This window comes from Muscardinus avellanarius, assembly GCF_963383645.1.
Source record: "Muscardinus avellanarius genome assembly, chromosome: X".
NCBI classification, from domain to species: Eukaryota; Metazoa; Chordata; class Mammalia; order Rodentia; family Gliridae; genus Muscardinus; species Muscardinus avellanarius.
In genome coordinates this window covers 33,759,582-33,831,670 of record NC_137792.1, presented here as the reverse complement: position 1 = coordinate 33,831,670, position 72,089 = coordinate 33,759,582, and the positions used below count along the sequence as shown (strand labels likewise).

At 43.8% G+C, this 72,089-nt stretch overlaps 1 protein-coding gene across 1 annotated transcript; it reads right to left on the bottom strand.

Moving 5' to 3' along the window:
* Nucleotides 1-28,557: 28,557 nt before the first annotated feature.
* ATP6AP2 (ATPase H+ transporting accessory protein 2) lies at nucleotides 28,558-60,343 on the bottom strand (the record flags this gene model as incomplete). Its single annotated transcript, XM_080718651.1, has 9 exons — nucleotides 28,558-28,749; nucleotides 33,531-33,650; nucleotides 36,106-36,255; nucleotides 37,442-37,495; nucleotides 38,052-38,189; nucleotides 38,337-38,432; nucleotides 47,225-47,356; nucleotides 51,138-51,268; nucleotides 60,304-60,343. The coding sequence occupies 9 exons, from the start codon at nucleotides 60,341-60,343 to the stop codon at nucleotides 28,558-28,560; spliced, it is 1,053 nt and encodes a 350-aa protein (XP_080574777.1).
* Nucleotides 60,344-72,089: the final 11,746 nt, after the last annotated feature.

Below are 72,089 nucleotides of genomic sequence, written 5' to 3'. Positions count from 1 at the left end.
CCCAGCTGTTCCCTCTATTTTTACATTTTAATTTGAAACAGGGTCTCGCCAAGTTGATGAGAGTCTCACTACTTGCTGAGGATGTCTACAAACCTGAGATCCTCCTATCTCAGCCTCCCAAGTACTAGGAATTAAAGGCATGTGCCACCATGCCCAACTAAAACCTGAGTTTTATTTTATTTTATTTTATTTTTGGTGGTACTGGGGGTGGAACCCAGGGGCTTTTCTACCTCTGGGCTATACCCCCAGACCTATTTTATATTTTATTTGGAAATGGAGTCTTACTAAGTTACTGAGAGCCTCACTAATAGCTGAGGCTGGCTTTGAACCTGTGCAATCCTCCTGTGTCAGCCTCCCAAGTGCAGGGATTACAAGCGTGCGCCACCATACCCTGCTAAAACCTGAGTTTTATTACTGCACTGTACTCTGAATTATTTAAAATAGTGAGCTATTATTATCTCCCAAAGACAACTTTTCAAACCCTTGCTCAGTAATGGTCCCATGACGTATAAACCATGCATTCTGTAACACCTCTTTGAGAGGTAGGCAGCAACCTTACACACTTTATACTGAATATGAGAAAGGCAGGGCAATCTTTAGTTTGCCTTTCTTTCTTTCTTTCTTTCTTTCTTTCTTTCTTTCTTTCTTTCTTTCTTTCTTTACTGTGGTGCTGGGGATGGAACCCAGGGGCATTCTACCTCTGAGCTACACCCCGAGCCCTATTTTTTATTCTTTATTTTGAAACAGGGTCTCACTGAGTTGCAAAGGGCCTCACTAAGTAGCCGAAGCTGTCCGCAAACTGCAATCCTCCTGTCTCAGCCTCCCAACAATTCTTATTTTAGAACTATGAATGGTAGCCAGGTTCCAATATGGATCCTAATGATCCCTGGCTCTGGTATTCCCACCCTCAGATTGCCCTCACACAGTACACCCAGATCGGTCTGTGTGAACATAACACCAGTGATGGCATGTCACTCCATCAGTAAACTACAGAAGACTAGGATTCCATCTTGGGCTTTCTCTCTTGGAACATGACTCTGGAGGAAGCCATCTTGTGTCATGAGCGGCCCCATGAAGGGGCCCACATGACAAGGAACTGAAGCTCCCTGCAAACAACTGTGTAAGTAAGCCGGGAGGCAGATCTTCCCTCTCCAGTCAAGTCTTCAGAGACTGAAGCCCCAGATTTCGGACCTTCAGAAATTGTATGTGCTTTAATCTGTTAGGTTCTAGGGTGATTGTTTACACAACAATAGATAATACACTATGTTGTCCTATAATTTGTCTCCCACCCCTACCACCATATGCAGAATGTGACACAAAGACTGCCCACAAAAGCACTAATACTTAGATGCCACAGATGAAGTTTCCAGAGTTCTACTAAAGTACCTGTCTCAGCCAACAGCTAATGTCTTCAGACACTTTCAGATAGTTCCCAGCTTCTTTGCATTTGAAGTCTTTGTCAAAAGCATAAACACTTCTGAACATATACATCAGGTTCTCCAGTAAGTGCTCTGGACCTTCCTACATCCTCCAGGTCAAGGCAGGGGAATTTGGGGGTAAAATTCTAGAGGGCAGCCTCTGCCTTGGAGGTAATGGTCTCACCCACAGTACCCACCCTTCTCTTTTTCCTCTTCTCTTGCTCCCTAGTTTAATAAAAGTTGTTAGCACCCACAGGGCCTAGCAGAATACTGTGGGCTACTGCTGTTGAACACTGACCCTCACCCTCCAAGTCTAGCTAGCATGCAACACAGGGTGAGATAGGTTAACCACTTTTACAAACTGTTTTCTTCTTTTTTTGTGTGTGGTCCTGGGGGTGGAACCCAGGGGCTTTTCTACCTCTGGGCTATACTCCCAGATCTATTTTATACTTTATTTAGAAACAGGGTCTCGCCGGGCGTGGTGGCGCACGCTTGTAATCCCCGCGCTTGGGAGGCGGAGACAGGAGGATCGCGCAGGTTCGAAGCCAGCCGTGCTGGCGTAAGAGACCCTGTTTCAAAAATATAAAATAGGTCTGGGAGTGTAGCCCGGAGGAAGGAGGGCTTCCAGGAACCCCAGTACCACCAAAAAAAAAAAAAGAAACAGGGTCTCACTAAGTTGCTGAGAGCCTCACTAAGTAGCTGAGGCTGGCTTCGAACCTGTGTGATCCTCCTGTCTCAGCCTCCCAAGTGCGGGGATTACAAGCATGTGCCACCATGCCTGCTTTGTCTTCTCCATTTTTAAGGAAAAAGAGAAACAGATAATGATTTTGTCATTTTTACTATTTAACTAGAAACAGGGTTGGCAACAACCATCCTCTGAGCTGTTTATCCTGTTTCCATGGCAGATTCCCTAATTGTTCTCAGTTACCAAGAGATTCTAGATTATCTTAGAAAGCACTTTTTAAAAAAGTCAAAGCCAGATGTGGTGGCACACACCTGTAATCCCAGTACTTGGGAGACTCAGACAGGAGGATCGCAGGTTCAAAGACAGCCTTAGCAAGTAGTGAGACTTTCAGCAACCTAGGGAGACCTTGTTTTTTTTTTTAAAAAAAAAGGTTTGGGAGTGTAGCTTAGAGGAAGAATGCCCCAGGTGCCACAAAAAAAGTCTAAACTGGAGGCTGGACATGGTGGCATACACCTGTAATCCCAGTACTTGGGAGGCTGAGTCAGGAGGACATCAGGGTTGAAGCTATCCTCAGCAACTTAATGAGGCTCTGTCTGAAAATACAAACTAAAAGGGCCTGGAGGTGTAGCTCAGAGATATAATGTCCCTTGTTTCAATCCCCAACATGGGACGGGGAAGTCTAAACTGGGTTTCACCACATTCATGTGTAAGCCCACTTCCAAACATGTTCCATTCCTGGTACTGGGGGGGAAAAAAGTTCCTCAGTGGAAACAGCCTCTCAGCCTCTCAAACCGTTTTTTTTTTTTTTTTTTTTTTGGTGGGGGGGCTAGGGATGGAATCCAGGGGCATTTGACCTCCAAGCTACACCCCCTGCCCTATTTTTTATTCTTTATTTTGAAACAGGGTCTCACTAAATTGCAGAGGGCCTAAGTAGCTGAGGCTGTCTGGGAACCATGATCCTCCCGTCTCCACCTCCCAAATACTGGGATTATAAGTGTGCCCAGCCTTGTAATCCCATTACGCCCAGCCTCTCAAACCCTTTTTTGTGTAAGGATTTTGACTGCAGCAAGTTTAAAATTCAAGTGTGATTTTTTTGTCTGGATACCCAAAATAAGTAACAAAAACATGTTCCCCAGAGAGCTTAAAAAGACAAGCAAAAGGGAGGAATTGGGGAAGGGCTAAATGAATGATGTGTACATGTATGCCTCTACCATCTTGTACTCCAATGCACCAATAAATGTGTTTTCGTTCAACTTTGTCTTCCTCCCACCCCAAACTAACCCTCGATGTGCAGGTTGTGTAAAGGGGGAGACCAACCAACCTACCCTCAACTAAAAACCACTTTCAGCGTGGTGTGGTGGTGCACGTTTATAATCCCAGCGCTTGGGAGGCTGAGACAGGAGGATAGCACAGGTTGGAAGCCAGCCTCAGCTACTTAGTGAGGCTCTTTTTAGTGAGACCCTGTTTAAAGTATAAAATAGATCTGGGAGTATAGCCCAGGGGTAGAAAGTCCCTGGGTTCCACCTCCGGTATCACACCCCCACCAAAAAAGAACCCCACTTTCATTCCAGTTCATAAAATAGGCCACAGTCAACACCTTCAGTTTGATGTTTTTATTTAATTAACAGAACAGAGGTTTTAAGTCAGTTTCAGTTGCAAAGCCAGCATTTGCTGATTTTTCTTCACTAGGAATGTAGCATCGCTTGCAAGCTGCAGAGATCCGATGACGGAGTCCCCAGCCTTTCAGAAGCTTGTTTCTGCCACTACGAGTTGCAGCAGGCAGCCGGAGGCGCGCCGTCCTCACCAGCGGGGCTGGACTTCTCGGTGCTGCCGCCACCATAGTGGTAGCGCAGGTAGCGTTGTGCCTGCATACTCTGCACCACCACGTTGCTGAAGTGGCAGGCCATCAGCAGCAAGTTTTGAGGCTTTACGCGGTAGGCGAAGCGCATGAAGGCCATCGAGTACAAGATGAGTGCTGTGGTCATGCGGCCGCTGATGATCTCTGGCGAAGACTTCATGTCCTTAACGGCGGCCAGCGGGAGGCCCCAGTTGGCTACAGGACCCCAGAAGTGGGTGCTGGTCAGGTAATCACGGCATTCTTTGGTCTTCATATAGTCTCTCGTCTTCTTCAACAGAGCTGCCACCATCGCCATGATCGCCTCGATACAGGAGCGTCAACTGCCCAACCGCCAGCCCACAATGCTGTGGAGCGTGGAGCCCCGAACCCACAGACGACTCTGACGTGTAAGCCTCGCGCCCCACTGACGTAAAGCACGCCAGATCGCGCGCGCTGTTGTCACGTAGGGCGTGGCTTCGCCCTCGGGCTTCCAGTGTCTGCCGTAAAGCACGTCCAGCTGCACGTGCTGCTTTCACGTGCCAGTTGGGATGGGAGGGCGTGGCTTCACCCGCGAGAAGAGTGCACCGCGCATGCGTGCGAGCCTGTGCGTCTATTTGTCCCACTGGCAGCTGGAGAACCACGACCTTTCCGTTCCTCTGCTTTCAGCACCAGGTAGTGAGTGTCCAGCTGCCCGCTTCACCTCAGCTGTGCAGAGGAAAGTTTGCTTGTCCAGTCTATGTATAGTGTTGACTGGATGTCGATACAAAATTCCTGAACCAGGTATAGAATTTTAGTCCTTACAGTTTGACTGTGTTACTTGGAGCCATGGTGTCTTTTCACCCCTAAATGTTTTAGCATCTGTTTCACAGGAACAAGGTTATTTACCTATTTAACCATAAAACAATAATCCGCTCAGATAATAAGCATTTAGTACAGCACTATTTAATATGCAGTGCATACTTAAATATTATGGCCTTATGGCTTTTTTTTCCTTGTTGAAGTGGAGAGCGTCAAAATCCGATCAGAGTTCACACATAGTTAAGTCTGGGTTAATTTTTCCCCCCTTTTTTTTGCGGATCTGGGGATGGAACCCGGGGGCATTCGACCTCTGAGCCACACCCTCTGCCCTACTTTTTATTCTTTATTTTGCACCAAGGTCTCACTAAATTGTAGAGGGCCTCACTGAGTAGCTGAGGCTGGTGGCAAACCGCGATCCTCTGGTCTAAGCTTCCAGAATGCTGGGATTACAAGCAAGCATGTAACACCACGTCTGGCTGAGTTAATCTTTTTATTTTTTATTTTTTTTCGGGTCTGGGAGCCTCTGTGGCTCGGCTTACTTCTGTTATTTATAATTAGCAGGCCTAAGGTATTTTATCATATATCCCAAGTAGATCAAGTTGGCTACCTTCATGGTGTTTGTTTTTTGGCAGAAACACCATGGAGTTGTGTCCCCAGGGTATCACATTAAGAAGCATGTGATACATGTTTGTCTGGTTATTAGAGATGTTAAAGTATTGTTTGCCAGGATTCCCAACTGTAAAGTCAGTATTTTCCCCTTTGCAACTAATAAGTAACTTGTTATCAGGCACAATGGTGCTCATCTATAATCCAAGTACTTGGAAAGATGAGACCAGAGGCTCTCAGGTTCAAGGCCAGCCTCTGCAGTTTAGTCAGATCCTGTTTAAAAAAGAGGTGGGAAGACCGGGCGTGGTGGCGCAAGCTTGTAATCCCCGCGCTTGGGAGGCAGAGACAGGAGGATCGCGCAGGTTCGAAGCCAGCCGCGCACGCTGGTTTAGGAGACCCTGTTTCCAAATTTAAAAAAATGTAAAAATAGGTCTGGGAGTGTAGCCCGGAGGTAGAAGGGCTTCCAGGAACCCCAGTACCACAAAAAAAAAATTTTTTTTTAAAAGAGGTGGGAAGAGCTAAGTTATAGCTTGGAGATAGAATGTCCCTGGGAAGAAGCCCCTGTACCAAAAAAAAAAAAATTAAAAAATAAGTAATTTCTGGGGAGATACTTTGAGATTTTTTGTTTTGATACTGGGGATTGAACCCAGGAGCATTCTACCTCTGAGCTACACCCCCAGTACTAGTTTTCTCATTTTGAAGCAGGGTCTCACCAAGTTGCAGAGGGCCTAAGTTGCTGAGGCTGGCTCCCACATACTGGGGTTACAAGTATACCATTGTGCTTGACTGAGATAATTTATTATTTTGTTTTGTTGTACTAGGGCTTGAACCAGGAGCACTGTGCCACTGAGCTTTATCCCCAGCCCTTTTTATTTATTTTTTATTTTGAAACAGCGTCTCACTAAGTTACTGTACACTGACCTTGAGCCTGTAATCTTCCTCTGTCAGCCTCCCAAGTTCTGAGATTACACAGGCATGTACTACTGTGTCTAGCCTGGAATATATATTTGTTTGTGTGTTTATTTTTGTGGCACTGGGAATTGAAGACTTGGCTTAGACTATTTAAATATCTATTTTCAAGCAAGTATGGTGGCACACATTTGTAATCCCAGCACTTGGGAGGCTGAGACAGGAGAGTTGCAGATTCAAGGCCAGCCTCAGCTACTTAGTGAGGCCTTCTGCAATTTAAGTGAGACCCTGTTTCCAAATAAAGAATAAAAAATGGGGCTAGGGGAGTAGCTCAAAGGTAGAAAGCCCCTGAGTTCCATCCCTGTACTGCAAAAAAAGAAAAAAGAATCTATTTTCTCATCAAATATTTAATCTACTGGTTTTAACATCCATTGATGATTCTTGCCTGAATCATCATGATAGCAACATTTTGTGTGTGTGTGTGTGTGTGTGTGTGTGTGTGTGTGTGTGTGTGTGTTACTGGGAATTGAACCCAGGGGCGTTCTACCTCTGAGTTATGCCCCCAACTCTATTTTTTATTTTTATTTTGGAACAGGTTCTCACTAGGTTGATTAGAGTCTTACTGCTTGCTGAGGCTGTCTTGGAACCTGCGATCTGAAAGGTTGAAAATTGAGTTAGGGAGTTTAGGAGGGAGGTAAAAACACCAACCAGGTTATCAAAGAACATTGCTTTATTCGGACCTTATCCAGCACCCTCTGGTGAGTCAGCCCGCTGTAAGGGAAGGGACCGACGGGCCACACATCTGGAGAGTTGCATATAGTCCTGATCGGCCGGGTGAGTCATATGGCAGATCAGAGGCACCGATGTTTTATAGGCATGCCAATTCTCTCTGACATCTGTAGTCTCACAATCTCAAGTATGTCTCGTGGCACCTGGAGTCTCATGATATCTCTGCTTCCAGGGTTCTGGGGATCTGCCTCCTGGTTTCCACTGTGAGATCACATGGGGGAGGTGAGGGACCTGACTTATCACAATCCTCCTGTTTGGGCCTCCCAAGTACTGGGATTATATGTATGTGCCACCATACCTGGCTAACATTTTACTTTTGTAATGATTTTATGTTTTGTGGCTCAAAACAATAAAAATAAGAAATGTATTTCATTAAACTTGGCCTGAAATGCTGGCCAACATTTACAAAACCATATAACTTCCTAAATTCTGACTATGGCAATGGAACACTTAGGATTTGAGTATTTTATGAAACATTCATTTTTTTGCATCTCCTGCGCAAGTTTCCTTGGAATATTTGCTCTTCATTTCTACCAAAGGGAATAAATAGCATTGTGCCTCAAGAGACACTGGATGAATAAAACAATAGGTGGATATATTGGCTCTGCTATTTTCAGACACTGCTGAAAGTAATTTTAGAGCCATCTGTGGCCATGGTTCTAATCTTTCACATTCTCTGCTGTTTTTCCTATGTGAATAGCGGCTGAAGGCTGGGTAGTTCTCCAGCATCTTCTAGTAGCTACATGGATGAAAACAGAGTGTGGCAGTTCAGTGTGTGGTACCTCGGTTTGTTTGTTTGGAGATTCAAAGTGACACAGATATACATGCACATAACATTTGATGTGTTCCCCTCTGGATCCCGACCCACTCCCCCCTCCTCCCCATACATGTTAATGAGATCGGTAGTGGTACCTTCATATAAGGAAATAGCATTATTTGAACTGCTTCCTTCATCAGTTCTCCCTTTCCCCCTCCCCTGATCCCTTTCTACTAGTCTAACTTGTCTTTCTCTTTTAAGTAAAGTTTCTTTTGTTTCCTATTTTCTCTCTAGCTTCCACATAGGAGAGAAAATATGCAACCTTATGACACAGGCTGATCTCATGTAGCATACTACTCTATAGTTCCATCAGTTTTCTTGCAAATGGTATAATTTTGTTCTCTATGACTAAGTAAAATTCCACTGTGTGCATATACTATATTTTCTTTGTTCATTTTTCTGTTGATGGACACCTAGATTGGTTGTATAATTTGACTACTGGGTGGTACCCCAGTATCTTGAGCTATAAAATGCCCTTGTGCTGGGCATGGTGGTACACACCTGTAATCCCAGTACTTGGAAGGCTGAGACAGGAGGATCACAGGTTCAAGGCCAGCTTCAACAAGTAGTGAGACTCATCAACCTAGCAAGACCCTGTTACAAAATAAAAATAAAATAGGGCTAGGGGTGTAGCTCAGAGGTAGAATACCCGTAGGTTCAATCTAGAGTACTGCACACACACACACACACACACACACACACACACACACACAGAGGCCCTGATGAGTTGGGCATGGTGGTGCATGTCTGTAATAGCAGTACTTGGGAGGCTGAGACAGGAGGATTGCAGGTTCAAGGCCAGTGTGTGGTAACTAGCAAGACCCTACTTCAAGCTAAAAAAAAAAAAAAGAAGGAGGAGGAGGAGGCTGGAGATATAGCTAAGTGGTAGAGCATCCCTAGATTCAACCTCCAATACCAACCACAAAGATAAGATGTAAATAAAATGCAGTGCCTCTTGCATTGTCTTCTGGCCTGGAATCCTCCGTGTAGTGACATGGCACAAAGGGAATTTCTGTGTTCAGCCCCGCCTCTAACAACTGTTTCATCCTGATCTTTTGTCTCTCTGTGTGATTCCTCCATGCAGACTCTGACTTCTCATCTTAAAATGGTGGTATCTCCTAGTACAGCATTCTTGTCAGGTGGATTTTGACAAATGAAGTCTAAGGACTAAGGAAGGCTATAGAAATATAAAAGTTTATTTTATTTTTGTGGTACTAGGGATTGAAACTAGGGGCATTCTACCTCTGACCTACACCCCCAGTCCTATTTTTTATTCTTTTTTTTTTTTTTTTGGTGGTCCTGGGGGTGGAACCCAGGGGCTTTTCTACCTCCGGGCTATACTCCCAGACCTATTTTATTCTTTATTTGGAAACAGGGTCTCACTAAGTTGCTGAGAGCCTCCCTAAGTAGCTGAGGCTGGCTTTGAACTTGTGCGATCCTCCTGTCTCAGCCTCCCAAGTGCTGGGATTACAAGTGTGCACCACCATTCCCGGCTTTTATTCTTTATTTTGAAATAGGGTCTCACTGAGTTGCAGAGGGCCTCACTAAGTAGCTGAGGCTGTCCCTGAACTGTGATCCTCCTGTCTCAGCTTCCCAAATGCTGGAATTACAAGTGTGCACCACCACGCATGGCTAAGTTGAGAGTCTTTCCTTGCTTGGAGTCCTGATGGGGTGTCAGGGCCCTGAGTCTCTGGCCTGGCCTTTCCATACATACCCCTACCTATGGCCCCTGTTCAGGGATTTTGGATTTGACTTGGCTCAAACATTGTTCATGTGATCAGACTCAAGAACTCTGAGTTTGGGAGGAATTTAAATACATAGTGGCATGGTTCCAAGGGTCCAAACAGGATTTCCCATGGGAAAATCCTGGTGTCTTTCTCTTCTAGAACCCAGTCTCTTCCTTATTGACTTCCTGTATTAGTTACCTATTACTGTGTTAATGGAGGAAAGATAAAAGACAAAAACAACTCCCCACACACACAGGGTGGGGGAGGGGTCCATAAAAGAGAGTAACCACCAAAACTCTTGGGAGATGAGCTTTTAAACCTCATGAGGAGGTTCGGGCTGCAAGGCCCTGACCTGGGGCGGGTGGGCGGGCACGGGCGGGGCACCCTTAGGCGACCCCCACACACACCCAGAAAGAAAACAAATTTTTTCATCACTACCGAGTGCCTGATCCCACATCCTCCCCAAACCACACATACTCTCTTCTCTTATTAAAAAAAAAAGAGAGAAAAAGAAAAAAGAAAAATATTCGAGAGGGGTTAAGATGGCTGCAGAAGCAGCTAGAATATTGGAGATGCAGACAACACATATCCATCTGAACTGGAACTTTTGGAAAAATTCTCTGCGAAGGAGGACTGCTGCTTCTCTACATCGTTAAGAATCCTGCACATCACCTGTAAGGAGAGAGTCTAGGGGAGACCTAGGAGGAAGGCGGTGGCGACAGCAGTGGCTGAGAGGGTGGTGGAGACTTGTATTTGGGAGAGGCAGACATCTGATCCAACCCACCCTGATCCTCTGAAGAAATTACCCCAAAGGTCGAATGCTACTGTTGCACATGCTTAGGAACACTGGACATTATGCGGTATGGGAAAAGAGCTTGGGAAAGATTTGAAATGGTGGAGGCAGTCGTATTGGCAGCAGCAAGTACTCAGGGGAGGCAGAGATCTGATGAAATATACCTGGAACTTTTGAAGAAATAACCTCAGAAAAAGAATACTACCACCACACACCCTTGGGAATGTGGGACAACCTGCTGGGTGAAGAGGATGCTCGGATCGGAGGCCGGTGCCGGGGCCAGTGAGGCTGGGATTGGAGCCTGCCATGAGGCAAGGCAGGTAATGGGGCCTCCGAGTCTGGGATCGGAGCCTGCTGAGGGGTTAGGTCGGTGCCAGGGCCATCAAGGCCGGAATTAGAGCCTGCTGTGAGGCAAGGCTGGTTCTGGGGCCTCCGAGGCCGGGATCGGAGCCTGCCGAGGGGTTAGGCCGGTCCTGGGGTCAGCAAGGCTGGGATTGGAGCCTGCCGTGAGGCAAGGCCAGTGCAGGGGCCTCCAAGGCCAGGATTGGAGCATGCTGAGGGGTTAGACCAGTGCCAGAGCCAACGAGGCCAGGATCGGAGCCACCCATGAGGAAAAGCCGGTGCTGGGGCCTCCGAGGCCGGAATCAGAGCCTGCTGAGGGGTTAGGCCGGTGCCAGGGTCAGCGAGACTGGGATCAGAGCCAGCCGTGAGGCAAGGCCGGTGCTGGGGCCTCCGAGGTCGGGATCAGAGCCAGCTGATGCGTTAGGCCAGTGCCGGAGCCAGTGAGGCTGGGATTGGAGCCTGCTGTGAGGCAAGGCTGGTGCTGAGGCCTCCATGGGCAGGATAGGAGCCTGCCGAGGGGTTAGGTCAGTGCCAGGGCCATCGATGCCAGGATTGGAGCCTGCTGTAAAGCAAGGCCAGTGCTGGGGCCTCCGAGGCCTGGATAGGAGCCTGCCGAGGGGTTAGGCCAGTGCCAGGGCCAACGAGGCCGGGATAAGAGCCTACCTTGAGGTATGGCCGGTGCTGGGGCCTCTGAGGACAGGATCGGAGCCTGCTGAGGGGTGAAGTCAGTGTCGGGGCCAACGAGGCCGGGATCAGAGCCTGCCGTGAGGCAAGGCCACTACTGAGGCCTCCGAGTCAGGGATCGGCACCAGCCGAGGGGTTAGGCCGGTGCCGGGGCCAGCAAGGTCAGGATTGGAGCCTGCCATGAGGCAACACCAGTGCTGGGATCTATGAGGCTGGGATCGGACTCTGCCGAGGGGTAAGACCAGTGCCGGGGCCAGCGAGGCCGGGATCGGAAACTGCTGTGAGGCAAGGACGGAGCTGGGACTTGTGAGACCAAGATAGGAGCCTGCCGAGGGATTAGGCTGGTGCCAGGGTCAGCGAGGCCGGGATCGGAGCCTGTCTAGAAGCTAGGCTGGTGCTGGGGTCTCTGAGGCTGGGAGAGGAGCCAGCCGAGGGGTTCTGTGCGGGGGCCAGCGAGGCCAGGATCGGGGCCTCCCATGAGACAAGGCCGGTGCTGGAGCCAGCGAGGTCGGGATCAGAGTCTTCCAGGTGGCCAGGCCACTACTGGGGCCGTCTAGAGTGGGATCAGAACTTGCAATGTGGCATGCACAGAGAAATAGCACAGAAAATAAAAACCAGATGCTTCCCCTAATTAGCAGGTACTAGGAGGAAAGAGGTAACAGGAGGAGGTTGAGTAATAGAAAGGGCCCTATTGAGAAGCAATTAAGGTGACCAATCAGAGGGGAGGGGATGGGGAAGGATAGAATATCTTTAAAACTCATGAGGTGCATAAACAATTATATCAAAGATAATCACCAATTAAGCATGGGATCGAGGGAGGGGGAGGGAATAGGATGGGGATTGGATGAGGGCTTATTGGATGATATGTGCTTGTATATCGTCTCAAGTCTTGTATTCCAAAGTGATGTATGATTACCAAAAAAAATTTTTTTTAAATTATGAATAGAAAAAACAAAACAAAACAAAAAACCTCATAAGGAGCCGGGCATGGTGGCGCACGCTTGTAATCCCCGTGTCTGGGAGGCAGAGACAGGAGGATCGCACAGGTTTGAAGCCAACCATGCTAGCTTAAGAGACCCTGTTTCCAAATAAAAATATAAAAAATGGGTCTAGGAGTGTAGCCCAGAGATAGAAGGGTTTCCAGGAACCCCAGTACCACAAATAAATAAATAAATAAATAAATAAATAAATAAATAAATAAATAAACAAACCTCATGAGGTTTAAAATGTGCTCAGTTATCCGGGCGTGGTGGCACACACTTGTAATCCCAGCACTTGGGAGGCTGAGATAGGAGAATTGCATGGGTTCAAAGCCAGCCTCAGCTACTGAGTGAGGCTCTCAGCAACTTAGTGAGACCCTTTTCCCAAATAAAATATAAAAAATAGGTCTGGGAGTATAGCCCGAAGGTAGAAAGCCCCTGGGTTCCACCTCCAGTACCACAAAAATAAATAAATAAATAAATAAATAAATATGCTCAGTTTATGATTGGTCAGAATTGGATCTTGGGGAACCAATTTCTTCAGACCAATTTCAGTCCTTAATTTGAATTATTATCTGTGGGCTAATGGGCCCTGATCTCCTAGCAACCACTAGTCTCTCACCTCCCCCACCTCAGAGAATGTGATAAAATGGCTTTTTGTGTATGTATATGATACTGGGAATTGAACCCAGGGACACTCTACCTCTGAGCTACACCCCCTAGCCCTATTTTATTTTTGTATTTTAAAACAGAATCTCATTAAGTTCCTGAGGCTGGCCTAATACCTGCAATCCTCCTGTCTCAGCCTTCCAAGTACTGGGATTACAGGCATGTGCCACTGGATCCAGTTCAGATGACTTTTTTTTTCAGTACTGAGGATGAATCCCAGGGCATTTTATCTCCAAGCTATACCCCCAGCCCTATTTTTATTTTTAATTCTGAAACAGGGTCTTACTGAGTTACAAAGGCCCTCACTAAGTAGCTGAGACTTTCTGGAAACCTCAATCCTCCTGTCTTAGCCTCCAAAATGCTGGGATTACAAGTGTGCACCATCACGCCTGGCTCAGATGACCTTTACAGATGGCCTTTTTAAATCCCTTCTGTTGAAGTCAGGGGAAGATGGTGGCCACCGAAAAGGACATCCATTCCTTGGAGAAGCCCTGGACATCAGATTTTGGTGTAATATCTGAGCGGGACAATTTAAGGAGACATTTCCAGCCGTGGCTTCCTATCTTGAATACAGGAGAGAGAGTGGATAATGGGGGAATTAGAAGCAAGATGACAAGGAGGCACCTGCCATGCAAGAAAAATGATTTTTGGAAGAACATCCCAGACAAGATTAGAGAAAAGACCATTTCAGCTGCGAATGCTGGGGACTCTTAACAACATGCCTTGTAAGAAAAATGATCTGGGTGTGGTGGAGGGAGCCCAGCAGAGCCGGGCGGGAAGCTCAGCCGCGCATCCCAGGGAGCTCAGCGTGCCTGGCCACTGCGCTCCTCTATGCTGCGCTGGGGGCCGGGATGTGCTCGGAACAGCAGATCCTGCTCCACACGGTGCGGCTGTGGCCTCCACTCATGGAGGGGAGATAAAATTCATTGCTGCTGAGTGCTCGATCTCACAACCTCTTCAAAACACACATATTGTCCTCTCTTATTAAAAATATTGGAGAGGGGCTAAGATGGCAGCAGCAGCAGCCAGGATTCAGGAGATGCAGACAAATCCTAATTAATCCACCTTGAACTTTTGGGAAAAAAATCTCTGGGAAGGGGGACTGGTCCTGCCGTACATGCTCAAGAATTCTGGACATCATACCATGTAAGGAAGGAGTTCAGCAGAGAACCAGGAGGAAGGCAGCGATGGCAAGGGTGGTGGAGGCCAGTATTTGGGAGAGGCAGAGATCCAATCCAGTTGGCAGCAGTGACAGCGGCAGCAGCGGCTAGTATTTGGGAGAGGGAGTGATCTGACCCAATCCACCTTGATATTTTGAAGAAATTGCCCCAAAGGTAGATTGCTACTGCCGTGCATGCTCAGCAATTCTGGACAACATGTTGTGTGGGAAAAATGTTTGGGAGAGAATTGAGATGGTGGAGGCAGTGGCAATGGTGGTGGCCAGTATTCGGGAGAAGCAGAGATCTGATTCAATCCACCTTGATCTTTTGAAGAAATCAACCCAAAGGTAGAATGCTACTGCCGCACATGCTTGGGAATTTGAGACAGCATGCTTTGTGAATAAGGTGCTCAGAAGAGAACCAAGATGGCTGTGGCGGTAGTAGCAGTGGTCAGTATTTGGTAGAGGCAGAGATCCAATCCAACCCACCTTAAAATTTTAAAGAAATGTCCTCAAAGGTAGACTGCTACAGCCACACATGCTTGTGAGTTCTGGAAATCATACTGTGGGGGAAAAGTGTTCGGTAGAGATCTGAGATGGCAGTGGCAGCAGTGGCAGTGATGGTGACTAGAATTTGGAGAGGCAGACAGATCCAGTCCAATCCACCTTGAACTTTTGAGGAAATCTCCCCAAAAGTAGCCTGCTCCTGCCACACAAGCTCAGGAATTCTGGACAACATGCTAAGTGGTGTAAAAGGGTTTGGGGGGTATCAGAGGGAGCCCCACATAGCCGGGATGGGCCACCACGCTGCATGTTCTGGGAGACATCAGCCCTCATGGCCACTGCGCTCCTCTATGCAGAGCAGGAGACCAGGCTGCATGTGGAGAAGCAGAGCCTGCTATCCAAAGTGAAGCTGTGAACCTCTGCCTTTGGAGGGAAGACAAAATTCATTGCCACTAGGTATTTGGGAGTCCCAGCTTTTGATAAAGACATGTACTGCTTTCTCATATTTAAAAAAAAAAATGGAAGAACGCTGGGTATGGTGGCACACGCTTGTAATCCCCACGCTTGGGAGGCAGAGACAGGGTCGCGCTGGTTTGAAGCCAGCCTTGCTGGCTTAAGAGACCCTGTTTCCAAATAAAAATATAAAAAATAGGTCTTGGAATGTAGCCAGGAGGTAGAAGGGTTTCCAGAAACCCCAGTACCACCAAAAAAAGAAAAAAGAAAAAAGAAAAGAAAAAATGGAACATCTATAGATGACCTGCTCAAATTGACAGAGACGGAAACCCAATGCACAGCAAGGCCGGTGCCAGGGCCTCTGAGGCCAGAATAGGAGACTGTCATGTGGTGAGGCCTGTGCTGGGGCTAGCGAGGCCGGGATAGGACCTGGCCTTAAGCCAAGGTTGGTGCCAGGTCCAGCGAGGCCGGGATCAGAGCCTGCCTTGAGGCAAGGCCAGTGCCGGGACCGGAGCCTGCCAAGGGGTAAGGCCATTACCAGGGCCAGCGAGGCCAGGATCAGAGCCTACTGTGAGGCAAGGCTGGTTCTGGGGCCTCCGAGGCCGGGATCAGAGCCTGCCGAGGGGTAAGGCCGGTGCCGAGGCCAGCAAGGCTGGGATCGGAGCCTGCCGTGAGGCAAGGCCAGAGCTGGGGCCTCCGAGGCTGGGATCAGAGCCTGCCAAGGGGTGAGGTTGGTGTCGGGGCCAGTGAGGCCAGGATCGGAGCCTGCCGTGAGGCAAGGACAGTGCCAGGGCCTCCAAGGCCAGGATCAGAGCCTGCTGAGGGGTGAGGCCTGTGCTGGGGCCAGCGAGGCTGGGATCAGAGCCTGCTGTGAGGCAAGGCTGGTGCTGGGGCCTCCGAGGCCGGGATCGGAGACTGCCAAGGGGTGAGGCCAGTGCTGGGGCCAGTGAGGCCAGGACCGGAGCCTGCCATGAGGCAAGGCTGGTGCTGGGGCCTCAGAGGCCGGGATCAGAGCCTGCTGAGGGGTGAGGCCGGTGCCAGGGCCAGTGAGGCCAGGATCAGAACTTAGAATGCGGTATACACAGAGAAATACCACAGAAAATAAAAAATCAGATGCTTTCCCTAATATGCAAAAACTAGGAAGAAATGGGTAATAGGAGGAAATCCAGTTGAAGGGCCCTATGGAGGAGCAATTAAGGTGATCGATCAGAGGGCATGGGATGAGGAAAGATGGAATCTCTTTAAAGCACATGATGTATGTAAACAAATATATCAAAGTTAATCACTAAATCAAGCATGGGATCGAGGGAGGGGGAGGGAATGGGATGGGGATTGGATAAAGGCTAACTGGATGATGTGTGCTTGTAATACCCTCACAAGTCTTGTATTCCATTGAGATGTTTGACTACAATGCACCAATAAAAATATATTAAGTTAAAAAAAATAAGCCAGGCTTGATGACGCACGCTTGTAATCCCCACGCTTGGGAGGCTGAGATAGGAGGATCGCACAGGTTCGAAGCCAGCCTCAGCTACTTAGTGAGGCCCTCTGCAACTTAGTGAGACTCTTTTCCAAATAAAGTATAAAATAGGTCTGGGAGTGTAGCCTGGAGGTAGAAAAGCCCCTGAGTTCCACCCCCAGTACCACAAAAAGAAAATCCCTCCTGTTCCCAGGTCTCTGTCCTGCCTCACTGTCAAGGGCTAGATGAGCAGAAGACTGCCCTCTCCTTCCACCCACTTCCTTGCCAAGGACTCCTTTGAAGGATCCTGTTGTGGGGAAGGCAGAACTTCCCCCTCTTAAGGTCCTAGTGGGGCCAGAGACTTAAATTGACATAAACTAGATTAACAAGAGAAAAGCATACAATTCAGTAGAAAATTTACTTGACACAGGAGCCCTCATAAGGAAATGAAGACCCAAAGACCTGGCAAAGCCTACATGCTTTTGTAGTAGTTTGAACAAAAAGGCAATTGTGGGAAAGTAACTAAATTATGTGGGGAGGTCAGAGGAAGATCAGAGTTATTTCATCAAGGTCTGTTTGTACAGAATTCTCTCTGCCTAAGATCTGCCAAAAAAGGTCCCTTTCTTCTGGTTCAAAAAGGGCATCTTTCACACGGGGGGTTTTAGCTCCTGGTTTTCGGGAAAAGGGGAAGATGAGAAGGCCTTTGGTGCACATGCGATTTGTCAAGAGCCATTTCTTCCTTGGAACCATCTGTGGAGAGTATTCTGGGAAACAAGGCTCCAGCCTAAGCTGACACAGGAACAAACTATGACAACCACTTTTCAACATTGCCATGTTTGTTTTACTCTACTGATGTGTGTGTTATGTACACACATCTATAAACATATGTATGTGTATTTACACATATGTGTGTATATATGTATACACATGCATATGTTCCAAACACACATTACTGTTTAATCTGAACCTTTGAGAGCAAGTCACAAACACCACTCTACTTTGCTCCTTAACGCTGCAGTGTGTTTCCTAAGAGTAAAGGTCTCTTCTGATATAACTGTGGTAGTTAATCCAGTTTAGCAATTGTAACATCGATATAATTTTTACTTTAGTCTTGTCTATTATCCCAATAATGTCCTTTATGGTCTTTGTCTTCTTCAGTACAAGATCCAGTTCAGTACTGTATGGGGCATTTAGTAGTCTCCTTTAATCTGCAACACTTCCTCAGCCTTTCTTTGCTTTTCATGACATTGATTTTTTAGGGAGGTTGGGTAACTGGGGATTGAACCCAGGGTCATTCTGCCTACAAGCTATACCCAGCCTTATTTTTTTTTGAAAAATGGTATTGCTGGGTGAAAGGGTAAATACATGTTTGGCTTTATTAGATATTGCCAAATTTGCCGTCCATTTTGCATTCCCAGAAACAGTGTACAAGAGTGTTACCTCACACTCATCTCAGTAGAGTACATTGTCAAGCTAATTGGAGGGATAAGAAATCTTATTTCACTGTGAGGTTTTTTTTTTGTGTGTGTGTGTGGTACTGAGGATGGAACCCAGTCACTTTTCTACCTCCAGGTTATACCCCCAGACCCATTTTATATTTTATTTGTAAACAGTCTCACTTAAGTTGCTGAGAGCCTCACTAAGTGGCCGAGGCTGGCTTTGAACTTGCATGATCCTCCTGTTTCAGCCTCCCAAGTGCTGGGATTACAAGCGTGCACCACCACACTGGGCTTTCACAGTAACTTTTTGTAACAGTTATTATTGAGGCAAAATTCACATATAATTCACTCATTTAAGATGTAAAAGTCTATGATTTTTGGTATATTCACAATTGTGCCTCTGTTCCTATAGTCAATTTTAGAACATTTTCATTATTTCAAAAAGAAACCTTCAGTTCTGAGCAGTCAGTTCCTGTTCCCCACTCTCTGCAACTCTGACAACCACTCAGCTATTTGCTGACTTGTGAGTTGCCTATTGTGGACATTTCACATACATAGACTCGTACAACATGTGACCTTTTAATGAGTGGCCTCTTTCACTCCATGTAACATTTTCAAGGTCCATCCATGTTGTAGCATGTTATCAGTTCCTCATTCCCTTTATGGTCGAATAATATCCCATTGTGTGGATATACCACATTTGTTTAGCCAGTCAATAGTGGGTAGACATTTAGGCTGTTTCCACTATTTGGTTATCATAAATAATGTTGCTGTAGCCAGGCGTGGTGGCATACACTTGTAATCCCCATGCTTCGGAGACTGAGACAGGAGGATCGCACAGGTTCTGAAATATAAAATAGGTCTGGGAGTGTATCCTGGAGGTAGAAGGCCCAGCTTCCAGCCATATTTTATTTTTATTTTGAAACAGTTTCTTGTTGAGAGTCTTGCTACATTGCTAAGACTTTCCTCAAACTTGTGATCCTTTTGTCCCAGCCTCAAAAGTACTGAGATTACAGGCATGTGCCACCACCCAGCTTAAGTTCAATCTTTGAGGAGCTGCCAAGACTGTTTTCCAGAATGGCAGTGATATTTTACATTCTCTCCAGCCATGTGTGAGGTTTCCAAATTCTCCATGTGCTCAACAACACTTGTTAGTATCTATTTTATTATAGCTATCCTAGTAAGTGTTCTCATGTGGTGTGGTGGTGGTGGTGTGTGTGTGTGTGTGTGTGTGTGTGTGTGTGTGTGTTGCTGCAGATTGAACAGAGGGGCATTATAGCTCCAAGTTACACCCCTGGCCCAATTTTATTTTTTATTTGGAAATTAGAGCTTACTAAGGTGATGTGAGCCTCATCTAGTTGCTGAGGCTGGCCTCGAACCTGCAATCCTCCTGTGTCAGCCTCCCAAATTCTGGGATTACAGTTGTGTGCCACCATGCCTGGCCATCTCTTGTCTCTTTAGTGGTATTTTTAGCAGCATTGAGTAATGATATGAATATAACATTCCCAGATTGTAAGTGGATAGACAAAATGTATATCCATATAAGGAATGAAAGAGAATGAACTATGGATACATGCTATGATGTAAATGAACCTCAAGAAAACTATGTTCATTGAAAGAGGCCAGAGATACAAGAGACTATATATTGCATTTCATTTAGATAAAATTTCCAAAGAGGGTAAATCTATAGTGACAAAGAGGGGTTGCCCTGGGCAGAAGGTCAGATTGGGAAAAGGAATGAATAGTAGATGTGCATGAAGGATATTATAGGGCTGATAAAAATATTCTAAAGCAATTTATGGTGATACTGTATAACTTGGCAAATTTACTGAAACATCACTGAGTTGTACGTGTGAAATTAGTAAATTGTATGCTATATAATGCCCCAAGCTGGGTACTATGGTGAATGCCTGGAATCCCAGTACTTGGGAGACTGAGAGAAGAGAATCGGTTTGGAGACTAGTGTTCAATAACTTAGGCTGTTTCAAAATAAAAAGGAGCTGGGTATGATGACGCATACCTGTAATCTGAGTACTTGAGAGGCTGAGACAGGAGGATCATAGGTTTGTGGCCAACCTCAGCCACTTAGACCTTGAGCACTTGGCAAGGCCATTTCCAAATAAAAAATAAAATAGGAATGGGAGTATAGCTAAGAGGTAGAATGCCCCTGGGTCCAACCCCCAGTTCCCCCCCTACACAGACTAAAAACAAACAAACCAGTGGAATAGAGTAGGAAGTCCAGGAATGGTCTATGTTAGTCCGTTTTTCAAAACTGTGACAAATACCTGAGAAAAATAAAGAAGGAAAGGTTTAGTTCAGCTCCGGGTTTCAGAGGTTTCAGTCAGTCAGCAGCTCCATTGCTTTGGGCCTGGGGTCAGGTAGAGCATCATGGCAGAAGAGTGGACTGGAGCAAAGCCGGGAAGCAAAGAAACAGGACGGGGCCAGCCACAAGGGCTCTTCCAGGACGCACTGTGAGTGACCTACCGCCCTACTAGGTCCCGCCTCCTACAGTTGCCATCACTTCCCAATAGTCCAGTCAGATTATTCATCCATCAAATGTATTAATCCACTAGTGATGTTAAAAGCCCTCATGATCCAATCATTTCCAAAAGCAGCCCCATACACGGCTGCACTGGGGACCAAACTTCAACACATGAGACTTTGGGGGACATTTCATATCCAAACTCTAACATGGACTAAAGTATATAAAGAAATATGGCTTATAATAAAGGCTCAGTCCCCAATACTGCAAAAACAAAATTCTTTTTCTTTTTTTGCAGTACTGGGAATGGAACCCAGGGGCATTGTACCTTCGAGCTACACCCCCAGCCCTATTTTTTTATTCTTTGTTTTGAAACCGGGTCTCACTGAGTTACAAAGGATCTTACTAAGTAGCTGAGGCTGTCTGCAAACCTTGATCCTCCTGTCTCAGCCTCCCAAATACTGGGATTAAAGCATGCGCCACCATGCCCGGCTTTATTATACTTTTAAAAGATAAAATTTGATGGGTGTGGAGGCATACACCTTTAATCCCAGTACTTGCAAGGCTGAGACAGAAGCATCACAGGTTGAAGGATAGCCTCGGCAGTGTAACAAGACTCTCAGCAATGTAGTGAGACTCCATTTCAAAAACAAAAACTAAAAAGGGTATAGCTTGAAGGTAAAGCAAGCGCCCATGGGTTCCATCCCAAGTACCACAAAAACAAAATATAAAATTTCATTATTTTGTATTATTATTATTGTTATTATTATTTTGTGGTACTGGAGATGGAACCCAGGAGCATTTACCTCTGAGCTACACCCCCAGCCCTATTTTTTCTTCTTTATTTTGAAACTGGGTCTCACTGAGTTGCAAAGGGCCTCACTAAGTAGCTGAGGTTGGCTGCAAACCCTGATCCTCCTGTCTCAGCCTCCCAAGTACTGAGATTACAAGCATGTGCCACCACACCCAGCTTAAAATTTCATGTTATTTTTTTTTAAATGTTTTAAACTTTTGTGGTATTGGGGATTGAACCCAGGGTCATTATACCTCCAAGCTACACTCCTATTTTTTAGTATTTTTATTTATTTATTTATTTATTTATTTATTTATTTATATTTTTATTTTTGGTGGTACTGGGGTTCCTGGAAACCCTTCTACCTCTGGGTTACACTCCCAGACCTATTTTTATACTTTTTTATTTGGAAATAGGGTCTCTTAAGCCAGTGCGGCTGGCTTCAAACCTGGGCAATCCTCCTGTCTCCGCCTCCCAAGTGCGGGGATTACAAGCGTGTGCCACTACGCCCAGCTAGTCTTTTTATTTTTTGAAACAGGGTCTCACTGAGTTGTGAAGGGCCTAAGTAGCTGAGGCTGTCTGCGAACCTCGATCCTCCAGTCTCTGCCTTTCGAATGCTGGGATTACAAGCATGCGCCACCACTCCCGGCTTCATTTTATATAAATAAAATTTTATATAAAAGGGCTCAATACCTAGTATGAGAATCACCATAACTCTTATCATTTCACAAATAGCTATGAGTCAAAGCAACTTCCCCATATTAAGTGTCTGTATACACACTCTGAGCAAAAACTGTATTTCAGTAGTCTTTGTTGCTTGCTAACCTATCAATTTAGATTGGGTTGCTGCCAGTATTTAATGCAGAGGGTGATATATAGTTAAAAGAATTTCTATGATTTGTCTTAACATTTATAGTAGGGAAACTAGTCTCAGAGGTATGTTGACAGGAATGAAAAGAGTTTAATTAATTATTTGCAGTACTGGGGGTGGAACCCAGGGGCCTTTTACCTCTGAGCTACACTCCCAGACATATTTTTTATATTTTGTTTAGAAACAGGGTCTCACTAAGTTTCTGAAAGCCTCACTAAGTAGCTGAGGCTGGCTTCAAACCTGTGGGATCCTCCTGTCTCAGCCTCCCAAGTGCTTGGATTACAAGCGTGCGCCACCACGCCTGGCTTATTTTTTTATTCTTTATTTTGAAACAGGATTTCATTGAATTGCAAAGGGTCTCACTAAGTAGTTGAGGCTTGCTGCGAACCTGTGATCCTCCTGTCTCAGCCTCCCAAATGTTGGGATTACAAGTGTCTGCCACCATACCAAACTAAAGGAGATATTTTAAAGTAATTCACCAACTTCAAGATGTCCCTTTTTACTCTTCCTCCAAAATAAAAGCAAATGATTTATTCCGCAACTGTCTTCAAACCTTCATCCAATAATATGATAATTAAGAGTTAAGATGAGCCGGGCGTGGTGGCGCACACTTGTAATCCCCGCGCTTGGGAGGCTGAGACAGGAGGATCGCGCAGGTTTGATGCCAGACTCAGCTGGCTAAGAGACCCTGTTTTCAAATAAAAAATATAGGTCTGGGAGTGTAGCCCGCAGGTAGAAGGCCCCTGGGTTCCATCCCCAGTACCACCAAAAAAAAAAAAAAAAAAAAGAATTAAGCTGGAGCTAGGCATGGTGTGGTGTATATACCTGCAATCCTAGTACTTGGAAAGCTAAGATAGGAGGATCACAGGTTCAAAGCCGGCTCTCAACAACTTAGTAAGTCCCTGTCTCCAAATAAAAATAAAATAGGGGTGGGGGTGTAAGCTCAGGAGTAGAATGTCCCAGGGTTCAATCCCTAGCACCACAAAGAAGGGTATAGTGATACATATTTGTGATGCCAATACTTGGAGGCTGAGATAGAAGTGCAGGTTTGAGGCCAACAGTAGTTTAACAAGCCTGTTTCAAAATACAAGAAAATAGGGCAGGGATATAGTTCAGCGGCAGAATGCCTCTGGGTTCAACCCTAGTACCAAAAAAATAGTTAAGTGTTAAGTTTAGGATTTTTACATACTTTTGGTTAACCATTGGCAAACTTACCTTGAAATATCTCCCATTATGACGTGGTTCTGTCGTGTATAGGTCAGACTGCTCTAATGGTGATTCACTGAGCAAGCTTTACAACACCCAAACTGGCCTGTATCATGTCCAATGAGATGAATCTGCTGTTCTATTTGGATATCATGGAATGTCAGATTGCTATCAAAACTTCTCAACACTGATCTCAATTTCCATACTTACCACAGACTCGTACAAGTCCGCAGGCCACACTGGGAGCAGCCCACTTGGCCCACCTGCAGGTTATTGGAAGTCCTCCTTCCCTTCAGAGACTGAGGGGTTCGATGGGAGAACTAGTTGAGTTATCAGCTGAAGGTAAAGGGAACTCTGGAGGAGATTAAAGAGCCCCTGTCTGATCAGGAGGATGGCAAGTTCCTGACCTTCTCTTTTGAAGGAACAAAGTAACTTCTACCCTACTTCCTTAATCATTTTGTCATTTTTGTGTTTATTTTAACTGCTACTGCTTTTTCTTTCCCTTACCCTCCCCCAGTCATTCTTCCATCACATATAGGTATGCTTGTGGTTAACTTGAAAATGTAGTCCATAAAATATCATCAGTAAGCCGGGCGTGGTGGCGCACGCTTGTAATCCCCATGCTTGGGAGGCAGAGACAGGAGGATCGCGCAGGTTCGAAGCCAGCCGTGCTGGCGTAAGAGACCCTGTTTCCAAATAAAAATATTAAATAGGTCTGGGAGTGTAGCCCGGAGGTAGAAGGGTTTCCAGGAACCCCAATACCACCACAAAAAAAGGGCTGGGGATGTAGCTCAGTGGTAGAGTATTTCTGGGTTCAATCCCCACTACAATACATACATACATACATACATGCATACATAAATACTTAAACACAGACTTAATGTGTCTAATTACAAATGAAAAACCCCCCACAAATTTATAGGGGAAAAACTTGGCAGACACCACATTCACCAAAGTTATCACCGAAATGAGATAGTGACATTCTGCCTCCTTGGCAGTGAGCCTCCACCTGGGGTGCTCCATTCTTTCCTGAAACTCATAACCGGGATTTAATCATGAACAAACAGCACACCCAAATTGAGGGGCATTCTATAAAATAGCTGGTCCGTACTTTTCAAAGGCCACCTGTGCCAAATTAAAGGAGGCTAAGGATACATGAAAACTCTAACGTGTGCTCCTGGATTCGATCCTGTCCAGTAGGTCGTTAGCAGGACAACGGGCAAAATTTCACTGGTTTACTCTTATTGCTTGTAAAGTAGAAACTGGCTAGTATATATCAGTGGCACATTGTTGGGTCCAAGCAGAGTTCTTTGAATTTATTATTGTTATTATGATTTACATTTATTCAGCATACACAAACCTGAGAACATGTTCTCCCCACTGAATACTAATTTTTGCAAACCTAGTGTATAGCCATCCCCATTATATAGATTTAAAATTCTGATTCAAGCCGGGAGTGGTGGCGCACGCTTGTAATCCCCGCGCTTGGGAGGCAGAGACAGGAGGATCGCGTTGGTTCGGAGCCAGCCTTGCTGGCTTGAGAACATGTTTCCAAATAAAAAAAATGTAAAATAGGTCTGGGAGTGTAGCCCGGAGGTAGAAGGGCTTCCAGGAACCCCAGTACCACCAAAAAAAAAAAAAAAAAAAAAAACTCTGATTCAGAGAGACTGTGGGATTTGCCCAAGTCCGTTCAGCTAGTAAGTGGGAAAGCAGAGGATGCAGTCCATCTGGATGACTACTGGCGCACTTTCATCACAGCGTGCTTACTAACGGCCCTCCCCAACAACTCTACTTTTCCAAGAAACCAGTGTGCATATTCAGTCATTCTGTCATGAATCCAAGATAGAGGGCTTGATGTCACTGCAATTGTTGGTTTAATCACCCATAAAAAAAAGTCTGTGCCATGCTTATTTTGTGGCGGTGCGCACCTGTAATGCCAGCCATTCAGGAGGCTGAGGCAGGAGGATAGCAAGCTCAAGGCCAGCCTGGGCAACTTAGGGAGACTGTTTAAAATAAAAGGGAAGAGCTGGCGGTTCAGTTCCCAGCATGCCCCCCCAAAACACTGATGGCTTCGATATATCTTGGTGCCATGAAAATAAATTCAGATTATCATTTCTTCAAAAGACATAGGAAAATAAAAATCAGTTGTATATTATTTCTAATAGAATTAGGCCATAAGCATCTTATCACATCCAGAATCTCAAAGATTTTATAAACCTGGAATATTCCAATTAGACGGGAAGTGATTGGATTTTTTCTTTCAATGTCAATGAAACGGTATGCGGCCGTCTGCCTTTCCTGCCTCTCACACAAATCCTGATGCTGTGATTTATGTTCCTGAACAAATTAGACTTAATTTAAGAGCAAATCATCAGCAACAGGTATAATAATCTTGGCAGAACATTTATTTTAATTAATTGCTTTCTGCCTAACATAGATAGAAGGACGCTGATGCCATTTACCATATAAGGATTAGTGCTGTCATGTAATTAATTTTTTCTTCCCCTTGAACTTAAAAGTCTCATCAGTTTTAAATTACAAAGGCATTGGTTTACTTCATATTTAATCATAGCAATACAACTTCTGTGGCAATGTTTATATAAGATACTTGTTAAAGAAAAATGGATCATCACTACCGCACAGCATTGGTTCCTGCTCCTGAGCACAGTCCCTTTTGGGTTCCATGGGGGTCAGAGTGGGGACTGTTTGGGGGAGGGCCAGGCAGCTGAAAAACTTTCATCCTCATAAACCTGCCAGTGGATAGGGTGGAAAACACCTGAGTGATTCTGGAACAATGTAGGCCTTATTCCTGTTAATCTGAGTATCAATAGCACTATTTTATTTTTTGTTCTGGGGCTTGAACGCAAGGGTGCTCCAACTCTGAGCTATACTCTCAACCCTTCTTATTTTGTAATGGGATCTTTTTTTGTGTGTGTGGTACTGAGGATGGAACCCAGGGACATTCTATCTCTGAGCTCCACCCCCAGCCCTATATTTTATTCTTTATTTTGAAACAGAGTCTCACTGAGTTGCAAAGGGCCTCACTAAGTAGCTAAGGCTGGACACAAACTGCGATCCCCCTGTCTCAGCCTCCCACATGCTGGGATGACAAGCGTGCGCCACCACACCCGGCTACTGAAATGAGATCTTGCTAAATTGCTGAAGCTGGCCTCGAATCTGCAGTTCTCCTGTCTCAACCTCCTGAGTACTGGGATTATAGGCATACCACCGCACCTGGCTTCAACTTGACTATTATTTATACATCAATGAGAGGCAAAACCAAAAATTACCACTACTATATAGAGTTTTAGCATGTAATTCTCAAAAGCATCTTGCAATTAAATGGAAGAAAGCACATATAGACTTCATCTTTTTAAACCCGCCTAATTTAGAAATGATCTAATGAGGTTTCCAAAGAAGCAGCAGAAATAACTAATTCCTAACCCAAGGAGGAACTTAGGAAGGACTGCAGTGCTCCTAAAATAAAATATGCTTGCTGAATGAAGTCTAGAAACATGAATTAAAACTTCTGCTATATGTCTTTTAGGAAATAAAATTGTAATACTAAGCCCTTATTTATTTTTGTGGGTCTGGGGATGGAACTCAGGGACATTCGACTTCCGAGCTACACCCCCTGCCCTATTTTTTATTCAAAACTGGGTCTAAGTTGCAGAAGGCCTCACTAAGTAGCTGAGGCTGTCCATGAACTGTGATCCTCCGGTCTCAGCCTCCCGAATGCTGGGATTACAAGCGTGCACCACCACATCCAGCTGCTAAGCCCTTATTTTACAAAGTCCTTCATATTCTAACCAGTTAGTGTCCTATTCATATTTAAAACTGCTATAGGGCCGGGCGTGGTGTCACACACTTGTAATCGCTTGGGAGACGGAGACAGGAGGATCGAGGATCGCGCAGGTTCGAAGCCAGCTGCGCTGGCTTAAGAGACCCTGTTTCCAAATTTAAAAAAAAAGTATAAAAATAGGTCTGGGAGTGTAGCCCGGAAGTAGAAGGGTTTCCAGGAACCCCAATACCACTAAAACTGCTATAGGAAAATTTAAGCCCTTCCAACAGTCAATCTATACAAGTTCCAGAACAAGAATGATAGGTTAAAAAGCCTTCTTTATACTGGTACTGGATCTTGGGAGGCAATGAGAATAAATAAATATAAACAAACAAAAAACAGAATGAAACCATGTTAATAACAAAACAGCCAATTCTGAGGAAAGAAAAACTTGTTTGGTTAGTTTTTTTACAATCCAGATTTAGCATTGAAATGACACAAATTTGGAATCATTAACTTTATTTGTTACTATTTATAGACATTGGTCCACTTTCACATGAAAAGTAGAAATCACCTACTTCCACTTAACATTCTATAGAATGAGGTTGTACCACAAACCATAGTAGCCTCACAGGGGGAAACGTTTCTAAAATAAAATATTTTATATTCATGCCTCAAGATGTCCCCCCAAAGATATGAGTATCTAATTACAAGCATCCATATACCACAAAGCTAGTCTCTTCTTAAATCAATATAGCATTTTAATAGCCTTACTAGATTATATAGATCACCAAACTTGCAGAAGAGGTTAAAAAACACTTGTCAATCAGTTCCAAAACTAAGCGATTGTATAAGCACATCCAATATTTGAGGGCTACTTTAAGTTAAACACTTTTTCTCTTGTTCCTCATATATTTACATCAAATTAAGACATTTACAAGTGGTTCATAGTATATGACAGCAGCCCAAATATGATTTTCCATCTATTCTGTGCAAGGAAGTTAAGCATTTGTAAGTTTCTCTACTAAATTCAGTGCATTTTCCAACATAAATAACACGAGCTATTCTAAGTGTTCACATGTCTTTCAGTGCATATTTCCAAATTTATTAAATGGAATGAAATTACTTTATTAAATGACTATCATAATCAAACATATTATGGAATCTATATCACGTAATTTGATTCACAACAATACTATAATTCATTCTAAAAAACATCACAGGCACACACAAAATAGAGAAAAAGATTTGCCATTTTTTATAAATTTGAAGTATACTATCTACTCTACATCACACTCAAGATATATTTAATAAAATGGCCAGTCTCCAAGCCCTTCAGCCTGGCGTTGGGCAGTTTCAGTCCATTCGTATCTTCTGGTTTGTCATCCTGTAAATGATGCTGTCGTATCCAGGATCCATGTTCCAAATGTTGTAAGAGGTGACGATCACAGCCAAGGCCAAGGCGATCATAATCCAAAGGACCATGTTGAAAATCACGGAATACTCAAAATTATACTTATATGCGAGGTTATAGGGACTTGCTGAGTTCTACAATTGAAAAACGAGAAAAAAGTAAATCAAAAGGGAAGGGTTTTTTTTTGCGGTACTGGGAATGGAACGCAGGGACATTTCTACCTCTGAGCTACACCCCCAGCTCTATTTTTTATTCTTTATTTTGAAACAGGGTCTTACTGAATTGCAAAGGGCCTAAGTAGCTGAGGCTGGCCGCAAACCATGATCCTCCTGTCTCAGCCTCCCATATGCTGGGATTACAAGTGTGTGCCACCACGCCCGGCAAAAGGGAAGAATTTTAAGATGCAAAATTTGCCAAATTTAGTGGCTATGATTCATTGTTAGACATTTATTCATAATGGCAGGAGGAACCAGGAAGAGAAGCCTCCATGGAGAAGACATCTGCATTGTTGGTGGAAATATAAACTGGTTCAACTATTTGAGAAGATTTCGCAATACCTAATGGAGTAGAAGGTGAGCATGTCCTCTGATTCCTTAAGTCCACAGCCTAGGGAAACTTCTACATGTGCGCCAAGAGATGTGTACGAGTATCAGCAGTGGGGGCAGAACCATACAGTGGAATACATGGCAGTAAAATTTCCACAGATAATCCATACATCTGTGTGCCCTTTATAAACGACACTGAGCTACATACAGTATGATTTCATTTGTAAAACTTTTGAATACAGGCAAAACCAAACATTATTTATGGATAAATACATATGCAATCAAACTGTGGGAAAAAAGCAAGACAGGATTAACATAATATTAAGGAGTGCAGTTAACTCTAGGTGGGGAAATGAAGAGGGATAAGGCAGGGGAACTTCAAAATAATGTATTCTATTAAGCTAATAGTGTTAATATTATTTTTATGCTTTAAATAATATTAAATGTTATATACTTGTGTCTGGGAATATAGCCCGAGGTAGAAAAACCCCTGGGTTCCACCCCCAGTACCAAAAAAAAAAAAGAACCTCTCCAATGGCATCATCCTAAGAAGAAACCTCACATGGAGACCTCTTTTTCTCTGTGAAGTAGATGAGACACCAATACAGAGTTAAGGATGCAGACACGGGATGTAGGAATGGTGAACACTAACAACAGACAGAATCAGGACTGAAACACTATTCCAAGTAATGCTGGACACCAATTCCCATCACAAAGGATTCACTTTGGTCTATTATGTTTAAGAAACAAGAAATATGAATATGTTAGATTGCATGAATAAAGTATTAACTCACTATTTTTATAGATAAAGAAAACCCAATGACATTACCTATTCCTTTTTGGTTATTTGGTGGTATTGTGGATGGAACCCAGGGGCACTCTACCTCTGAGCTAAACCCCAGCCCTATTTTATTTTTGAAGCGGGGGTTATAGCTCATTAGGTTGATGAACATCTCACTACTTGCTGAGGCTATCCTTGAACCTGTGATCCTCTTGTCTCAGCCTCCCAAGTATTGAGATTACAGGCACGTGCCAGACATCACCTAATTCTTTCTTTCTTTCTTTTTTTTTTTTTTTTTTTGGCGGTACTGGGGATGGAACCCCTGGGCATTTTACCTCCAAGCTACACTCCCAACCCTATTTTTTTTATTCTTTATTTTGAAACAGGGTCTCACTGAGTTGCAAAGAGCCTCACTAATAAGGTGAGGCTGTCCACAAACCACAATCCACCTGTCTCAGCCTCCCAAATACTGTGATTGCAAGTGTGTGCCACCACACTTCTTTCTCTCTTTATTTATTTATTTATTTATTTATTTATTTATTTATTTATTTATTTATATTTGCAGTATTGTGGATGGAACCCAGGGGCATTCTATCTCCGAGCTACACCCCAGCCCTATATTTTATTCTTTATTTTGAAACTGGGTCTCACTGAATTGCAAAGTAGCCGAGGCTGTCTGTGAACCTGGATCCTCCTGTCTCAGCCTTCCAAATGCTGGGATTACAAGCGAGCGCCACCATGCCTGGCTCCTAATTCTTGCCCCTTACCATATATAAGGTAATTTGAGAAACTTTATTCATAAACTTAGAGCAAAATAATTCAGTTCTATGAGACTGCTTTGTCAAACTCCCAAAACACACTGGGACCCTCTTCAAGTTGGCTTCTCTTTGGGGTTATTTCATGTAAAGTAAGCAGGCCTAACGTGACAATGTTAAAAGAATCTAGTAAAGTTTTCCCAATTAAGTTCAAATCAGTCTTTAAATAAAATTTCTATTTTCAGGTTTGATTCCCATTTCTTTAATCAGTTTAAACTGATATTTTATGGCTTATCCTCACATGCGATTATTTGATGTTCTTGGGATCTAATTTTGTGTTAGCAAACCTATACCCATGATGGATTAACTCTGCCGGTTTTACAATTTTTTGAGTCCGCTGTGACTTGCACTGAGGGCATGGTATATCCTGTCAGAGATTTTACATTTATTCCTGCTAGAGGCCATAGTGATCTCACCAGGCTGCGATTAGGCTTACTTTAATTTCTACACCAGGGTTTCCTGGAACTTGCAGGTAATATAAATTTGAGCCCCAACCCCATTTAAAGGGACCCCTGTTTTAAGAACTGACCAGAAGACATCCCCACTCTCAACTCATACACCTGCCACCCAGAGCCCAAGCTGCCTTTGTTTGTATGGAATGGTTTAAGCATTTATTTTATGGAATATCTGCTAGTCTCCCCTCTCACAGAGGGCACAGCCCTCTCAGGGTCCCCAGCTTTATATGGAGGCACACAGGGATCCAGGGGCCTCTTGGTATCCCAACTGGCAAGTGTGCTTAGGGTGGCCTAAGTAAGCCTCTTCTTTACTTACTTTGTAAGAATTTTCCTTCTTTTAAGAGCTGATCTATGTACTTAAAAGGTGTTTTATTTTTTATCCAGTATTTCTAGATTTTTTTTCAGTACTAGGGATGGAACACAGGGGCATTCTACCTCTGAGTTATACCCCCAGACCTATATTTTCTTCTTTATTTTGAAGCAGGGTCTCACTGAGTTGCAAAGGGCCTCACTAAGTAGCTGAGGCTGTCTGCGAACTGCAATATTCCTGTCTCAACCTCCCAAATGCTGGGATTAAAAGCGTGCGCCACCATGTCCAGCTTCTAGATGTTTTATAGTAGAAACTGGTATGGAGGCAGAGGAAGGTCTAGCCTGCTCTGTTGTCATAAACAGGGTCCTTTGACCCCAATTCAATCTGGAAGGAAACATCCACAAGCCAATCAATCATCTCTGGACTATGTGAAAATGGCATTAGCTTCGACCTTATCCCCCCCAAGTCTCACATTGCCATCAGCAAAACTAAGCAAGGTGGGGCTGCACGCAGCTCCAAAGGGTAGTATACAGAAGTGACTGGGGGTCTGACTGCAGCAAGCGGCAAGGCAAACTGTAAACAGTGCTTTTTACTACATGATGTTAAGGAATATCTAAGTGTGTCTAGGAGCGTATGCACATACATTTTACCATGGACAGCAACCTTGCCTCCAACTTTCTAAATGTTTAAAGCAAGATTCATACCCATGAATAATTGAGGAAAATAAAAATCAGGCATGAAGGTGCACGCTTGTAATCCTAGTAGTTGGGAGGCTGAGATAGGAGGATTGCGGGTTTGAGGACAACCTCAGTAAATAGTGAGACTTTCATCACCCTAGCGAGGGGATGTAGCATGGAGGTAGAATGTCCCTAGGTTCAATCCCTAGTGCCACACACACACAAAAATTATAAAGAGTATATACTAGCTGGACATGGTGGTACATGCTTACAATCCCAGTACTTGGGAGGCTAAAACAGGAGAATTACAAGGTTGAGGACAGCCTCGGCAACATAGGGAGACTCTTGAGACCCTGTTTCCAAATAAAAAATAAAATAGGACTGGAGATATAGCTCGGAGGCAGAATGCCCCAGTATCACGATACACAGAAATAAGTAAATAAAGAAGCATATGCTGAGGATTCCAGCAAATGAGGGGCTATACCACAAAGACAGAGTAAAAAAACAGAGCCCATAGGTTGAGAGAGCCATACCATTCTCTATATTAACCTCATGTTTCTCGTGTGTGTGTGTGTGTGTGTGTGTGTGTGTGTGTTGCTACAAATTGAACAAGGAGCATTCTACCTCTGAGCTACACCCCCATATCTGTATTTTTATTTTCTTGCTAAGATCTGGCTAAGTTGGCCAGAGTGTTGTCACTATGTTGCTGAGTCTATCCTAGAACCTGTGATCCTCCTGTTTCAGCCTCCCAATTACTAGGACTACAGGTGTGCGCTACCACACCCAGCTAACCCAGGGGCATTCTACCTCTGAGCTGCACCCCCCGGCCCTTTCTTTACTTTTATTCTTTATTTTGGAATAGGGTCTTACTAAGTTGCTAACGCTGGCCTCAAACCTAAGTTCTTCCTATCTCATGTCCCCAAGTACTGGAATTGTAGGCATGAACCACGGCACCTAGCAAAACCTATGTTTTAACTGAAATTGTTTTTTATATATACTGACTGTTCATGCATGTCACCTACAGATGACACAGGATTTACATTGTTTTTGTAGAAGGTAACCCAGGGGTATTCGACCTCCAAGCTATACTCCCTGCCCTATTTTTTTTTAATTTTTTATTGGTGCATTATATTCATACATCATATTGCTATTTTTTATTTTGAAACCAGGTCTCACTGAGTTGCAAAGGGCCTCACTAAGTAGCTGAGGCTGTCTGCAAACCAAGATCCTCCTGTTTCACCCTCCCAAATGCTGGGATTACAAGTGTGCGCCACCATGCCCGGCTTACATTTTTAAATAAAGTTCTAAAGCAAGATCTAAAAATGTACTCACCGTTTCTTTTGTCTGAAGGATAGTCCTTGACTTCCTCACAAGGGATGTGTCAAATGATTTGACAGTCACTAACTCTACCACCGCATTCCCACCATAAAGATTGTACATGTCATCTGCAAACTGAAAGTGAGTTATTATATTATTATGAATTCCAAATACATACTTTTTGTTTTCTTATTTATTGATTGATTATACTGGGGATTGCACCCAGGGGCATTCTACCTCCAAGCTATACTCTCAGCCCTATTTATTATCATTTATTTATTTTTTATTTTTTGCGGGTCTAGGGATGAAACCCAGGGGCATTCGACCTACGATCTACACCTTCGGCCCTGTTTTTTATTCTTTATTTTGAAACAGGGTCTCACTAAGTTACAGAGGGCCTCATTAAGTAGCTGAGGCTGTCCGCGAACCGCACTCCTTTGGTCTCAGCCTCCGGAATGCTGGGATTACAAGCGTGCGCCACCACACCTGTTTTATTCTTTATTTTGAAACAGGGTCTCACTAAGTTGCAGAGGGCCTCACTAAGTAGCTGAGGCTGGCCGGGGACCTGTGATCCTCCTGTCTCAGCCTCCTAAGTACTGGGATTATAAATGTGTGCCACCACGCCCACCTCATTTCTATTTTATTTTTATTTTCTTGCAAGTTTGGGGATGAAAACCAGGGGCATTCTACCTTTGAGATGTACCCCCTGCCTTATTTTTTGTTCTTTATTTTGAAACAGGGTCTGACTGAGTTGCAAAGGGCCTCACTAAGTAGTAGCTGAGGCTGTCTGTGAACCACGATCCTCCTGTCTCAGCCTCTCAAATGCTGGGATTACAAGTGTACGCCACCATACCAGGCTCATTTTTATTTAAGTGTCAAAAATTGTAGAGAGCAGTTACTTCCCCAGTATCCATGGGAGATTGGTTTCAGGACGTCCTCAGATACCAGAACATGTGGATGCTCAAGTCCTTTATACAAATGATGTAGCATTTGCATACAGCCACATCTTCCTTATACTTTAACTCATGTCTAGGTTACTTATAGAATGGAAATGCTATGTAAACACTTTGTTATAATGTATTGTTTAGGAGATAATGACAAAAGGAAAGTCTGTACATGTTCAGCACAGATGTAATTCTACCCCCTCCCGAATATTTTCAATCCTCAGTTGAATTCACATAAACCCATGGATATGGATATTTATCACGCATAATTTTTGTTTTAAAATAAACACATACCAGCTGGGGGTGGTGGCTCACACTTGTAATCCCAACATTTGGGAGGCTGAAACAGGAGGATCATGGTTTGTAGCCAGCCTCAGATGCTTAGTGAGGTCCTCTGCAAATTAGTGAGACTATGTTTCAAAATAAAGAATAAAAAATAGGGCTGGGGGTATAGCTCAGAGGTAGAATGCCCCTGGGTTCCATACCCAGTACTACAAACAAACAAACAAACAACAAAACACATACACACATACATTGGAGAATGGCCAAATCAAGCTAATTAACATGCCTTATCACATGCCTACATTTTTTGTGGCAAGTCAAATACACGCTTATTTAAATTATCTGCAAAGTTTTTGTTTATCCATAAGAACAACATATACTTACCTAATGGTTCCTGATATACATTATATCTTAAAAATAGGCAAGTCTTAAGTTGAAATATTCAGAAGTGTTAAGCTTTAGTATATATATTCAAATTCTCAAAATTACTTTACGAAAGATCGAACTTGTTAACATATATATTTAGGGAAGGGAAGTAGGAAAGGGAAATGAAGAAAATCTTCCTAAGTGGTCTACGATTAATTACAAAATCTACAAAGATTTACATATGAAGCCTAACTGAAGAGTTATAGGTGAATAGTTTCAAGAGCAGGAGAGAGCTAGCATTTATTATGTATTTATTTACCCTATGTCTGCTACTATGCAAGGTGTTCATTTCCATTATCTTATAGTGTTTAATTTTTTAATTTTTTATTATTTTGCGGGTTTGAGGATGGAACCCAGGGGCATTTGACCTCCGAGCTACACCCCTGCCCTATTTTTTATTCTTTATTTTGAAACAGGGTCTCACTAAGTTGTGGAGGGCCTCACTAAGTAGCTGAGGCTGTCCACGAACAGCAATCCTCTGGTCTCAGCCTCCTGAATGCTGGGATTACAAGCGTGCGCCACCACACAGGGCTTCTTATACTATTTAATGGCTACATAGTTCCAGTTAGGGAAGGTGAGAAAGCTGTAAAGGTAGAATGTGGTGATGGTTATAGAACACTTGCATGTAAATAATGCTACTAAACTGTACACTAGAACATGGTTACAATATTAGGTTTTATGTTACATATATTTTACCAGAATAAAAACATGCTATAGTTATTAACTATGTCCTAATGCTGTATCTGTTAGCATTCATTAGGAAGATATCCCAATATACACTTTGACCCTCCTCTATCCTTGGCCACTATAATTAGAGGAGCCTCAAAGAGTCAAGTAAAGCTTCAATAAATAGTGTTTCACAAAGCATATTTTTTTTCTATTACGAGTCAACAAGTAAAATGTCACACTCCAATCTCTCGTATCACATTGATACTTACCTTTTGCAGAGCATCAACAAGGATCCTAGAAGCATCTCTGAATTGTTCAGAGTCTTCTCCATAACGTTTCCCAATTTCATCTAAACCTGCCAGCTCCAATGAATATAAGTCAGGAGAATGATCTTTGGCTAGATGCTTATGGCGAGACAACTTAGGAAAACAAACAAAAAAGGCAGCAGATAAAGATGCTAAACATAGCCAGCTGAAGTTTTATGTCTAAATAAACTAGGCAAACACAGGACCATGCCGGTGCACAGCAGCATACAGTCTAAAATGGCTGAACCCAGGAACACTCTACCACTGAGCTACATCCCCACCCCTTTTTATTTTGAGACACTCAGAATATCAGGCTCACTAAGTTGCCTAGGAGACCTTGAACTTGTGGTCCTCCTGTATCAGTTTCCCCAGTAGCTGGGATTATAGGCATGTACCACTGTGCCTGGCTAAAAAAAAATTTTAAAAATTGCTTAACTTTGGAGCAGCATATGGAAGAAAAGATGGTTGGAACACTGTGATCCCAGGAATTCATGAGTCATCAATGTCTACCTAGTACGTACCCTACTAGACCACCTACACAAGCCCTTAGCACTAAACTTTCAGACTTCTTGAACCAATACTTGCTGAAATAGGTTAGGAAACAATTTCAGTAGCAAGAAAATAGGTAAAAAAAAATGTATTTCAGTCACAAAGATAATTTTTTTCTGAAAAGCATTCGCCAAAAAATACCGTTCAGACATTTATTCCTTCTTGACTTGGTTGACAGTATCACTTCTCCAAACTGTTATTTCTATTTTCAACCCAAAGCTACAAATGTAGGAATTAAGTCTTAATGTCTGACAAGAAATCAATGGCCAAGTTAGAACTACAGCCAGAGCGTTCTTATTCCCAAGGCCTGTACTCTTGGAGAATATCCAGCCTCTCCTAAAAGGAAAAATGCAAAGTAAATTTGATGCTAACATGAGATGAATTCAGAATTCCCAACATCACTTTTAATTTCTCAGTTTTCATGGCTCTTAAAAGTAGAGCATACTTTTTTTTCCCTCTCTCCTGGAATAGTAGGTATTGAACCTCAAGGCCTCAGGTAAGCAAGATCTCTACAACTAAACTATATCCCCACCCCTTTTTATTTTGAAATAGTTATTTCACTAAGTTGCCCATGTTGGCCTGAATCTCGCCATCTTCCTGCCTCAGCCTCCCAAGTAGCTGGGATTACAGGTGTATACCTGCACACCCACCTTAGGTCACACCTAAGCTTTTCAACTGGTTTCCCCAATGGTCAAGATCCTCTAGAAACCTAGAAAAGGAGGGGACTGAAAAATCTGAGCAGTCTACTTACCAAACTTGAAATGTCATGTAGCACTTGCAGTTCAGAAAGAAAGAGCAGATCAACCTTAGAGACCAGAAAAAAACATTATTTTAAATATGCATTAGAGATCTGCATTTGCCAATTGTCAAGTAAAGCATACGCCATTGCAAATATTAACCACATAAGTAAATGTATGAAGTTGTCTTCCTTTTGGTAGGTTCACTGCATTAAAAATGCATAAATGGAGGTAGGGGTGTAGCTCAGAGGTAGAGTGCATACGTAGCATGTGTAAGGCCCTGGAATGGAGCCATAGTACGGGGGGGGGGGTTCATGTAAAACATTGTTCCCTAACAAAAGGGTGGTGGCCATCCCCCATCCCCTAGCACAGTGACTACAACTCAATAAAGCTATTAGCTTTATTTCTGACAGAACCATGAAAAACATCCAACTTTACTGTGAGTTTCCCTCAGGGCATCAGGATATCCTGGCACACTGCAATGAGATCCTGCCAGTGAACCAGCCTGCTCACGTCCCTCGAACTCTTTCCACATCAGAAATAAAGAAAAGTGGTACTGGTCCACAGCAGAATGAGAAATAAACAATGATATTCATATATTTATTCAACAGCTGCACTACTTACTTCATTGTTCCTACTCAGAGAATTGAGGGGAAGAGAATTGAGAACGGAGTTTTCTTGAAACAGGCGATTACGGAGCTGCCTTAATGTGACTGAAAGGTCTTCAAAAACTGAATTTGCCTTGCCCACCATATAGACTCTCTGCCAGGAGAATCAACAATTGCACGTTACTCACAGTCATCCAATTCTTCCCATTATACAGAGGTCTCACAGGATTTTAAATAAAATTAGTCTTTAATTTCCTTCAGATAGTAAAAGCTTATTTTTTCAAAGCAACTTAGCACTTACTTCCTCACTGGGAGCCAACTGCAAGACTACAGGAGTTTCTTCAGAGAACAAGGAGTGAATGGAATTTGCAACACTGTCAAGACTAAAAGGAACTGCCTGAAATTTAAAAGGCCACAATTATTTCCTGAACCAAAGTGGGCAGAAAAATCATTCAGATGGCATAAGGGAGTGGGTATCAGTATTTACTTTTTAGTACTGGGGATTTAATCCAGGAGCATTCTACCTCTAAGTTATACCCCCAGCCCTAGTATGTATGTGTGTATGTATGTGTATGTATGTATGTGTGTGTGTATATGTATGTACATATACATACATATACATATATATATATATGACAAATAAAACAAGCTGGGAGTGGTGGCGCACGCTTCTAATCCCAGCATTTGGGAGGCTGAGACCATAGGATCGTGGTTCGTGGCTAGCCTCAGCTCCTTAGTGAGGCCCTTTCCAACTTACTGAGACCCTGTTTCAAACTACAGAATAAAGAGTAGGGCTGAGAGTGTAGCTCAGAGGTAGAATGCCCCTGGGGGGGTTCCATCCCCAGTACCACATAAATAAATAAATAAATAAATAAATAAATAAATAAATAAATAAAACAGAGCCGGGTGTGGTGGCACACATTTGTAATCCCAGCATTCAGGAGGTTGAGACCGGAGGATTGTGGTTCGTGAACAGCCTCAGCTACTTAGGCCCTCTGCAACTTAGTGAGACCTTGTTTCAAAATAAAGAATAAAAAATAGCGGAGGGGTTGTAGCTTGAAGGTCAAATGCCCCTGGGTTCCATCCCCAGATCCGCAAGAAAAATAAATAAAGCCAGGCGTGGTGGTGTACACATGTAATCCCAGTACTTGGAAGGGTGAAATAGGAGGATATTGTTCAGGTTCAAAGCCAGCTTTAGCTACCTAGGCTTTCAACAACTTAGTGAGACCCTGTTTACAAATAAAATATAAAATAGGTCCGGGAGTGTAGTATGGAGGTAGAAAGACCCTAGGTTCCAACCCCAGTACCACAAAAAAAAATAGAAAAATTTCCCTTCAAAAATTATTATATTTTTTGTGGTACTGGGGATTGACCCCAGGGACATTTGGCCTCCAAGCTATACACCCAGCCCTTTTTATTTTTTTCTCTTGAAATAGGGTCTTGCTAGGTTGTTGAAGCTGGCCTCGAACCTGTGATCCTCTTGGCTCAACCTCCCAAGTACTGGGACTGTAAGTGTGCGCCACCACACCTCACTATAGCATTTTGAATGGAGATTTTTTTGGTGGTTTTTTTCCCACAAGTAATTCCGTTTACTACTTAAAGGCTTATAAGTAGCAAATTAATGCTAATGTAGTACAGGCAGAAATCAATGTGATTATGTAAATCTCACTGATGAAATCCCAGCATCAGAATTAAGCTTATCAATTTTATGATTCTGACTTACTCAAGATGCAATATTAACTCTTCCGTAAATTTTCGTAAAATGAGTTAGAGAGTAAGTGAAGAGGGGAGGGTGTTGGACTTGGAAGTGCACAACATGACCACCCCCCATCACTGTAAGTGCTTTCTTTTGGCTCCTCTGGCTCTGGAGGGAATATATGGGCAAGTGATACCAACTCCCCAGCCTCATTTCATCCAAGTGAAATGGCACCTGGGTGAGGAAAGTTGAAGGTTAATGGTAATGTGTCCCTTGCAATCACACTGGAGAAGCTAAGTGAGTAAGATGACTGCCAAGCTGCGAAGGAAAAGAAATATAGACCACTGAGCTCACCAAGTAAAAAGCCTGGCTGCAGCCACGCAAGGTGGCTTGTAATCCCAGTACTTGGGAGTCTGACACAGGAGCACTATAGCTTCGAAGCCATCCTCAGCAACTTAGTAAGGCCCTCTGCAACTTAGTGAGACTCTGTTTCAAAATAAGTAAAATCAGGCTGGGGTTTAACTTGGAGGTAGAATGCCTCTGGGTTCTATCCCCAGTACCCAAAACAAAACAAAACAACAACAACAAAAAAAAAACACAAGAAATTAAAAAATAAATTTCAAAAAAAGCCTGGCTGCTTAAAATCTAATGCCTGTTTTCTCCCACTGTATTATAAAGATATGCATGTTTGTCCAGGAATTTCTGTACCTGTGACTTGATATTCTAATTAAAACAGCTAGCTAAGCCAGGCGTGGTGGTGCACGCTTGTAATCCCAGCATTTGGGAGGCTGAGACAGGAGGATCGCGGTTCGCGGACAGCCTCAGCTACTTAGTGAGGCCCTTTGCAACTCCGTGAGACCCTGTTTCAAAATAAAGAATAAAAAATAGGACTGGGGGTGTAGCTTGGAGGTAGAATGCCTTTGAGTTCCATCCCCAGTACCGTAAAAAAAAACCAAAACAAAACAGCTATCTAATCATTAAATAAATTTTAAGATAGTCTGCTTTTTAGATTTTGTGGGGTTTGCCCTCTGAGCCTTCTATCTCATTCCCCATCTTCTACCAGGAAAAATACTGAGTACTCAATCAGGGCCAAGCAATAAAATGAGCTTTTCGCACCGCTTCCTCTCATATGAAGTGAGTCTAGTCACCCCCTCCTTTTTATTTTTTGCAGTACTGGGGATTGAACCCAGGGGCATTCTACCTCTAAGCTACACTCCCAGTCCTATTTTTTATTCTTTATTTTGAAACAGAGTCTCACTAAGTAGCGGAGACTGGCCGTGAACCACGATCCTCCTGTCTCAGCTTCCCAAGTACTGGGATTACAAGTGTGCACCACTATACCCAGCTGTTAGTCCATTTTAAAATGCTTCAAAATGTTCATAAAAGCCTTGAAATTGATTTTGAATGTTTACATATTATTTTAAAGGAAATCTACAGTGATTTTCACAGAATCCCATAGTAAACTCCATACATCCTCCTGGTGAAAATAATCTGCCTTTTGATCATCATTGTTTCTTCTCTTCCACCTTGCTTGCATTTACTTGGAAGCTCTTCTGGATTCTCTAGCTCATTAATTTCCAAACTTAGACAATCTAAATTGCCTAACATGTGCACTTTAGGCTATAATTCTTTTTCCTACCAATTCAGCTGAACCACACAATTTTTAAATTTATGATACACTCATTGTTATTCAGTTCTATATAATTTGGAAATTTCCACAATGATTTCTTTTTCAACCCATGCATTATTTAGGAGTACATCCATTCCAGCTATGTTTTTCTTGTTGACTTTTTAAAAATAAATTAATTTCAAGAGGTGTACACAGACATTTTAAAGAGATAAACAGTTCTATGAGACTTTTTTAAAATTAAGTTTGCCTTGCCTCTCATCTCCCATTCCTCTGCGGTACTCACTTCCAAATCGTTTATTGTTTTCTCTTTGTTTTTACCACTGTCTCTAAGATGCCTGTAGTACTCCATCTTGATTTTTTAAAGTTTAGGCATTATCTGCTTTATTGTCCTTTATACAAAACAAGGATTTAGCTCTGTGGTTTCACCAGCCGTAGCCCCATCCTTTGCACACTCCTTCCATCTCTACCCTCCAGATTGTAACATTGTTACATCAGAATTTCACTTCATCTACAGCCTTTCATTCTCATGACCATGGAAATAATACCCCCAGCCTAGCCTTATACAATCACTGCTTCTGCTGCTCGTCCTCTGCTCGTCCTCTTCTGGTCCGAGATAGCAGTGCTGAGAAATCCGCTGGCGATCTACTCTCATTTCTTGGTAATGACAATGTCTTTTCTCCTGATAGCTTTTAAGATTTCCATTTCCTTGATGATTCTTCAATTTCACTATATCTAGGTGTTGATTTGGCTTTATTTAACCAGGCATTCAATATGTTTTAATCTGAGAAGTCATTATCCTTTTTTTTAGCATCTCCAGATACTTATTTTTTAATTGACAAATAATAATTGTAGAGCTGGGCGTGGTGGCACACACTTGATATCCCAGAATTTGGGAGGAGACAGGAGGATCGCACAGGTTCAAAGCCAGCCTCAGCTACTTAGTGAGGCTCTCAGCAACTTAGTGAGACTCTGTTTCCAAATAAAGTATAAAATAGGACTGGGAGTATAGCCCGGAGGTAGAAAAGCCCTGGGTTCTACCCCCAGGACCACACACACACATACACACACACACACACACACACACACAAAATAATTGTACATATTTATGGGGCACAATGTGGTTTTTTTTCAGTACTAGGGATGGAACCCAGGGGCATTGTACCTCTGAGCTACACCCCCAGCCCTATTTTATTTTAGTCTTTTTATTTTTGGAACAGGGTCTCACTGAGTTGCAAAGGGCCTCGCTAAGTAGCTGAGGCTGTCCACAAGCTGTGATCCTCTGGTCTTTGCCTCCCAAATGCTGGGATTACAAGCATGCACCACCACACCTGGCCACAATGTGATATTTTAAAATATGTTTACAGCTGGGTGTGGTGGTGCGCACTTGTAATCCCAGTACTTGGGATCGTGCAGGTTTGAAGCCAGTCTCAGCTACTTAGTGAGGGAGGCTCTCAGCAACTTAAGTGAGACCCTGTTTCCAAATAAAAATATAAAAATAGGTCTGGGAGTGTAGCCCAGAGGTAGAAGGCCCCTGGGTTCTAACCCCAGTACCTCAATAAATAAATAAAATATGTTTACAAGCTGGGAGTGGTGGCACATACTTGTAATCGCAGGACATGGGAGGCTGAGACAGGAGGATCACAGGTTCATAGCCAGCCTCAGCAACAGGCCCTCTGCAGTTTAGACCCTGTTTCAAAATAAAGAATAAAAAAGCTGGGCATGGTGGTGCACACCTGTAATCCCAGTACTTGGGAGGCTGAGACAGGAAGATGAAGGTTTGAGGACAACCTCAGCAAGTAGTGAGACTCTCAGCCACCTAGTGAGACCCTGTTTCCAAATAAAAATAAAATAGTGCTGGGGATGTAGCTTGGAGGTAGAATGCCCCTGGGTTCAATCTCAAGTAACAAATAAACAAACAAACAAACAATAAAAACAGCTGAGCGTGGTGGCACATGCTTGTAATCCCAGCATTTGGGAGGCTGACGTGGGAGAATCATGGTTCGCGGACAGCTTCAGCTACTTAGTGAGACGCTGTTTCAAAATAAAGAATAAAAAAATAGGGATGGGGGTATAGCTTGGAGGTAGTAGAATGCCCCTGGATTCTATCCTCAGTACTGTAAAAAATGAATAAAAAAGGGGGATGGGGTATAGCTTGGAGGTAAGATGTCCCTCGTAATTCCGTAATCCCATCTATTCAGGAGCCTGAGGCAGGAGGATTGCAAGTTCAAGGCCAGCCTGAGCAACTTAGTCCCTGTCTCAAAATAAAAAATAAGGACTCCAGATATAGCTCAGTGGTAGAGTACCCCTAGGTTCAGTCCCTAGTATCAAAAAATAAAAACAACCCCTAATGGTTTATTACTTTTTTTTTTTTTTGCAGGTCTGGAGATGGAACCCAGGGGCATTCGACCTCCGAGCTACACCCCCTGCCCTGTATTTTATTCTTTATTTTGAAATCAGGTCTCACTGTCCACGAACTGCGATCCTCCAGTCTCAGCCTCCCGAAGGCTGGGATTACAAGTGTGCGCCACCACGCCCGGCTTTTATTCTCTCTTTTGAAACAGGGTCTCACTAAATTGCGGAGGGCTTTACTAAGTAGCTGAGGCTGTCTGCGAACCATGATCCTCCTCCAGTCTCAGCCTCCAGAATGCTGAGATTACAGGCGTGTGCCATGACACCTGGCTGAATTATTACTTATGATAGTCACTATTTTATGTATGATCCAGCAATCTCAGTTCTGGGTGTTCAAGCAAAGGAATTGAAATTAGTAGCTGAAGAAATATCTACACTCCCATGTTCATTGTTGTACTATTTAGAATAGCTACAGTATAAAAAGCAGCCTGCATGCCCATAAAAAGAACATTGGCTAAAGAATTTATGGTAGGGCTGGGGGGATAGCTCAATGGTGGACCACTAGTCTAGTACACATGAGGCCCTGGGTTCAATCCTCAGCACCAAAAAAGAAAATCTGGTGTGACACACATACACACAATGGAATACTTTCAGCCTTAAAAGGTGGGGAGAGGGATGTCCTGTCATTCATGACAAGATAGATGAACCTGCAAGACATTATGCTATGTGAAATAAGCCTGGCACAGAAGGAAACATAATCTTACTTATATATAAAATCTAAAAAAGTTGAACTCATGGAAGTAGAGAATAGAATATTAGTTACCAGAGGCTAGGAGTTAGTGGGGGAAGTAGATGGAGAAAGGTTAAGATGTTGATCCAAATATTTTTTTTCTTTTTTTGCGGTGCTTGGGGATGCAATCCAGGGGCATTCTACCTCCAAGCTACACCCCCAGCCCTATTTTTTATTCTTTATTTTGAAACAGGGTCTCACTGAGTTGCAAAGGGACTCATTAAGTAGCTGAGGCTGGCTTTGAACCTGAACAATCCTCCTGTCTCAGCCTCCCAAATGCTGGGATTACAAGCATGTGCCACCATGCCTGGCTCAAAGAATTTTTAAGTGTGTGTGTGTGTGTGTGTGTGTGTGTGTGTGTGTGTGTGTTACTGGGGATTGAACCCAGAGACATTCTACCTTCAAGCTATATCCCTAGCCCTATTTTTAAAATATTTACTTTAAAATAGAATCTCACTTCTTGCTGAGGCAGTCCTCAAACCTGTAATCCACCTGTCTTATCCTCCCAAGTACTGGGATTACAGGCGTGTGCCGCCACACCCAGCTTTATTTTGTTATTTTTAGATTTAACTGCACTGTGTCAGAGGGGGTGGTGCATATGTACTGTGGATTGTGGATTTGCCTTGTGCTGTACATTTTTGTTGTTCTGGTTGTTGATTTGTGATATGGGGGATTGAACCTAGGGGCATTCTACCCCTGAGCTACAGCCTCCATCCTTTTTATTTTTAAACAGTGTCTCCTTAAATTGCTAAGGCTGGCTGCGAACCTGTAATCCTGTCTCAGCCTCCCAAGCACTGAGATGATAGGCGTGCACTACCACGCCTGGCTTTACTAGTCCTCTTCTCAAGAACAAGTGGACAGCACATAATTCCCAGCCTTCTGCAGAGAACATGATTTCAGCCTCACCTCCCATTCTCCATTGTGGCCTCTGATTTTTCCTTTCCCATTTGGCACCTGTGTGCACCCCTTTCTTGCTTTCCAGTAATGCTCATGTGAATGTTTTGTGACATTTAACCTAGCACTTTTATGTGTTTGCAGTGGAGGGAGGCCTCTCACATTGGCTCAGTCATTCACACTGCCTAAAAGGCCAGTAAAGGAGTGAGTCAGCGAGCAGCCTTTAGTCTCAGAGGTAAAATTCTGAAGGGCCAGTGACAAGACAATGCCCAAGAAAATGTCAGCAGGAAATACCCTCAACTGGTTCCCTTTTTTTTTTTTTTTTTTTTTTTTGGTGTACTGGGGCTCCTGGAAGCCCTTCTCCCTCTGGGCTACACTCCTAGACCTATTTTTACATTTTTATTTGGAAACAGGGTCTCCTAAGCCTGCGCGATCCTCCTGTCTCTGCCTCCCAAGTGCAGGGATTACAAGCGTGTGCCACCATGCCCGGCCGCAACTGGTTCCCTTTTAGCAGCACTATTTTTCAAGCCTCTGACTACTCTGAGTGCGGCAACTTCTTTCTTCTCTTATAAAGCACTATCCATAGAGAATAGCCAAGTTTCAATAAACTTATCAGTTTATTGAACTTATCACTACCACGTAATTTGGACATTCTACCTCCGAGCTACACTCCCAGCCCTATTTTTTATTCTTTATTTTGAAACAAGGTCTCACTGAGTTTCAAAGGGCCTCACTAAGTAGCTGAGGTTGACCGCAAACCACAATCCTCCTGTCTCAGCCTCCCAAATGCTGGGATTACTTTTTATTTAAAAAAATTTTTTTTTGGTGGTACTAGGGATGAAACCCAGGGGCCTTCTACCTCCGGGCTACTCTCCCAGACCTATTTTTACATTTTTATTTGGAAACAGGGTCTCCTAAGCCTGTGTGATCCTCCTGTCTCTGCCTCCCAAGCGTGGGGATTACAAGCGTGCGCCACCACACCCAGTTTACCATGTAATTTTTTTTTTTAAAAAAAGGAAATGTTGGGTATAGTGGTGCACATTTGTAATCCTAGTACTTAGGAGGCTGAAACAGGAAGATCACAGGTTCTCTGCCAGCCTCAGCTACTTAGTGAGGCCCTCCACAACTTAGTGAGACCCTGTTTCCAAATAAAAAATAAAATTGGGCTGAGGCTGTAGCTCAGAGGTAGAATACCCTTTGGTTCAATCCTCAGTACCACAATAAAATAAAATAAAAACGAGGACATGAACCTGAGTGTTGTGGTGAACACCTCCTAGCAAATGAGAGGCTGAGAGAAGGATTGCAGCAGGTTCAAGGCTAGCTTCAGGAACTTAGAAAGACCCTTGTTTCAAAATAAATATAAAAAGTGCTAGGGAAGCTGGGCGTGGTGGTGCACACTTGTAATCACAGCATTTGGGAGGCTGAGACAGGAGGATCGGGGTTCACAGACGGCCTCAGCTACTTAGTGAAGCCCTTTGCAACTCAGTGATACCCTGTTTTAAGATAAAGAATGAAAAATAGGGCTAGGGTGAGCTCAGAGGTAAACTGCCCCTGGGTTCCATCCCCAGTACTACAAAAAAAGTGCCAGAAGAATAGCTCAAAGGTAGAATGCTCCTGGGTTTGATCCCCAGTAACACACACACACACAAGACATAAAAAGTTTGTTTAGAATGTAATTCATAATGTTAGCTGACAAGAGAAAATTAAAGGTCATTCATTTGGAGTGGGGTGTAGTTAAGTGTTAGCGCACTTACCTAGCATTCACAAGGCACTGGGTTCAATCAAGGCAAACAGTGCACCCCTTTAAATTTTTGTTTAAGAAATACTCACATTCTCCAGAGGGTATGAGATGACACTGCCTGGAGGTAGTGCCAGTTTGTCCACTCCCTTCACCATCACCATAACAGTAGCCCGTGGCCGGTGGAATAGGTTACCCACCGCAAGTCCTGGCCAAGAAAGGTCCTGAATGTTGAAAAGCATAAAACACATGTTAAGTGTCAACTCCGGAAACCACCTCCCCAGTAATATCTAATAAACAGAGTTGAGGAGTTCTGGGATGATACTGGCCATGAAAATTCACAGAGACAATAAGCATATAATTGAAGACAATAATTGCAATCCCCTAATCAAGGATGCTGATTTCTATCTTCAGTTTCTTAAAATTCTACAGATTTGAGACAAAGTTTCATAGTAAGTCCTTTTGAAATTGTTGTCAGAGGGGGAAAAAAGCAGGCAAGTAAAAACAAATACTTTTCAAATTCTAAATGGTAAAATACTCTGTCTTCTTCATATAATCATGGATGTTTTCTTCCCCTACCCAGAGGTTCCCAAACTTATATCTGGCGTACTGCTCCCTTTTCAGAAACATAATTACTCAGCACTCCCCCTGGAAATGTACCTTCTTTAAAGCAAATAAACAGCCGGGCGTGGTGGCGCACGCTTATAATCACAGTACTTGGGAGGCTGAGAAAGGATCGCACGGGTTCAAAGCCAGCCTCAGCTACTTAGTGAGGCCCTCCACAACAGAGTGAGACCCTGTTTCCAAATAAAGAATACAACAGGGCTGAGGGAAGCCGGGCGTGGTGGCGCACGCTTATAATCCCAGCATTCAGGAGGCTGAGACCTGGAGGATCGCAGTTCGCGGACAGCCTCAGCTACTTAGTAAGGCCCTCCACAACAGAGTGAGACCCTGTTTCCAAATAAAGAATAAAACAGGGCTGAGGGCCGGGCGTGGTGGCTTGTAATCCCAGCATTCGGGAGGCTGAGACCTGGAGGATTGCAGTTCGCGGACAGCCTCAGCTACTTAGTGAGGCCCTCTGCAACTTAGACCCGGTTTCAAAATAAAGAATAAAAAAAAATAGGGCAGGGGGTGTAGCTCGGAGGTTGAATGCCCCTGGGTTACATCTCCAGACCCGAAAAAAAAAAAATAGGGCTGAGGGTGGAGATTGGAGATAGAATGTCTGTGGGTTCAATCCCCAGTATTGCAACAACAACAACAACAACAACAACAAAAAACGCAAATAAACATAAATTTGCAGTGACAAATTTGTGTCCTTTTATGTGTCTATATTTTGTTCCAGTGCCCCCCACCCCCAAGGGGGGATGGTATCACCTACTTTGGGAATCTATGCCCTACAAATTTTTTTTGTCCTTAAGTACAACATGCCATTTATCTTTCACAGGGACAGAGTACTTTTTATATACAACAAAATTCCTGCTGAAAATAACTCATATTGGTTTGTTAACAGTTATATCTAAGGGTTATTTTATTTTATTTCTTTGGTGGTACTGGGGGTGGAACTCAGGGGTTCTCTACCTCTGGGCTCTACTCCCAGACCTATTTTATATTTTTATTTGGAAACAGGGTCTCACTAAGTAGCTGAGGCTGGCTTCGAACCAATGCAATCCTCCTGTCTCAGTCTCCCAAGCGCAGGGATTACCAGAGTGCGCCACCACACCTGGCTTCTAAGGGTTATTTTAATAGTCATTTGTAGTCAAATTTAAGGCTGTAGAACTGGGAGTATAGTTCAGTGGTAGAACACTTACTTAGCCTGTGTAACCTAGCCTAGGTTCAATCCCCAGCACCACAAAAACAAAAACAAACACAAAGTTGTAAAGAAGTAGGTATAAATAAATTTCATCCTTAAATATAAATAACCAATCAGCTGGGCGTGGTGGTACACAGCTGTAATCCTGATACTTAGGAAGATCAGACGTTCAAAGCCAGCCTCAAGAACTTGGTGAGGAGCCGGGCGTGGTGGCGTGCACTTGTAATCCCAGCATTCAGAAGACAGATCGCAAATTGCAGACAGCCTTAGCTACTTAGTGAGGCCCTCTGAAACTTACTGAGACCCTGTTTCAAAATAAAGAATAAAAAATAGGGCTGGGAAGCCGGGCGTGGTTGCACACGCTTGTAATCCCAGTGCTTGGAAGGCTGAGACAGGAGGATTACACAGGTTTGAAGCCGGTCTCAGCTACTTATTGAGGCTCTCAGCAACTTTGTGAGACCCTGTTTCCAAATAATGTATACAATAGGTCTGGGAGAATAGCTCAGAGGTAGAAAAGCCCCAGGGTTCCACCACCCCCACCACGGAAAAAAAAAATAGGGCTGGGGGTATAGCTCGGAGGTTGAATGCCCCTGGGTTCCATTCCCAGACTGCACAAGAGAGAGAGAGAGAGAGAGAGAGAGAGAGAGAGAGAGAAGAAGAAGAAGAAGAAGAAGAAGAAGAAGAAGAAGAAGAAGAAGAAGAGGAGGAGGAGGAGGAGGAGGAGGAGGAGGAGGAGGAGGAGGAGGAGGAGGAGGAGGAGGAGGAGGGAGAAGAGAGAGAGGAGAGAGAAAGAGAGAGAGAGAGGAGAGAGAGAGAAAGAGAGAGGGCGGGGGAGAGGGAGAGAGAGAGAATGAATGAAAACAAACTTAGGGAGGCTTTCAGTAACTTAGTGAGAACCTGTTCCCAAATAAAAAATAAACAAAATAGGACTGGGTATATAGCAGGAGATAGAATGCTTCTGGGTTCAATTCCCAGCACTGCAAAAAAGGACAACAAAAAAGGTAAACAACCAATTGTGCATGTCGGTTGCCCAAACAGACTGTAAAAACTCAGGGGGCTCCACCCATAGGCCCAGCAGTTCCTATGCAGTCTGGTATTGAGGGTGCTGAGGATCTGGGAGGAAAGTTCCTTTTGGTAACTGATGACATCTAGGGACCACATCAAAAGAACCAAATTATAAAGTGAGAAGAGATAAGGTAAGACCGAGAACAAGTTGCATCTCCTTCTAAGTCCTTAGCTGACTAGATCTAGGCCCCCTCTGCTAAAGTCATGGAAGTAGCCAGTTATTACAACAGATTATATTTAGGAAGCCAAGGTCGTAGACTATCCACAGCCACTTAGGACATTATTTACCTAACCTCAGACAAGATGCATATATATTTTTATCACTCAAAGAAAATCTATCACTGACACCGAAAGAAACAAATTTGTCCTAGTAAACAAATGATACATTTTATAATTATATACATTTACTATGTCAATTAAAAATAAGATACAAAGCTAAAATTTAGGACACATGTTTTCTCTTATATACAAAGAATTTCAATACAATAAATAATTACATAGTTAATGATTGGTTTTGCAGTACTAGGGATGGAACCCAGAGGCATTCTACCTTCAAGCTACACCCCTAGCCCTATTTTTATTATTTATTTATTTATTTATTTGGTGGTACTGGGGATGGAACCCTTCTACCTTCGGGCTCACTCCCAGACCTATTTTATATTTTATTTGGAAACTGGGTCTCTTAAGCCAGCAATGTTGGCTTTGAACCTGCACGATCCTCCTGTCTCCACCTCCCAAGTGCGGGGATTACAAGCGTGCGCCACCACATCCGGCTTTTTATTCTTTATTTTTAAACAGAGTCTCACTGAGTTGCAAAGGGCATCACTAAGTAGCTGCAGCTGCCCGCGAACCACGATCCTCCTGTTTCAGCCTCCAAAATGCTGGGATTACAAGCATGTGCCATCACACCCAGCCCATAGTTAATGATTTAAATAATTTATAATGATTTAGTTTCAGAATCAAAGCTTGAAGCACTCATCCAACATCTCCCCAACTACAAATGAGCTTTTTGACTTTTATAATCTGTAGTAAATTCATCTATGTATATTGCCTTCTTGAGCTCTTAACAGAAATTACCTAATACGCTTTTAGAAGCAACTTCAAACATTTTAAAAAAGAAATATACATACTTCTTTCACAGAAAAGCCCATAGACAGTGCAGCCACGTCTGGGATCCGCTCTCCTGGTATAGGCCAGTTTCCATTTCGGAAAACAACAGACCCTGGTGATCTTAATATACTGAACTCATTTCCCCAAGCCCCTGAAAGGAAAACAGATTAGTAAATGAATTATCAGCATCAGAAACTCTTTGTCCCCACCTTAAATAATTATTCAGTGTGATATGTTTCCCCACTGTCCACTGACTCACCATACTAGATTACAATCAGACAAAAGTGCTGAATCTTAAACATCAATAAACTCTTTTTTCCGAGTACCACTCTAAGAATTTAAATTCATCTGGGCACAGTGGTGCGTGCCTGTAATCCCAGCTACTCAGGAGGCTGAGGCAGGAGTATTACAAATCCAGCCTGAGCAACTTAACAAGACCCTGTCTCAAAGTAAAATAAAATAAGCACAAAAGAGCTGGGGATGTAGCTTAGTAGTAGAGCACTTGCCTAGCATGTTCAATACCTGATACTAAAAAAGTAGTCCATATATTCTGCAAGAATAAAGGTACAACTATGAAACAGGATTTCCCCAAAGATCAAGACCCCTTTTTTTAATAGATAACCCCTAATAGGTATATGTTGCTAATTGGCAAGAATTAGAAATCAGTAGCATTTCTAAGCTGGGCACCGTGGTGTACGGTTGTAATCCCAGTACTCGGGAAGCTGAGACAGGAGAATCACAGGTTCGCGGCCAGCCTCAGCTACTTAGTAGGCCCTCTGCAACTTAGTGAGACCCTGTTTCAAAATAAAGAATAAAAATTAGGGGTGGAAGTGTAGCTCGGAGGCTGGCCACGAATGGTTCCATCCCCAGTACTGCAAAAAAAAAAAAAAAAATTAAGTAAAAAGAAAGAAAAGATATTGGTAGCATTTCTCCAGATTTTTTTTAAAAAAAGAACAAAACAAAATACTCTGGCACAGACTAAAAGGAAACTTGAAATCTCTAAATTATTTCTACCATTGACCCTCTCTACAAAGTGAAAATTCATAAAGTTCCTAGTATTTTACTTTAAGGCTTTAGCAAGTTAGTATATCTTGGTGTAGATCACATCTTTTCTTATACCCCACAGGCAAATCTAGTGAAATGAGGATTGTCAGACAGGGCTACATGTAAGCCAGGCACAGTGGGGCACACCTGTAAGCCTAGTACTTGGGAGGCTGAACCAAAGGAATCACAAGTTTGTGGCCAGCCTGGGCAACTTAGTTAGATCCTGTCTCAGCAACAACAACAACAACAACAAAAATACATAGAAGATCTGGGTATGTAGTTCAGTGGTAGAATGCCCCTGGCTTCAATCCTTAGTACTACAACAAAACAAAACAGGGATACATGTTACCAGTTGAAATACAAAATATTTTGGACTTCAGAAACAAAGTCCAGGAAATATGTTCAATGGATACATCAGGAGGGTATAGTTACAAAAACAGGTATTCTGTAACTATTAAGTCAATTAGTCTAAGGGTAAGGTATCTAGGATCAAAAGATGAAGAATTAGAATAAAGAAACTATTTTATTTTTATTTATTTATTTATTTTGGTGGTACTGAGGGTGGAACCCAGAGGCTTTCTACCTCTGGGCTATACTCCCAGACCCATTTTATATTTTATTTGGAAACAGGGTCTCACTAAGTTGCTGAGAGCCTCACTCAGTAGCTGAGGCTGGCTTCCAACCTGTGCGATCCTCCTGTCTCAGCCTCCCAAGCGCAGGGATTACAAGCGTGAGCCACCACACCCGGCAAGAGACTATTTTATAAGCCCTTCAAGGATAAGGATAAGGTATCTATCTGGCTTCTTTACCCACTAACTCATCAATAACCTAGTGATGTCTAGCTTATATGGGTATAAGTAATTAATTAAAAAATAAGTTTTTATAAAAAGATTAGCTCTAAGTCCAAAACAAATCTCAGTTTCATATGGGAAAATGAAACGTTAGTAAAGCATCAGTGATATTCCCTTGATCTAAGAAAAGTACCACTTAGCCATGCATGGTGGCACACACTTGCAATCCCAGTACTTGGGAGGCTGAGACAGGAGGCTTGCAGGTTTAAAACCAGCCTAGCACTATAAGAAGATTCTCAGCAACCTAGCTAGACTGATTTAGAAAAAAAAGCTGCAGGGGTGGGAGTGGGGAGGGGGTGGATTAGAAGTAGAATGCCCCTGAGTTCAATCACTAGTACCACCCCCAACAGAAAAAAAAAGTGCGATTTATAGGGTACAGGAAAAAAGCTAGAAGCAACAGTAAATGTTTTGGTGTTACAGTATTGATAGTAAATAAAAGGCCTCAGGATGGTGCTGATACGTGATGAGTTAAGTTTCAATTCAGCACAGCCTCCAGAGTAGGAATTTCCAAACTGTTTTAGCCGAAGGCAGACAAAATAATTAGCAGAATGGAATGGTCATCTATAGCCCACAGACATCTTAGCTCACTAAAGCAGTAGTACTGCAAACTCTAAGGAAAATGGGGCAGTGTGCACAAGCCCTCTACTCTCCATACACACTTCAGGAAACTGTATTTTGATCCGGAGATACCTTTGTTATGAGATGTGGCCCTACTCACTCAACCCCTCAACAGCAAAGATATTTAACTTTGCCTCACCTTAGTAGTTACAAACTTCCATGCCCACACAACAATTCTTCAGGAGCCTAGCATTTTTCAAACCCTTAGGAAAGGATTCCTATAGGACCAATTCCTATTGGTCCTGGGGATGTTTATTTACTTATTTTTTGTGGTACTGGTGGTGGATCCCAGGGGCTTTTCTACCACCGGGCTACACTCCCAGACCTATTTTTATATTTTATTTGGAAACAGGGTCTCACTAAGTTGCTGAGAGCCTCACTAAGCAGCCGAGGCTGGCTTTGAACCTGTGTGATCCTCCTGTCTCAGCCTCCCAAGTGCGGCGATTACAAGTGTGCACCACCACGCCAGCTGTGTTTATTTTGAAATGAGATTTTGATAAGTTGTGAGGGTCGAGCTAAGTTACTGAGGCTGTCCTTGAACCTGTGAGCCTCCCTCCATCTCAGCCTCCCAAACATTGAGATTACAGGAATGTACCTGTAGCCAGTCCTTATCCAAACTTCTGCTCAGTGCAGATGTCACATCTCTGGTGTGTCTGTCAGAAAGCCACCCATCCTCCATTTGAATGCTACCAGTGATGAGGGACACAACCTTAATTTATAAATACTGTATTTGCCAGAGGTCAGCTCTGTTGTCCCAACATGCTAATCCTTTGAAAAGTTTCTCCTTGTATTGAACTGAAATGGCTTCCTCCTTCATTCAGTCACACCAGATAACCTTGTTCCCAGTTTCACATAAAAAATAGGGAAATTCCTTGAACTACCTGTGCTCCTGTCTTCCCCGCCATTTTATCTGCACGAGCTCCTGTCATATCTCCTCTCCCTCCAGACAAGAGGGCAGGGACGTCCCCCTCTAGTCAAAGACAGTCTTGTGTGCAGCCTTCTTAGGGCCTTTCATACATTCGCCTATAAAATTATTCATTTACTGTTAATTAAGTTACTGTTCTACAACAGACAACATATCAGGAGATGAGTGACTTTATGGTAGAAAACATAAAAAGATGTTCCTGAAGAAGATAAGCTCTATGAAGGCAGGGGTTTATTTGTGTCATGTTCACATGATATCCTCAGGGCTCAGAACAGTGCCTGACACATTAGTACTCATTAAATACCTGTTGAGTTAATGAATGGATGCGGTCATAATTTGACTACCAATTTCGCCTTCTTGATGGTGCTTTCACTTTAGCTTTACAAAAACAAGCTCAGTGTACTCCCATTCTAAAATTAAACCGCAAGAAAGTGAGTCTCTACCAGTCTCTACTTTCCTCTGCCTTTCTTCAAAGAATCCTGGAAGTGCAGTTGACCACTGTCTGCTTCTCTACTTCACCTCGCGTGTACTGCCTAGCCCACAGCTTCTGGCCCCACCAAGGAAATAGCTCAGCAATCCAAAAGACAAGTCCAGTCCTTAAATCGCTGAACTGGAAGCATCTGAAATTGGCAACTCCCTCCTTGAAAATCTGTCTTGAACCTCATGAAGTCAGGACCCTTGGTTTTTTTTTAAATCCCTCTGGCTCCTGTTTCTTTCTCTTCCCATCCTTTAAAGTAGTTAAAGTAGTGATGGCCAAACTTTTTAGATTTCAACCTTATTGGCGCAAAAAAATGGAAACCAGCCCAAATACATGCTTACAAATATATGCATATACATGTGTATGCATATGCATATACATACATCTCATCTATATGGTATACACTTGTACTATAATAACAGGTTATTTGTACTATATTACAAATCACATACTAGTAGTGTGTGTGTGTGTGTGTGTGTGTGTGTGTGTGTGTGTGTGTGGTACTGGGGATGGAATCCAGGGGCATTCTATCTCTGGGCTACACCCCCAGCCCTATTTTATTTCTTATTTGGAAACAGTTTCACTAAGTTGATGAGTCTTACTATGTTGCTGAGGCTGTCTTTGAACTTGGAATCCTGTCTCAGCCTCCCAAGTACTGGATTACAGGTATGTATCACCACACCCAGCAGAATTTTTTTTTTTTTGGTGGTACTGGGGTTCCTGGAAGCCCTTTTACCTCCGGGCTACACTCCCAGACTATTTTTACATTTTTATTTGGAAACAGGGTCTCCTAAGCCAGAGCACGCGGCTGGCTTTGAACCTGCGCGATCCTCCTGTCTCTGCCTCCCAAGCGCGGGGATTACAAGCGTGCGCCACCACACCCGGCCAGCAGAAATTTTTAACAAGACTGAGATATCTGTGTAGCATTCTTCCCAATCTAATCATGCGAAAACATCACATAAACCCAAACTGAGCATTCTACAATGAGTGACCACTTCTCTTCACAAATATTTTAGGGTTGCTTTGTTTTGTTTTTGTGGTACGAGGGAATGAAACTAGGGACATTCTGCCTCTGATATACACCCCACCCCTATTTTTATTTGAAACAGGGTTTCACTGAATTACTGAGGCTGGCCTTGAACCTGCCAGTTCTCTTGTCTCAGCCTCCCAAGTATTGGGATTGCAGGTGTGTGCCACCATGCCTGGCAGATGGGATTTTTTTTTAAAAAAAGACATAAACAGAAGTTGTAGTACATCATTCTAACATCTGATGGGTCACCGAGCATACTCCACTTTGGAGATCTGAGGGCTCCATTCCTCTCTACTTTCCTTTTCCACATTGCTCCCCCTGTCTGAGCCATCTACTCCTAAGGCTACAAACACCAAGACACTGCTGGATCCCAGTTTTTTATTTCCATATTAGATCCCCCTTAAGCCTTAGACCTACATACTTAGACTTAACAGTCTTCTGACATTTTCTTCTAAGTTTCACCAGCCCTTCAAACTTAACAGGTTCAAAATTGGATTCACGGAGGCTGAGACAGGAGGATCTGGGTTTATGGCCAGCCTCAGCTACTTAGTAAAGTCTTCTGCAGTTTAGTGCGACTCTATTTCAAAATAAAGAATAAAAAATAGGGCTGGGGTGTAGCTCAGTGGTAGAATGCCCCTGGGTTCCATCCCCAGTACTGCAAGAACAAACAAACAAACAAACAAACAAACAGGATTCATCATCTTCCCACCTTCTGCATTGTCTCCCAGGATGATGCCACCTTCCACCACCACTCCCCATCTTGAGTCAGTCGTCTTTAAATTCTGCAGCACCACAGATAATTAGCCACTTCTTTTGTGTGTGTGCGGTGCTGGGGGTGGAACCCAGGGGCATTCTACCTCTAAGCTACACCCCCAGCCCTATTATTATTATTATTTTTTTTTGCGAGTCTGGGATGGAACCCAAGGGCATTTGACCTCCGAGCTACACCCGCTGACCTATTTTTTATTCTTTATTTTGAAACAGGATCTCACTAAGTTGCAGAGGCCTCACTAAGTAGCTCCCGAATGCTGAGCTCCGGTCTCAGCCTCCCGAATGCTGGGATTACAAGTGCGCGCCACCACGCCCGGCTCCCAGCCCTATTTTTTATTCTTTATTTTGAAACAGGGTCTCACTGATTTGCAAGGGGCCTCACTAAGTAGCTGAGGCTGGCCACGAACTGCGATGAACGCGATCCTCCTGTCTCAGCCTCCCAAATGCTGGGATTACAAGCCGTTGTGCCACCACACCTGGCTCTCTCATCACCTTTTCAAAATACAAATCAGCTTGTTCACAGCTGTTTAAATACCTTCACTCACTGTCCAGAGCCTTCGAGGCAAATCCAAAACACCCCAGGCGCCTCACCAACCTTACTTCTGGGATCTCCCCAACTTTATTCCCATACATTCTGGCCCCAATGAACTATTTGCTCTTTTGCTTTCACGTCTCTGCATTTGCCCAAGCTGTTCTGTTGAAAATGCATCTTCATTTTTGCAGTACTAAAGATGGAACCCAGGGCCTCTTGCAATGCTAGGCAAGTGCTCTACCGATGAGCTATATCCACGGCTCCTAAAATGCCCTTTCCCACCCCAGTCTTTCATGTGTTTGCCCCGTGTGATACCATCTCTGCGGGAATTGCCCTCAGCCTCCAGTCTGGTTTGGAGATTCTGCATCCTTCCCTCTGAGAACGCCACTGTACTGTGCATGTGTGGATGGAATCTTTCCATAAACATGGAGACAAGAGGATTGTAGGTTTGAGGCCAGCACATGCTAACTTAGTGAGACCCTGATTCAAAAAAAAATAGGGCTGGGCATATAGCTCAGAGGTAGAACGTCCCTTGATTCAATCCCCAGTACCACACATACAAAAACAAGGGTCCTACTTTTGTTTCCACGGGCATTAGTAGAGGGCAATGCCCTCTTCTACATGACATCCCTTAAATTCCAAGCGTTCATTCTTGCCTTTTCCTCTCCAGGATAAATACTGCATTTCCCCCCCCAAATACTCCTCAGGACATGGTACTTATAAACCTAGTTCCCTATTTCTCTCTCTAGTTTGGTTAACAGTGTTCTAAACGATTTCTATTTTTTCTCAAATAGAGAAGTCAGAGTTCTTGAAGATGTTTTCCACTAAATCACATTTAGTCATTATGGAAAATAATAATTTAACCTCATCTGACAAGACCCAGCAATGCAGAAACTCTGATCCTTGGTCTGTATAAACTAGACCATTCTAGTAAGGAAAGTATGTTCAAACCATGTACAGAAACAACTTTTATCTTAGACCAAAAACCAAACCAAAAAGCATAAACCTCACTAAAACAAAACAATGTCATCAAAGCATAGAATTTCAACAGATATCCAATTTAAATCACAGTATTAAAGGGAAGGTTTTTTAAATTTCAAAAACTGAATTGAAACAAAAGTTCATTTGGGCATGGTGGCACATACTTATAATCCCAGTACCTGAGAAGCTGAGACAGGAGGATCGCAGCTTCTCGGCCAGCCTCAGCTACTTAGTGAGGCCCTCTGCAACTCAGTGAGACCCTATTTCAAAATAAAGAATAAAAAATAGGGCTCAGATATTGCTCAGAGGTAGAAAGCCCCTGGGTTCCATCCCCAGTACTGCCAAAAAAAAAAAAAAAAAAAAGGAGAGAGAGTTAAAATAGGGCTGGGGGTGTAGCTCGGAGGTAGAATGCCCCTGGGTTCAATCCCCAGTACTGCAAAAAGAAAAAAAAATTTCACCCAAAGTACCTTTTTTTTTGGTACTGGAAATTGAACCCAGGGGCATTCTGCCTCTGAGCTATACCTCCAGTCGTTTTTATTCTGTAGTTTGAAACGGGGCTTAAGTTGTTGAAGGTCTTGCTAAATTACCGAGGCTGGCTTCAACGCAGCAATCCTCCTGTCTCAGCCTGTCAAGTATTGGGATTACAGTCATATGCTACCAAGCCTGGCTGCCCCAAATCTTAATAGATTAGAATGACCTTTCCAGAGCCAGCAACAAAACAATCCTAAAATTTGGTGGGGGGGAAACATTTAAATAACTATCATCAACACATAACTCTGGACACCAGGGAAAGAGAAGAGCTTCAGATTTCAAGAACATCACTGGTCTATACCTCATGCAGAATTAAACTGTCATTACAAAAGCAGGACCTCCCAGAACCTCACACAACACAGGTACTGGCTCTCACTGGTTTTGAACGGACAAGTTGGGAACCAGAGCACCCGCTCCTTCAAGTAGTTTCCAACTTGGTTTCTTATTCCCTATTGTCTGAACAGCCAGTCTCAGCGTCCGACACTCCCACAGTCTCACAGGCAATGTTACCTGTGCCACAATACATATTCTGAAAAAGGCCCATGCTTGGGAGCCAGCTGATCTGGGTTCAAATCCAGCTCTGCTACACACACACCTGTGTGGTGCTGCGTAACTTTTTTAGGCTTGCTCTCTGCAAAACGAGGACAAGACCCTTCTCTAAGGATTGCTGCCGAAGGAAACGCATCACTGCATGATACACAGCAAAGAGCTCAATATTCACTTAAGTCCATCCCTTTTGCCCAGTGGTAGGGAACCCAGGTTCCATTCATAAAGCTACCATTTATTTGACATGTGACCCTAAAGAGGTGACTCATATCCTAGTTCCCAAATCCCTAATATTGGGCACGGTGACAAACTATTGAGAGGTGCTTTGTGTTCACCTGAAGAAATAATCACATGAAAACAATGACACCATCTCATCTTCTGCAACCCGAAACAAACGAGGGGTTGAAGAGTTTACCTATTACTGATAGAGTTCATCTATCATCATTACTGATAGAAATGACATTATACGGATGCAAAAAAAAAAAAAAGCAGCAGCCGACTGCAGCTAAGAACTCGGCCTCTCCTAATTCCAGAGGGCTGCGGTTCAACAGTTCACTGAGGAATGCAGCCGCCCTCTGATGGCCTCCCAAGCCGGAAGAGGAGACCCGACTAAATGCAGGGCCGCGGCACAGGGGACCCGCGCGCCTTCCTCAAAGAGGCGCAGGGTGGAGGCCCGCTCCGGAGGCGTCCGCGGAGCCCGGCTCCAGAGGCCCACAAGGCCGCGCGCCGCCGCGGGCGATCTCGGAGAAGAGCCCCGAGGGAGACGGCGGAGACCAGGCCACCCCGGTACCCGCACTGCGGCAGCCGCCCACCCGCGGCCGCCCCCGACCCCGAGGCGCAGGGCTTCCAGGGGCGCGCCCCGCCCGCCCGGCTCCTCACCCGCCACCAACAACGACAGGAGCGCGACGAGCACAGCCATGGTGCCGCGGCAGCTGCGGCGGCTCAGGCGACGCGGAGAGGGCCGGACCCCAGCGACCACCGCGGCGTGAGGGGGTGACGCGCTCCAGCTCGTTCCGACTCCCAGAACCCGCCCCTTCGTCGCGCCGGGGCGACTGCCGCCTTCTCAGCCAATCGGTTGCTACGCCTACGACACGTAGGCCAGGAAACGTCAGTTCGGGGCGGGGCTTAAAGTAATGGATGGCACGCCCTGCCAGTGGCAATCGGCGACTGGAGAGCCAGGCAGTCCCGTCCCCTCGCCCGTGATGACGGGTCACGAGATGAAGGGTAGGGCTGGTGATCGGAGCCGGTGACAGAGCCGATCGGGGTCCTGAGAGCGCACGGGATGAAACTACCTCCTGCGTGCGGACCCTTTGCCCAGTCTCCAGTGACGATCTCTAACCGGGGTGTCTGTTTCCCGGCCGTGTGCATCCGCCCTTTTACCTTTAGCCACTGCGGTGGGTGGCTGCGGGGCAGGTTCGAGATTCACTCTAACAAGGACCCACATGTTGACCACCTGCTGAGAGGGAGGGTCGCGTCTTTGGGAACCCCCGCTCCCAAGTAGGGTGCTAGGTAAAATACAGGATACCCAGTTACATTTGAATTTCATGTAAAGAAATAATTTTTAGAATGTCTCGAATATTTTATGGGACGTACTTATACTGAAATAAGTATTCGTTATTTATCCAAAAGTCAACTCATAAGTAGGTGTCCTGAATCTGACAACGCCGCCTCCAAACACTTTACAGTCTACAAGGAGTGTTGCAACACAACAGTAGTTACTTCGTCCATTCCCCGGTTTCTGACCCGGACACGTGTTCTGTAAGGATATAGGAGGGCTAGACATAGTAATTAGCCCAGAATCATCCCTTCCCACAGCTCATGCTCTTTTGCCTATGATGTGAGGTAAGAAGTGCTTCAGCGTGACTCGCATCTATGGTTAGAAAATGATGCCCTACCTGTCAACCTTCAGAGATTAATATGATTTCAATATGCAAGGGGAGGTGGTGAGGAGATTCTTCCAAGTGGGGAAAATTCTAAAGAATGGCAGGAAGAAAACTTCCTCGAGTTGGGTATTAACTATTAAGCTGATCAAAGGAGAGATTTTATATAGAGCTAAAACTTTTAAATTAGAGCCATATTTCTTAAGGATCTTGGATTACATACAAAACTATATTTCATTGGCAGGAAGGGGGGAGTCACTGAAGGTGATTGAGCATTTTTCAGTGCACAAATGTAAAACAGACTTTTTTTTTTTGGTGGTGGTACTGGGGTTTCTGGAAAACCTACCTCCGGGCTACACTCCCAGACCTATTTTTATTATTATTATTTTTTATTTGGAAACAGGGTCTCTTAAGCCAGCAAGGCTGACTTGGAACCTAAGCGATCCTCCTGTCTCCGCCTCCCAAAGCGCAGGGATTACAAGCGTGCGCCACCACGCCCGGCCGTAAAACAGACTTTTTAGGAAGAAAATTCCTCATTGTATCCTCAGTTCCCATTCTCTATTTTCTTCTTCCAATTAACTGAAGGAGAAAAAAATGAAAGTGGGTTGAAATCATGGACCCGAGGAGTTTCTCAAGCAAGAGACCTGCCTGAGGAAAAACTTGCCCAATTGGAAATTGAAATCAGAAGAACACTCCTAAATACTCATTTTTGAGCTTTCTAGAGCCCACGGTGCTTACCAAGCCACTCTCAATTTAGGGAATGCAGTCTGGAACTCTTAACTTGCAAATTTGCATTTTCACAGCAAAGAATTTGCACAAAATGTGACTTAAAAGAAATCTGAAAATGGCCAGAGATATTTTCCCATTAGGAATGTAAAATTATTAGAACCAAAAAATCTAAAGCAGCTAATTTCCAACACATCAACTCTACCATGACCAGCTTGAAAATGCAATCATTTAAAAATAATTTTTAGGCACGATGAATTCACTTCTGTGCACTCCAACTAAAAATTCACTTTGTCCATCTTGCTGCATATACTAGAGCATTATTAACCAGAAACCCTGTAAGAGCTTATTTAAATTAACCTTATTTGGGGGGCATAATCAGCTAAAAGGGGAGCAGAGCTTCTGCAATTTTACCCAATGTAAAGAAACAGGAAAAAGAGTGGATTTTTCTTTTCTTAAAAGAGTTCTAGGATGTTCTTATTTCCATCAACTTTAGGAATAGCAAAAATGTTTTAAGTAGATTGGAATATAAAACAAATGCCTCCCCCAAGAAAACCTTATAATCTCACAATCTTTCATATTCTCCTACTTTCATATTCTGTTTATGTCTTGAGAATATCTTCTTTTGGGCTCAGGGCAAATAGTTTATCCTTTACATCTAAGGCCCTTTTTCAGCTGAGTTCTCAAAGGGGCATCGCTTTTTCTTTAGAGCCTTAGAATTCAGCGAGATAAACACGGTGGGAAGCCTTCTCCTCCCATAGATTGAATGACTGAAATCCTGGGAAGGACATGTGCCCTCAAGGTCACATTGTGAGTCGTCAGCAGTTCTGCTTTATGAATGCAGCCCTTCTGATTCAATCTTTAGTGCTCGGTAAACAACTGGTGATGTGTGGTTAACTTTTCCATTGAAGCATGGAGAGGTGAATATGTGTGTGGCAGAATATTTGCAGAAATGACCGATTTGGTAGCTTAAAAGAAGCTTTCTTCCCATCAACATGCCCCTCCCCTTAAGTTAAATAGCCCGGGAGTCAGCCAGCCTTAGCCCTGAAGAGGACTCAGAGGAGAAACAAAGATGTCAATTTCTTGAGTCTTCAATTTCAAAACTAGAGGTCTGGGTGTAAGATCAGAAGAATACACAATTCTGTCAATTCCCTAACTATGCCCACTCACCTGATTAATCCCAGCAGTGAGTTCTTTCTCTGTGTGTGAAGCGGGGTAGGAGGTACTGGTGAAGGAACCCAGGGGCATTCTACCTTCGAGCTATACCCCCAGCCCAATTTTATTTCTTTATTTTGAAGCAGGGTCTTACTAAGTTCTGGCCTCACTAAGTTGCTGAGGTCGACCGCGAACCTGTCATCTTCCTGTCTCAGCCTTTCAGGAACTGGGATTACGAGCATGTATCAACACACCCAGCTTTACTGCAGTGAGTTGTGAGTGATCTCGCTGCTTGGTGAGCTTGGTGAGATGGCCTGGTCACCTGAGAGCAGTCACTTGGGAGCCCTAATCGAGGCCAAGAGCATCCTCTGCCTTAGACCATAAAGCCCCCCATTCAATCATAATTGTTATTTTTGCGGTGCTGGGGATGGAACCCAGAGCCCACCAAATGCTAGGCAAATGTTCTACTACTGAGCTATACCTCCAGCCCTCAATGAAAATGAAGAATTTCTGTTCTTCAAAAGATGCCCTATGAACTGGTCATTGTGGTTCACACCTATAATCCAAGTACTTGCGAGGCTGAGACAGAAGGATTGCATGTTCAAGAAAAGCCTCAGAACTTAATGAGACTCTCAGTAACCTAGCAAGACCCTGTTTCAAAACAAAAAATAGCCAGACATAGTGTTGCACACTTGTAATCGTATTGCTTGGGAGACTGAGACAAAAGGATTGCAGGTTCGAGGATGCCTCAGCAAATAGTGAGACCATATTTCAAAAATAAAAAATTAAATAGGGCTGGGGGTATAACTTGGAGGTAGAATGCCCCTTGGTTCAATCCTCAGTACCACAAAACTAAACTAAACTAAAGCCAGGCATGGTAGCATATACCTATAATCCCAGTATTTGGGAACTGAGTCAGGAGGATTGAACGCTTAAGAACAGCCTCAGCAAGTTGGCAAGACCCTGTTTCAAAACAAAAATAAAGCCAGGCATGGTGGCTCATGCCTATAAATGCTAGTACTTGGGAGGCTGAGACAGGATCGCGGGTTCAAGGCCATCCTCAGTAACTTAGCGAGGCCTTCCAGAACTTAGTGAGAACGTGCTTCAAAATAAAAAATAAATAGGACTGGGGTTGTAACTCAGAGGTAGAAGTCCCCTGGGTTCAATCCTCAGTACCAGAAAACAAACAAATAAAGCAATAAAAAAGGGCTGGGGGTATAGGGTTCAATCCTCAGTAACACACACACACACACACACACACACACACACACACACACACGACACCATATGCAAGGCAGAGAAGGGAGAGGAAGTTTACTATGCAGACACTTAAGCAACATTACCTCAGGCAGGTGATCAAGATCAACATCAGTTCAACATCAGTTCTGCTAAATCATATTGATAATCTGAACTCTAGATATGATGCGATGAAAACCTTCTTCATTTGTGCGGTCTTCCTCCTTGAAACCCATAACCCTAATCTAATCATAAGAAACACATCCGGGCATTTTACAGAAAACCTGACCACTAGTGGTTGGTCACAACTGTCATGGTCACCAAAAATAAGGAAAGTCTGAGAGAGTGTCACAGCCAAGAAGAGCCCGAGGAGACATAATGATGAAATGTAATGAGATGGCCTGGACGGGATCCTGCAACAGCAAAAGGAAATCAGAATGAAGTGTGGACTTCAGCTGATAATAACGCATCAATATTGGTTCGTTAATTGTGACAAATGGGCCATAATAATGCTAATAATAGGGAAAACCGGATGTGAGGTATGTGGGAAATCTCTGCACTCTCTTCTCGATTTTTCTGTAAATGTCAAACTGTTCTAAAAAAAAAAAGACACCATAAAGTAGGTAAAAATAAAGCGACAAGATGGGAAAAGATAAGTCGTATCCAGAATATATGAATCATTCGTACGATTTAATAAGAAAAAGACAACCTGATAGAACAGTGGGCAATGGAATTATACATGGACTTTACAAAAGAGGAAAGCCAAAGCCACTCTACATAGAGATTCTTTTAGCCTCACTGTTAGGCTAGGGAAATGCGAATCTGAGCCAGTGGGTAGCACAGTGCACCACTTGATTAGCAAAAGTTAAGAAGTCTGAATAATCCTAGTACAGGGACTGTGAATCAACTGAAACTCAGGCCATACTAGTAGAAGTGTGCATTGCTGCAATAATGTCTGAGACTGCCACCTGTTCTATTAAAGTTGAAGACAGCCATATCCTAGGATTCAACAGTTCAATTCTTTGGAATAAATGATACAGTAAACCCGGGCGTGGCGGTGCATGCTTTTAATTCCAGTACTTGGAGCCTGAGACAGGAGGATCCAGGTTCACGACCAGCCTCAGCTACTTAGTGAGGCCCTCTGCAACTTAGTGAGACCCTGTTTCAAAATAAAGAATCAAAAATAAACCAGGTGTGATGGGGCACGCTTGTAATCCCAGTACTTGGGAGTCTGAAACAGGAGGATCGCAGGTTCGCGGCCAGCCTCGGCTACCTAGTGAGGCCCTCCACAACTTAGTGAGACCCTGTTTCAAAATAAAGAATAAAAAATAAAATAGGGAGCCGGGCATGGTGGTGCACGCTTGCAATCCCAGCATTTGGGAGGCTGAGACAGGAGGATCGCAGTTCGTGGACAGCCTTAGCTACTACTTAGTGAGGCCCTTTACAACTCCACAGTGAGATGCTGTTTCCAAATAAAGAATAAAACATAGGGCTGAGGGTGTAGCTCGGAGGTAGAATACCCTTGGGTTCCATCCTCAGTACTACAAAAAATAGTAATTAAATAGTAATTAAATTAAATTAAAAAATAAAAAATAGCCGGGCGTGGTGGCGCACGCTTGTAATCCCCGCGCTTGGGAGACTGAGACAGAAGGATCATGCAAGTTCGAAGCCAGCCTCAGCTACTTAGTGAGGCTCTCAGCAACTTAGTGAGACCCTGTTTCCAAATAAAATATAAAAAGAGGTCTGGGAGTATAGCCCGGAGGTAGAAAGCCTCTGGGTTCCACCCCCAGTACCACAATAAATAAATAAATAAATAAATAAATAAATAAATAACATAAAATAAAATAGGGCTGGGGATGTAGCCCAGAGGTACATTGTCCCTGGGTTCAATCCCCAGTTATGCAAAACAACAAAAAAGGTACAATAATGTGCATGTCCACGTGACAGAATCCATATAGAAGAATGTTTCTGCTGGTGTGGTGGTACACACTTCTAAGCAGGAGAACTGAAAGTTCAAGGCCAGCCTGGGCAACTTATTGAGGCCCTCAGCAACTTAGCGAGACCCTGTCTCCAAATAAAAAATGAAACAGAGCATAAGATATAGTTTAGAAGCTGGGCGTGGTGGCGCACGCTTGTAATCCCCGCCCTTGGGAGGCGGAGACAGGAGGATCACACAGGTTCGAAGCCAGCCTCAGCTACTTAGTGAGGCTCTCAGCAACTTAGTGAGAACCTGTTTCCAAATAAAATATAAAAATAGGTCTGGGAATATAGCCCGGTGGTAGAAAGCCCCTGGGTTCCATCTCCAGTACCACACACACACACACACAAAGATATAGTATAGAGGTAGAAGGCCCCATGGTTCAATCCCCAGTACCACACACAGAGAGAGGGAGGGGCCTGGCAGGTAGCTCAGAGGTAGAATGCCCCTCTGCCCAGCCCTTGTACCACTAAATAAATAAATAAATGGGCTAAGGATGTAGCTTAGTGATGGAGTGCCCGAGTTTGGTCCCTAGTATTGCAAAAATTAAAAATAAAAAATAAGCCAGACACAGTGGTGCACACTTGTAATCCCAGTTCTTAGTAAGCTAGGACAGGCGGATTGTAGGTTCGAGAACAGCCTGAGCTACTTAGTGAAGCCTTCCACAACTTAGTGAAACCCTGTTTCAAAATGAAGAAAAAAATAAAAAGCTGGGCGTTGTGTCTCACGCTTGTGATCCCAGCATTTGGGAGGCTAAGACCAGAGGATCACGGTTTGCAGACAGCCTCAATTACTTAGTGAGGCCCTCTGCAACTCAGTGAGACCCTGTTTCAAAATAAAGAATAAAAAATAGGGCAGGGGATGTAGCACGGAGGTCCAATGCCCCTGGGTTCCATCCCCAGACCCACAAAAATAAATAAATAAATAAATAAATAAATAAATAAATAAATAAATAAGGCTGGGGGTGTAGCTCGGAGGTAGAATTCACATGAGTTCAGTCCCCAGCATTACACACACACACACACACACACACACACACACACACACACACATACACTATAATACCACTTATATAAAGTTCAAAATCGGTCAAAAAGAAAATATATTATTTAAGGATGCAGCATTCATGGTAAAAGTGTAAAGAAAAAGCAAGGAAAAGCTGGACATGTGGCTCAGTGGGAGAGTACTTGTGTCGCGCACATGAGATACCAGGTTCCATTCCCAGCACCACAAAAGAAAAAGCAAGGAAATGAAAAATTTAAAAAAATTAAAAGCAAAGAAATGCTTACCTAAACATCAGAAGAATAGTCATATCACCTCCAGGCTGGCGGGGAAGAGGATGTTTCTGAAAGGGACATGAAGCAAAATCGAGGAGCGCCAGTCATGTCTTATCATAGGTGGTGGTTGCTATGCTAGTGTTCACTTTACAATTATTCCTATTTTGAACATTGATATTGCATATTCATTTGTGTGTTGACTTTCATGGTAGAAAGGTATTATAGCTGGGCGTGGTGGCGCACACTTGTAATTCACCGGAGGATCGCGGTTCATGGACAGCCTCAGCTACTTAGTGAGGACCTCCACAACTCAGTGAGACCCTGTTTCTAAATAAAGAATATAAAGATAGGAGCTGGGCGTGGTGGTGCACGCTTGTAATCCCAGCATTCTGGAGACTGAGACTGGAAGATCACGGTTCCAGGACAGCCTCAGTTTAGTGAGGCCCTCTGCAATCTAGTGAGACCCGGTTTCAAAATAAATAATAAAAACAATTGGGCAGGGGGTGTAGCTCTGAGGTTGAATGCCCCTGGGTTTCATCCCCAGACCCGCAAAAAAAAAAATGTAGCTCAGGGGTAGAATGCCCCTGGGTTCCGTCCCCAGTACTGAAAAAAAAAAAGAAAAAAAAACAAAAGAAAGAAAGGAAGAAAGGAAAGAAGAAAGAAAGAAAGAAAGAAAGAAAGAAAGAAAGAAAGAAAGAAATATTATAAATCTAGTTTGCTCCTTTGAATCTTGAGAAGGCACACTTCCCTTTGACTTGGTAGGAATTATTTGTGTGTGGTTTCAATTCATGTTTGGGGAATCTGGCGTTGACAAAACATGTCTTCAGTGGAGTGTGACAGTTTCCCAAGAACGGCCAGTGTGGTGGTTGTCATGCTGAGGACTGCCTCCCCATGTGTCTTAGCGATGAGACTTACAGAAGCCAGTTCTCAGACCCCAGCTCTGTCAGCATTCCAGAATGTCTCCAGCTGGGTGACGTTGACCCTGAATAATACACTTATAAAATCTCAGTGTTGTGAACAGCCGTCTGTTAATTTACAATGAGAAGTACGGAGTGGCGTGCATATTCATGTCAATCTGCTTGGTATATTCTCTCCAAAAATGCAAGTGACACGGGACTCCTACTTGGTGAGGATACAGTGAGAGAAAGGATGCATTAGGCTCTGTTGCCCCCCTGTCCACAGCTGGAAGGTACCCACAGGAGATACTGGCTATTTATGGCACTCTGACATTTGTATTGATTGCATGGGCCACACCTTGGCATTCAGGTGAGCTTCCCGCCTTTTCCTTTTTTTGGTACTGGGGTACTAGGGATTGAACCCAGGGGTTCTACTTTTTGTGTGTGTGTGGTACTAGGGATGGAACCCAGGGTCATTCTACCTCCGAGCGACACTCCCCCCAGCCTTATTTTATTCTTTGTATTCTTTATTCTTTATTTTTATTCTTTATTTTTTATTCTTTTTTTGTGGTGCTGGGGGTGGAATCCAGAGGCTTTCTACCTCCGGGCTATACTCCCAGACCTATTTTATATTTTATTTGGAAACAGGGTCTCACTAAGTTGCTAAGAGCCTCACTAAGTAGCTGAGGCTGGCTTCGAACCTGCGCGATTCTCCTATCTCAGCCTCCCAAGCGCGGGGATTACAAGCATACGCCACTACGCCTGGCTGTTATTGCATATTTCTGTTGATGAATTTCTGACTAATCCATCCTTTTTAAAGATCTAGAAATAGTTTTGATTTAACAACAGCAAAATCACAATGGCTCAAAAGCCATTCAGTAGCTAGGTGTGGTGGCACACGCTTGTAATCCCAGTACTTGAGAGGATGAGACAGGAGGACTGCAGGCTCTGGACCAGCCTCAGCAACTTAGTGAGACTCTTTGTTTTTTCCTTCCTTCTTTCCTAAAAAAAAAAAACACTTTTTTTATACTGGAGATTGAACCCAGAAGCATGTACCTCCAAGCTATATCCCCAGCCAGATTTTATTTCTTATTTTAAAACAGGATCTAACCTGCATTGAAGCAAGGTCTCCCTAAGTTGCTGAGGCTGATCTGGAACCTGTGATCCTAGTGTCTCAGCCTCCCAAGTACTGTGATTATTAGCGTGCACCACCAAGCCCAGCCCTAATATCCTGCTTGAAAATGAAAAATAAACTGGGTGTGGTGGCATATGCTTGTAATTCCAGTATTTGGGAGACTGAGACGGTATGATCACAGGTTTGTGGCCAGCCTTAGCAACCTAGTGAGGCCCTCTGCAACCAGTTTCAAAATAAAAAATAGGACTGGGGGATGTATCTTAGAGGTAAAATCCCCCTGGGTTCTATCCCCAATGCCCCCCATACACATAAACCAAGTTGGGGGTGCAGCTTGGAGGCAGAATGTACCTGGGTTCAATCTCCAGTACCAAAAAATAAACATAAAAAAGTGTTAATTCGGGAGTGTGAACTGGTCTCTGCCAAGAAGACAGCAGCAGCATCTGGAGACCGACTGTGTACCCCTCTCCTCGCCTCTGGCAGCCACTTCAACTGTTTTACGAGTGTGATCATTTATTGACGATAGATCATCAGTCCCTATATTCTGTCCCTCGCCCCCAGGAGAGCCCCGCCAGGAACCCTGCACACCGACAGCCATGAAGGACAGGGAGGGGGCTGGGCGCCGGCTTTTGCCATGTCATTGTCTCTTACACATTTCCTCTGCACTCAGCCAGAGCTAGGTGTGGAGCCAGTGGGTGGGGCCAGGAGGATGGGCGGGACTTGGGGCCTTGCCCTCTGCTAGTTCCCATTCTGTGTCCCTAACTCATTTGGTGTTCAGACTTCTGGCCTGGCAGTTTCCTCCATCCACTGCCAGCCTGTCTATTGGTGCTATGGTCAACCATTAGTTGGAGCTTGTTTGGTTCTGGTACTGGGGATTTAACCCAGGGGTGCTCATCTCTGAGCTCTACCCCTAGCCCTTTTCTATTTTGAAGCAAGTTCTCCCTAAATTGCTGCGGCTGACTTGGAACCTGTGATCCTCCTGTCTCAGCCTCCCAAGTACTGGGATTATAGGTGTGTGTCACTATATCCTGCTTGGAGTTAATTTTAATGAACTCTTAATTTTAGAATAGTTACAGATTTACAGACAAGTTGCAACAATGGTACAAAAAGTTCCCATATACTCTGCACCCAGGTTTCCTCTGTCATTAACATATTAATATAGTATATTTAGCTGGGTGTGGTGGCACACACGCTTGTAATCCCAGCGTTTGGGAGGCTGAGACTGGAGGATTGCGGTTCACAGCCAGCCTCAGCTGGCTTAGTGAGGCCCTTTGCAACTCAGTGAGACCCGGTTTCAAAATAAAGAATCAAAAACAGGGCAGGGGCCGGGCGTGGTGGTGCACGCTTATTATCCAGTGCTTGGGAGGCGGAGACAGGAGGATCGCACAGGTTCGAAGCCAGCCGCGCTGGTTTAAGAGACCCTGTTTCCAAATTTTAAAAAAAGTATAAAAATGGGTCTGGGAGTGTAGTCCGGAAAGAAGAAGGGTTTCCAGGAACCCCAGTACCACCAAAAAAAAACAAGACAAAACAGGGCAGGGGGTGTAGCACAGAGGTAGAATGCCCCTGGGTTCCATCCCCAGACCCACAAAAAAAATTAAAAAATAGTATATTTGAAATAATCAATGAACCAATATTGATACATTAAATGAAGTCTGACTCACTTTACATAGATTTTCTCAGTTTTTACCTAATTCAGATAGAGTTTTGACTCGTTTCCTTCTACCCTCTTCTCCAGTACTTACCCTGGTTTGGGTGTGGTGCTCCTGGCCTGACAGCCTCCTCTCCTCCTTCCTTCCTTCCCGACCACAGGCGATTATAGACCAGTAGGTGAGTCTCAATGCTGGAAGCCCGGGTCACCTGCACTGGGTGACACTGGGACTTGGAGCTATCACATTGTTTCCTGTTACCGCTTCATTCTTCCCTCTTGTATTCATTTGAAGTCTAGTTGTATCAAAGTTTACTAAACTGGGAGGAGCTATACATATTTACCTTAACTGGACCTCATTTTGTTGCAAGTGACTCATTTGTTCGCTTTAAAACATTAAAAAAAAAAGAGGAGTCCTTTATTGGCAGGATCCAAGGGAATCTAACAACAGTGTTGGGTCAAGAGCTTGTCAGACACAGACTGTTACCCAACTTGACCTTGGACAAGTTTACCCTTCGGTGCTCAGGTTCCTAGTCTGTAAATGGGGCTGAGAAGAGTGTCAACCCTGTAGGTTGTGTGAGTGTTTAATTGGGGCGGCATGGCTAGAGCACTTAAAACAGTGCTTGGTCAGTGAGTACTCAGTCATCTTTAGCTATGACGATATGGATAGTAAAGGTATCTCAAGGGAGAACCAAGGAGTCGGAGATGCATCAAGGAAAGGACAGAAGCCGGTGTGCTGT